General features: G+C 40.0%; 2 protein-coding genes across 2 annotated transcripts; both read left to right on the plus strand.

Annotated features, from left to right (window-relative positions):
- Positions 1 to 4,960: 4,960 nt before the first annotated feature.
- On the plus strand, positions 4,961 to 16,510 carry LOC120219769 (guanylate-binding protein 4-like). Its single transcript, XM_039216635.1, has 3 exons — positions 4,961 to 5,171; positions 13,675 to 13,961; positions 15,172 to 16,510. Exons 1-3 carry the CDS (start codon positions 5,146 to 5,148, stop codon positions 15,180 to 15,182), a joined length of 324 nt encoding a protein of 107 aa, XP_039072566.1. The 5' UTR covers positions 4,961 to 5,145; the 3' UTR covers positions 15,183 to 16,510.
- Positions 16,511 to 42,135: 25,625 nt separating this feature from the next.
- On the plus strand, positions 42,136 to 53,223 carry LOC120219762 (guanylate-binding protein 7-like). The gene is made up of 6 exons (XM_039216627.1): positions 42,136 to 42,238; positions 46,540 to 46,759; positions 47,806 to 47,890; positions 48,241 to 48,422; positions 49,366 to 49,539; positions 52,393 to 53,223. The coding sequence occupies exons 2-5, from the start codon at positions 46,670 to 46,672 to the stop codon at positions 49,531 to 49,533; spliced, it is 525 nt and encodes a 174-aa protein (XP_039072558.1). The 5' UTR covers positions 42,136 to 42,238; positions 46,540 to 46,669; the 3' UTR covers positions 49,534 to 49,539; positions 52,393 to 53,223.
- Positions 53,224 to 67,356: the final 14,133 nt, after the last annotated feature.

The raw sequence follows: 67,356 nt of genomic DNA on the forward strand, positions 1-67,356 counted from the left end.
AGACTCTTGAATGCTGACAAAAACTGAGGACTGATGGATGTGGGAGGGAGGGGGGATGGGCATGGAGGAGGGCACTTGTGGGGATGAGCACTGGGTGTTATGTGGAAACTAATTTGCCAATAAACTATTTGTGAAATAAATAAAAAAAAGAATTCAAACCAGTTCAAAACTGCTATTGTCATGAAGTTTTGCCTCCTTCCTGGCTCCTTGGATAAAATATCTTTTCTTTTGTCTCTGCAACTATATCAAATGCCCAGGTTCTATCTAAACCATGGAGGCCACTACAATCCCTCGCTCCAGGTGGCTTTTCCTGTCTGACCCAACTTAGTATAAATAACTACAATGTGTCCAGTTGAGTCCTAATATGTGAGTTTGGGTGGAGCCGGTGTTTATTAAATACTTCTCTAATAAATATGTGACCAATCAAATTGTAATATACGATACAAAGAAATTACTCAGAAAATTACTTGAAATGAATGACATAATTTTCAAAATGGAAGATATTTTATTATTATATATGGGTACTTCCGTGATAAAAATAATTCACATTCATTGAAGATAAATTTATAAAGCACACAAAACTATGAAAATAAACTTTAATCTCTTTAATGTCCTAGAAATCCTGTTAATTTTAGCATACATATTCTTCTAGGGTTTTCTCTATGCTTTATTGATTTATAAGTATATTAAAAAAATAAACACCAAAAGTATGTAACACAAATTAAATTATTCTAATCAACTTTTCCAAGTTCATCTGCACGCAATAAATAGCATCATTTATCTGGAAAGGGGTTTAGAGAATGGGCAAGAAATTCAGTTTGCAAAATTCACAAAAACATTCATTTATTCCTGGAATTCTTTTTGGCTTCCTGACAATAAAGACTTTATTGGTCACCAGAAAAAGCAGCTCATTTCTCTGCATTAGTCTGATTTCAAAGTAGCCCTGCCCGACCCTCCCTTTTAGTCCACTTATCTTAATAGAAAATAAACGATTAGATTTTGTCCTGAAATTGACACCAGAACCAGAATTTAACCCCCATGAAGAAGGGAAGGATAACCTTTAGACCTTATCACTTACAAAATATGAATGAGGCTGACAGGAGTGGGCAGCCAGGGGGAACTGGTGAGTTCTCCCAGTCTCAGTTTCTCTGAGAGTTCCATAGAGCCCCCAACTCTGTTGACAGGCTGGTCATGTTCTCAGCCTGTATTCCCGTTAGCTTGGATAAGAATCTGAATTTTAGATGAGCCATTAAGTCATTCATATTTACCACAAAAGTGTCCAAATTATATTTATTAACTGTGACATAAAGGAGGCAACAGTTTTTTCCTTTCTTTTCCTTTCCCTTCCCCTTTCCTTTTCTTTTTCTCTTTCCCTTTTTCTTTCTCTTTCCCTATCATATATATATATTATTATTCTGAAATATATTGTTCTGATCATATATATATACACGTGTGTGTGTGTGTATATATATACAGATGTATATGTATACGTGTGTATACACTGCTGACCTTATATAATGAATTTGGAAGTTCCTTCCTTTTCTATTTTCTATTTTCTATTTTTTGGAATAGTTTGAGAAGAATAGGTATTAACTCTTCTTTGAATGTTTGGTAGAATTCACTTGTGAAGCCACCTGGTCCTGAACTTTGTATGTTAGGAGTTTTTGCATTACTGATTCAATTTCATTGAATGTAATTGATCTGTTCAAATTTCCTATTTTTTTGAGATTTGGTTGTGGGATATTATAGGCTTCTAGAAATTTAGCCATTTTGTCTAGGTTGTCCAATTTGTTGGCATATACTTTTTCATATTTTCTCATAATCCTTTGTATTTCTGTGGTGTCATTTATTATTTCTGCCCTTTCATTCCTGATTTTGTTTATTTGAGCCCTCTTTTGTTTTTTGATGAGTTTGGCCACAGGCTTATCAATTTTGTTGATCTTTTCAAAGAACCAGCTCCTAGTTTCATAGATCTGTTCTACTGTTTTTTGTTTTTTTTTAGTTTCTATTTTGTTTATTTCTCCTCTACTCTTTATTATTTCCTTCCTTCTACTTGTTTTGGGTTTTGTTTTATTGTTCTTTTTCTAGTTCTTTTAGAAATGGACTGTGGTTTCATTTTCATTTCTGTCCGTGTGTTTTTTTCTTTCCCCTTTCATTTTTTAGTTGACCCAGTCATCATTTAGTAGCCTGTTATTTAACCTCCATGTAATTGTACTCTTTATAGAGGTTTTTCTTTTTTTCTTTTTAAAAAATGTTTTATTATTTATTTTTAGGAGAGAGAGAGAGAGAGAGATAGAGCACGTGTGGGGGAGGGGCAGAGAGAGAGGGAGACACAGAATCTGAAGCAGGCTCCAGGCTCTGAGCTGTCAGCACAGAACCCGATGCGGGGCTCCAACCCACAAACTGTGAGATCATGACCTGAGCCGAAGATGGATGCTTAACCAACTGAGCTACCCAGGTGCCCTTATAGAGTTTTTTCTTGTGCTTAATTTCTAGTTTCTTAGTTTTGTGGTCAAAACAGATGCATCATGTGATTTCAACCTTTTTGAATTTGTTAACATTTATTTTATGGACTAATATGTGATCTACTCTGGAAAAAGTTCCATGTGCACTTGAAAAGAATATGTATTCTGCTGTTTTAGGATGGAATATTCTGAATATACCTGTTAAATCCATCTGGTCCAATGTATCAAAACTATTGTTTCCTTGTTGATTTTCTGTTTGGATATCTGTCCATCGATATAAGTGGGGTGTTAAAGTCCCCTACTATTATTATATTACTATTAATTGTTCCTTTATGTTTGTTATTAACTGCTTTATGTACTTGAGTGCTTCCATTTGGGGTGCATAAATACTTATAATTGCTATATCTTCTTATTGGAGTGTCCCCTTTATGATTATATTGTGCCCTTCTCTGTCTCTTGTTACAGTGTTTATTTTAAAGTCTATTTTGTCTGCTACAAGTATTGCTTGCCTGGCATTCTTCTTACATTCATTTTCATGAAAAATGTTTCTCTATCTCCTCCCTTTCAATCTGCATGTGCCTTTAGGTCTGAAATGAGTCTCTTGTTGGCAGCATTTAGATGGGTCTCATTTTTTCATCCATCTGTCATTCTATATTATTTGATTGGAGAGTTGAATCCATTTATATTCAAGATAATTATTGATAGTATGTAATTATTGCCATGTTGTTACTTGTCTTATTTATTTATTTATTTATTTATTTATTTATTTATTTATTTATAGTTCTTCTCTGTTCCTTTCTTCCCCTCCTGTCTTTTCTCATAAGTTGGCTTTCTTTTATGAGATACTTGGGTTCCTTTTTTTTTTATTTTTTGCATATCTTTTACTGTTTTTTTTATTTTTGGTTACCATTAAGTTTGTATGTAACATCTTCTGCACATAGACCCTATATTAAGTTGATAATTGCTTAAGTTTGACCCATTCACTACTCCTTTCCCCTCCCCACCTATGTTATAGGTATATGGTGTCAGACTTTACAACCTTGTATTTTACAAGTCCCTTGACTGATTTTTACAGATATACTTATTGTTGCTGCTTTTGTGCTTCCTCCTTTTCTTACTCTTACTTATGATTTTTCCTTTCTGCTCGGAGTCCCTTTAACATTTCTTGTAGGGCTGGTTTAGTGGTCATGAATTCCTTTAACTTTTGTTTGTCTAGAAAACTCCTTATCTCTCCTTCTACTCTGAAATGATACTCTGCTAGATAGAGTGTTCTTGGCTGCAGAATTTTTTCTTTTCAGCACTTTTAATATATCATGCCATCCCTTCTTGCCTGAAAAGTTCCTACTGAAAAATCCGTAGATAGCCTTATGAGATCCCTTGTATGTAACTGTTTTCTTTTTTTTCCTTGCTGCTTTTAAAATTCTTTATCACTACTTTGTACCATTTTAATTACTATGGATTTGGTGTAGACTTTCTTCGGTTGGTTTTGGTGAGGGGTCTCTGTGGATCCTGGATCTCAATATCTGTTTCCTTCCCCAGATGCAGGAAGTTTTCAGCTACTGTTTCTTCAAATAAAGGTTCTGCCCCTTTTCTCTCTCTTCTCCTTCTCAGATCCCTATAATGCAAATGTTATTATGCTAATAGTGTTGCTGGGTTCCCTAGATCTGTTCTCATTTTGCATAGTTCTTTTTATCTCTCACCTACTCACCTTGCTTACTTTCCATTATCCTGTCCTCCAGGTTGCTGATTTGTTCTTCTGTTTTCTCTAGTCTGCTATTTATTCCACTTAGCATATTTTTAATTTCATTCATTGTGTTCTTCATCTCTGATTCTTTTTAACCTCTTTTTTAAGGGTCTCATTGATGTCCTCCACTCTTTTCTCAAGTCCAGTGAGTATCTTTATGATCATTACTTTAAATTGCCTATCAGGCATATTGCTTATCTCCATTTTACTTAGGTCTCTTGCTGTGATTTTATCCTATTCTTTCATCTGGGACACATTAGTCTGTCTCCTCATTGTGTGTACCTTTCCATGTGTGTCTCTGTGTATTAAGAAAGTTGGCTATGTCTCCTGATCTTGAAAGTAGTGCCCTTATGAGTAGGAGGTCCTGTGGTGCCTTGCCATGCAATGTCCCTCATTTATTGGAACCTGGCACTTCAGGGGTATCTTCTATGCGTGCTATATGTGCCCTACTATTGTGGCTGAGCCCCTGTTTCCTTCAGTCCCATCGTCTCCAGTGGCTTTCTTTGTCTGTTGGGAACAGTGTTTCATCCTTGTGGTGTTCATAGACCAATCTTAGGCTCCCTTGGGCTTCGGTTGAGTCAGACCAGGAGTTTGCCAGTGATGCAGCTGCACCAAACTGTAAGGAGCTTTCCCTGTGTTGTCCCCTGAGAAGCTTCCTGTGGTGGGTGGAGGCTGCAGTCAGATAAGCTGTCTTCCCGCAGCCCGTTGCTGGGGCCACAGTCTGACTGATGTATGTGTGTGTGATTATCTTTCTCTTTTCCTGGGGTAGGGCAGTGCTGGCCTCTGTTGCAACTGCTTGCAAACTGCCAGGCTTGTGGCCCCACTTTGGACGGGCTCTGGCCAAGAGCACGCTGGAGGGGGCGGATTCAGAAGATGTAAGGGCAGGGTGTGTGTGCGCAATTTTAACAAGGTTTGCATGCTGGTCCTCTGCGAGATATGCCACTGCCACCAGGACCACGCTGGTAGGTTGGAGGGCATGGATCGGCAATGTGTGTAGGTAGGGAGATGTGGTGTAACCAAAGCTGCCTTGGTCCTTAGAGTGGGGACCTGCAGTGCTGGGACTGAGGCAGGCCTGGCTGAAGGGGCTGGACAGGGTGATGGTATGAGCCAGTTAGGTGGGGAGTGCTGGTGCCACACTGGTTCATGTGGGTGGCTGTGTGTTTATGCTGTGGGGTGGGAGAGGAAAATGGCACTGGTCACCTCTTTTCATCCTAGAGGGGTCTCCCACAGATCTCTGTCCCATTCATCCTCTGATATTAGTAAATAAGTCTCCTTCCTGTATGCCCGGGGTGTTTTTCAAACTGTTGCGTCTATGCTATACTTCTGTGGGCTGTTTGTTGTGCTATCTCTTTAAGGGTGGGGACTCAGTTTCCTCTCACCAGCCTGACTCTCACAGAGCTGAGTTTATTGATTTTTAAAATTCTGTTGGTTGCGAGAACCCACAAAATTTGGACCCTCTGGTTTTCAAAGCAAATGTTATGGGGATTCATCTTCCCCATACCAGCTACCCAGTGTGAGAGTCTACTTCTCTCCCTTCTCTGTGCTTCTGACAGTCTGGCAGGTCCATTTACCTCCCCACAGCATTTCCACCCTTCCTACCCTCCTCAGTGTGGCCTTTTCTCTGTATTTAGTTGTGGAGTTTTTTCTTCTAGCCCTTGGGTGGTTTTCTGGGTTATTTACACTGATGTGAGTATCCATTATATCTAGCCGTATCGATGAGAGGAAGGGAGCTTGGGGTTCTCCTAATCTACCATCTTCCCAGCCATCTATAACAATGCTTTATTCCTGAAAAGTTCTGAACACATGTATTAAGGGGCATTTCCAGCAGTGTAGATTAACAACAATCTACTCACATATATATTTACCACCACCAATGAGCTATTACAGGTACTGGAAAGAGAAGAAACTAAACTACCTAATGATTTTGATTTCACAGACTGGATCTTGGGATCAAGGGAGAAGATACTCATTCCAACTGTCTCACTTGCAAGGCACCCAATCTGTTCTTTGGGGAATGGGGTTAGGGCAAGGCGAGGGATGACTAAGAGTCTGAGCTATACCTTAGATACCTAGGATTACCATCAATGATGTGGCCTAAAATAAATATGTTGAGTTAGGGGTGGAAGAGGTAGAAAGCACAGCTGGCTGAACCTGTAATAAAGGACATAAAATAGAGGGACCATCAGAGATTCTCGAGGAAGGTCACAAGAGACCCTTTTTTCTTTTCTTAAGTTCGTAAATACAAAATGCTAGTATCCAGTATCCTTCAAGTTCATATCCTAAAAATATTAAGTCCTCCTAAATTTTTGTTTCCATTCTGCTCCCCAGGGCCTAAGTATAGTAACTGCTGAACTGAAAGCAGACTTTGAGTTACTCACAGTATCAATTCCTTTTCCTTTTTTCTATATTTCTTCATGCCAGCAATACCCAAAGTATTCATTCTGTTGTTTTCAGCTTTATGTCACAATAACTACTGTCTTTTCCTTGTTTATGAATTCTAATGCCTATAAATCTTGATTCTAAAATTTTTTTTCCTTTTATCCTCAGATTTGCTTAGCTGAGGAACTTCACTAAAAATATTCCTGACCTGAAACTGCTTAGTGTCTATGTTTTCAGGAACCCCATGCAAATCTGGATATCATCAGGTTTCTTTTCCTTCTCTGTACACTGCATGATTCCTGTCTGGGAATGTCTGTTAAGACCCCTGAACTGCAAACACTAGGTGACAGACAAATAACACCTTATTTCTAAGCAAGGTGCTCAAATAGTTTTTCACAGTTGTAAATGTATTAATTTATGGAACATGAAACAACATTATTCCAATTCTATCAAACTTGTTATTTGCTAACTTCTACCAGTTTAGGAAAACTTTCTGATTACAATCTGTCTCTTACTAATATACTCTTATCAATACACCAATGCACTCCTCTGTAATTAGACTTACTTAATATCATATTTTAAAACAAACACCTTGTAACAATTACAAACAATGGGTGCTGAAGGAAGTACTCTTACTTTATGTTTTCTTTTGCTATTTTACTTCAACACTTAAATATTTACATCCTCAAGAATGAAATCTGGCCATGTGTAGCAACATGGATGGACCTTGAGGGTGTTATGCTGAGCGAAATAAGTTAGGCAGAGAAGGACAAATATCATATGTTTGCACGTATAGGAGGATTAGGAGGAACTTGACGGAGGAACAAGGGGGAGAAGAAGGGGGGAAATGGTGGGGGAAAGGGAGAGATGCAAACCATGAGAGACTCTTGAATGCTGACAAAAACTGAGGACTGATGGATGTGAGGGGGAGGGGGGGATGGGCATGGAGGAGGACACTTGTGGGGATGAGCACTGAGTGTTATGTGGAAACTAATTTGACAATAAACTATTTGTAAAAAAAAAAAAAATTGACTTAACTCAAAAAAAAAAAATTTACATCCTCATGATCCAAGAGGACTTTCTGATCATAGGAAATACTCTGATTACTCTGTCTTGTGTAATAGGGTCATCCCTCCTCTAAAATTAACATCTGTTGATAATCCCTCCAGGATAAACTGGAGAAGCTGTGATTATTCTGGCTTGAGATTATCTACCACTTGGATAATCACCATGGCCACAGAGGCAAGGTCAAGAAGTTGGCCGCTCACATTCAAAACATGGGTTTAAGGAGAGAAGAAGTTAATTTTTGAGTTGAGTGACATGGCCAATAAACACTTTAGTGAGATGACCAGCCATTCCAATTGGAGTTCACTATTACTCTTACTAATAGAAAGTTAATTATTAATTATTATGTGCCCAATGCTTTAAGGATATTAACTCATTAATTCTCATCACAAGACTAAAAAATTGGTCCTATTATTATTACTATTCTGTAGATGAGAAAACTAAGACAGAAAGAAGTTAGCTAAATTACTGAAGGTCACAAAATCACAGGATGTAAAAATGCAATTTGAAAACATGCATCTTGGTTCCAAACTTATGCTATTATGAACTATACTATATTACATATATATAATATATATTTTACTATATTATTTTTCTATGGTCAACATATCCTACTGAATAGTCTGTGATTCTATGATCATATATATATTATATATATATAAAATGTTTTATTTATTTATTTCTGAGAGAGAGAGAGAGAGACAGCATGAGCAGGGGAGGGTCAGAGAGAGAGGGAAACACAGAATCCAAAGGCAGCCTCCAGGCTCTGAGCCAGCTGTCAGCACAGAGCCCGACGCGGGGCTCAAACCCAGGAACCGTGAGATCATGACCTGAGCTGAAGTCAGACACTTAACCGACTGAGTCACCCAGGTGCCCCACTATGATTATATTTTAAGAGGTGCAGCTGACTCTGGTTACCTCCCCATCAAAAAGGAAAAAAAAAGGTTCTGTTCTATTCTTTCTACTTAGTGCATGGCCATTCACCTAGAGACCATATTTCCTATACTGCAGCCAGGTATGTCCAAGTGTTTTCGTTTTCATAAACAAAATATGAGTACACATGGAATATACCATATTTCAGTCTGGGCCTTCAAATATTGAATAAGTATTCTGACATTCTCTTTTCCTGTCTCAAGATCTGGAGTCCAGATATGTGCCTCAGAAACCTAGAAAATTTCAAGAGTGAAAAAAAAAAAAAGAAATTTCAAGAGTAACATGAAATACTCTTTCATATTTGTAAACATTGTATTTTAGAGTCCTTTTTTAAAAGCGATATAGACATTAACCTTCATTAGTATAAAAGATGAGCAAAATGAATAGAGATCTTTAAATTTCCTGCAGGAAATCTCAAAAGACATAGTAAGAGAGAAAGAGAAAGGAAACTCTGAACTGAAATTTTAAATGTGCAGGGAATAATTGCTTCATTTGGGGGAGGGAATAAAAAGGGACAACTTCATCAAAATGTATAATTATGATCTAAGATTTCAAGTGACTATTCATTTCTACCAGTAAGGCTCTTTTTCACTCACTCAGACTGTAAGTACCACACAGACTCATGAGGAGAAGCTCCATATATGTCAGCGGTAATGACACTTGCTATCTGATGTGAATTGAGCCATATTGCTCTTCTCTTCAAAGAAAGCCAACCCTAAAGGCAATTTTGGTTTATTCCCACAATTACTACAATTTAGAGAGAGAAAGGACTTCATTTTCTAATCCAACTATATATCCTCTTATTTTATGATGCACTTCCCTCAAAAAGAAATTAATAAGTAAGTCCACATTTGCAACCAGAAACTTGATATTGTAAAAATATTGTCTGCTACATTTTCTACTGCCTACTTCCACCTATGCAACCACCTATGTCCATCTATTCTCTGCTTATTTGTACCCTCTACAGAGATATTCTGTCTAATCACCCCTTCTTGAGTCTCCAAGAGGCAGTGAAAATATACCCCACAATATGCAGAAGCAGATGCAAGTGTGTGAACAGTGGGGGAGAAACAATTGTTTAAATGTGAGGAGCCATTCTCCCAAATTGCAGACACAGTATCTGGTTGTTACCTTTGTTCATCTATGTTTTCTGATTGTTTTATAAAAACACTGATTGTTTATCAAACTGAATACTTGAGAAACAAGTGAAACAACTGAAACTTCTCTAAGGTACTATCCAAGAAATCTCTAAGAAGTAAGCTATTGAAATAATTTTAATATATTCTTTATCATGTGTAGCAAGGACCCTGAAGTCAGTGGGGAGCAGTGCATGCAGAAACGTTTGTGTGAAACTCTTCCAGGGTGAGAACTGGAGGGAAGATAGACAAGTGGATTGTCTTAGGACTCCTGAAACCTGAGCAGGGAGAAAGTATGGACTTTCCAACCCCCTTTCACTCATATACATTCTGTAGTCCACTGATAGCCACATAACTGTCCTAAGTAGTTCAGAACAGCAAGGATTACTTTTACTTTTGATTCTGGTGTCCTCCTCAGGTTCCCTGAATATGTGGCTGTTATATCCAGATTTGACGTTGTTTCAGGAAGAGCCTTGTGCCCCTGTTGACTTCTTTAAGCAGAGCCTCAATACCAGTCCTGGATTGTTTTATTACAGGACTTACAAGTAAAAGGTTACAAAAAAGTTCATAACAAAGCTTTCATCTTCTTGAAGCCATACTTTGCTGGTTCTTCTCTATTACTTACAGATGAATAATAGTGAACCTAACTCTAGATGAGCCTGGCTCTAGCTATTATAATTTCTAAGAAACTTGGAAGGCAATGACTGTATTTTCACATTTGTAACCCCAGAACTGAGTGCCATAGCTGACCATAACAGGTGCTCATCAAATATCTGATGAGCAGTAGAATAAAGATAATAAGTAGGGCTGGATGTCATAAAAACTGAGATGAACTGAATTCTTTGATGAGGTGTTGAAAAATAAAGGTTTGTCTAGAAACAATTTAATGGCTGCAGGATGAAAAGCAGACACTGCAAAAGTAACAGCAACTGCTTGGTTATACTGGCACATGGTAAACCTGCTATGTGATAAGCAATATAGTACGCCAATACTTCATTTATAAGGGGCTTAAGGGATAAAAAATTTTGGTAAGAAAGTTAATTTCAAGTAAGTTTTTGTGTCACTAAGTGTAGCAAGAGACAAAGAGACCAGTGTTTACTTCTGGATTCTGCATCTCACTGTAACAATTTTTGTCAAGTGTGTCAGCCCTAATCTACTATTATTTATCTACAAAGGAGAAATCAATACCTTTAACCTTTAGGGTTTTCCAAGAGCCAATAAGATCATGTGATTAAGACAACTGGACCAAGGCTGACCCAGTAATAAATAAATGTTAAGCAGCATCAGAATGCTATTAAAGAAGTAAATCTTTGGAGATAGGTGATACCCCATGAGTCATCACTAGCAAGTAAGGCCATGATGAAGAAAGCAGTGCCATCTGCCAGGGCTATAAAGCTATAAAGCTTTATACAGCTAAGAAGCTGTAGTCATCAAAGCAGTATGGTACCGGCCTAAAACAGACACAAAGACCAATAGACCTGAATAGAGAGTCGAGAAATAAACCCACACTTATGTGGTCAATTGATCTACAACAAAGAAGGCAAGGTTATTATTGCAATGGGAAAAAGACAGTCTCTTCAACAAATAAATGGTGTTGGGATAGTTGGACAGCTACATGTGAAAGAATGAAACTGGACCACTTTCTCAAGTCATACACAAAAATTAACTCCAAATGGATTATAGACCTAAATGTGAGATGTGAAACCATAAAATTCCTAGGAGAAAACATAAGTAGCAATCGCTTTGACATCAGCCATAGAAATATTTTCCTAGATAGGTCTCCGTTAGCAAGTGAAACAAAAGCAAAATTAAACTACTGAAATTACACCAAAATAAAAATCTTTTGCACAGTGACTAAAACTGTCAACAAAACAAAAAGACAACCCACAAAATGGGAGAAGATATTTGCAAATGATATATCTGATAAGGAGTTAATATACAAAACATACAAACAACATATACAACTCAACACCAAAATCAGTCCAATTAAAAATGGGTAGAAGACATGAATAGACATTTTTCCAAAGAAGACATACAGATGGCCAGCAGACACATGACAGGATGCTTAACCTCACTCATCATCAGAGAAACCCAAATCAAAACTTCAAAAGATATCACCTCACAACTGTCAGAATGGCTACAATCAAAAACACAAGGAAAAAATATTGGCAAGAATGTGGAGAAAAAGGAATCCTGATGCGCTGTTGGTGGGAGTCCAAACTGGTACAGCCACTGTGGAAAACAGTACGGAGTTTTCTAAAAAAAATTAAAAATAAAATTATCCTGGTAATTCCACTACTGGGTATTTACCCAGAGAAAATGAAAACACTAATTTGAAAATACGTATGCATCCCTATGTTTATTGTAGCATTATTTAAAATAACCAAAATATGGAAGCAACCCATTGATAGATAAATGGATAAAGACAACATGGTACATATACACAATGGAATATTACCTGGCCATAAAAAAGAATGAGCTCCTGCCATTTGCAACAACATGGATGGATCTAGAAAATAAAATACTAAGTGAAATAAGTCAGTCAGAGAAAGACAAATACCTACGATTTCACTCATATGTGGACTTTAAGAAACAAAATAAACAAATTAAAAAGAAACAAATGAAAAACTCAGACTCTTAGAGAACAAATGGGATTGCAAGAGGGGAAGTGGAGGGTGGTGAAATAGGTGAAGGGGATTAAGAGTACATTTACTGTAATGAGCACTAGTATAGAGCTGTGGAATCATTATATTCTACATTTGAAACTAATATAATACCATATGTTAATTATGCTTGAATTTAAAAAGTTCATTAAAAATTTTCTTTCCAATAATAGCTCATTCATGAGTTTGATTTGCAATTTGTGTGAACATGTTAAAGAAGTTCTATGAGCACAGAAGACTCTAAAGATTGAAAATCCCCACCCATAAAGTCTGTAGCTGCTTTGTCCCGAGAATGTGCTTACTGGAACCCTGTTTTCTTTCTTCCCTAGGTTAGAATCCCAAAGCTAAAAATTCCAACACAGTATATCAAATGTTATTTCAAAAAAAAAAATTGTTTTGTCTTTGGCCAGTCAAAACATGAAAAGGAACTCCTATTCCATACTGGATATATTTTGGAAAAACAACTGAATCCTGAGTTCCATAAACAGTCAAATCATTTCTGTTCTTATATCTTTACCCACACAAGGGCTAAGACCCTCAGGAAAAAAGTCAAGGTTACTAAGAACAGTGAGTCTCCTTTTCCAAAATCATATTTCTCTGTGGCCTTATATGTGTTGACTATGGAATTATGATATGTGCCAGTCAGTAGGTTTGTATCATTTTATATATGTGTCTACTTAAAAATAAATATTCATACCCCAGAGAGAAATGTGTTTTAGTAATGATCTCTCATCATGGGATTAACAAATCCCTTTCTAAAACCCAACATGTCACTGATATCTGGGGTTCCCATATAGAAGAAAAATGTAACAATTGATAATAAAATCACTAACTGGGTATAAAGGACTGTTTTCTCAGAGGAAATTCTATATAACGTGTTTTTTCCAAAGGAGACTACTTGGAAGTTTAAACCAGTCCAAAATAAATGTTACTTTCTGAGTCCCTGGAAATCGATGGAAAGTTTAAGAACTAGGAGTAAACTATGTGAATTACCCTAAGCTGTCTACCTAGATGGTCTATTTTTCTCTTAACTTGTGTTAAGGAGAGATCATTTTTCTCAGACACCTCTGATTAAGTTAGATGAAGGTAGGTTTTTATCTCCCCCCCCCAATGTTATAGCCTAGAGTAAAATACAATTAATGAATAAATGAAGTGAAAGGGGAAACAAATGTGGTGATAATATTAGTAAGCAGGTGTGTATGGTTCTAGAACTGTAATTTCAGTTCTCAGAATCTTGAGTCTCACTGACTGAGAAATTGATATTTAACACTATTTTCCGCTTTATTCAGTGGTGAGGACTCTGGTGGTGACCTACATGGATACCATCAAGAAGGGAGAAGTTCCTTGCTTGGAGAAGCAGTGTTGGTGACAACACTGGCCCAGCGTGAGAACTCAGTGGCCGTGCAGAAGGCAGCCGACCACTACAGCGAGCAGATGGCCCAGCGAGTGAGGTTCCCCACAGACACGCTCCAGGAGCTGCTGGATGTGCATGCGGACTGTGAGAGGGAAGCCATTGCAGTCTTCATGGAGCATTCCTTCAAGGATGACAAGCGGGAGTTACAGAAGACTTGTGGTGCTTTTGAAACGCCCAGAGTACGAGAGACCCCAAAAACAGACCACCAGAGACCAGAGTCAAAGCCAATCGGCAAGGGTTGTTTATTTGCAGGTTCGAACCCGGACCTCCGCGCACTCGTTGCAGGTGACGCTGAGAGGCCCTGAACAAAGTCTTTGCAGCCTTTTTATAGACAGGAGTAAACAAGTCGTGGGGAGGGACAGGGGATCTCTATGGTTACAGGTTTGTCATTGGTTGATATTTAAATATGAACATATATTATATTTGATTGGTTCCCGCCATCAGGTTTTTGGCAGGATCCAATTACAACATTTAGGATACCTTTGAATTTAGCCAATCATAGAGCGAGTCTAGAGTCTTGTTCGGCGACTAACAGGTTAACTTCTCTCTCTCTAGGCCTTTCCTTCAGTAAGGCGGAGGGTGGCCGCTGGCCTTTCCTGATTGAGTGTTGCCAGGGTAGTGTGGTGGAGTGATGTGGTGGGCAGTTTCTCCGGTCTTGGGCAGTGTGCTGCTGCCTGATAGCTCCGGGGAAGCTGAAACTCAAGCCTTAAGCAATGGAAGCCTTAAGCAATGGTACAGAAGCGGAAGGAGCTAGTTAGCTTTTAGTTTCCCGTAGTGCAAGCACTTGTACGGAAGCAGAAAAGCTGGTTGAGTTTTTGGTTTAGTTTGTCTAGGCCCCTCACTCCAAGGAGCCGGCACCGATGCAAGTACAAAAGGGTCTTTATTACAAGCTTGAGTAGGGGCTCACCCAGCCTGCTGGTGTCATGGCAGCAAGGTGAAGCCAAGAACAATAGCGAACAGGGTTTTTGAGGAGTAAGGGATGGGGGTGTTACAATACATGTAGCATCATCATATAAACACCAATTACAATTACAGCTTTGACCATTCAGTGTCTGTGAGATGTTCATTACTTTTGGTGGGACCCAATCATGACTTTTGAGAATCTTTGAAAATGACCAGTTGTGAGGTGAGTTTAAAGGGCCCACATGGGGTTCAGACAAGCAGTGAGAAATTGGCTAGTTTGTATCTGCAGTTTCCAGCCTTGACTCAGACCATAGGAATGTTTCTTTTTTTTCTTTTTGATCAGCTGAACTGAGGGCGGTCCGAGGATGGCTTTAGCCTTGAACAGTCTGAGGCTTTTCCTGGGACTGGGACTGGGGCTCCGTGCAGCCCGAGGTTTCTCTTAATGGAGGACTTAATTTTTGGCTCTTCACTTTGTCTTAGCATTGGTTCTTCCTGATTCTTGCTCTTCTAACATGATGCCCAGAGTTCTACATATTCAGTCCATAGCTCATGTCTTATTTGTGTTAAGTAGTATGGACTCTCATAGACAGAATTCTAGAGGACTCTACTTCCATCTTTTTTCTCAAAGCTTGGGAAACTTATTAGGATTTTCCAGATCTCTCAAGCAGAATCGGCATTGATTTCACCTTTAGTGAACAGTGGCATGGTTCCAGAACTCGCTCAAGTCACTCTTGTGCTGGAGGCTCTTTAGGTATACTCACTCCTATTCCCAGATATTAATTCCCTGGACACACTCACTTAGCAAGTTATCCTTTATGTTTACTTTTGTTTTAGTTGTGTCATTATACTATTGAAGATAGAATCACAGGATGCTACAACCTCTAGGAACTACAGAGAATAGATCATGCAATTTCAACACTTTACAGATGAAAAATTTGACACCCAAGAGGTTTAGAAGCTTTAGCAAGACTTGCAGAGAGAATTTTTGGAGTTGGAAGTAAAACTCCTGGTTCTAGCTGCCTTGATTATGTTGCTTCACTAGAATGCTTTTCTTGAGAGGACCACAGTTAGACCAGCCATTTAGTAGATTCTTTGGAATTTGATCTCCTCTGTTCCTTTCTTCTGGTGACATCCCTGTATATTTCCTTGAATGAAATCATAAAGGATAAGCAGGAGGCTTTTTTTGGTTGCAGAACAAAGAGGCATCTGTTGAATGCTGCCAAACTTAACTTGATCAGCTTTCGAAGGCCCTAATAGCAAGTATTTCAGCAGGAACTTTCTCTGTTCCTGGAGGGCACAAGCTCTTACAGGGAAGCAAAAGAAAAGTAGTGAATGGAACTATTTGCAAGTGCCCAGGAAAGGAGTGAAGGTGAGAAATACAAGGAGCATGGGAAGCCAACAGAAGACACTCAAGGGGCCTCCAGAAAAATCTGAGAGCACAGCACCAGCTGTGAGTGATAAGATGGCATGGGGATATCAGGGCAGATTTAGCTTTTCAGGTCGACTATGTGTTATATACTCCTTAGGAGAGTGGAAATGCCCATTCCCAAAAAAAGGAGTTTGGATTTCTGAAATCCACGTGAGACAGAGCAGAAATTATTTATCTCTTCATCCAACAGTATGACCGTCCTTGTGCCAAGTGCTGAGGATTTATGATGTAAAGTTAGAATCTTTGCACTCAAGGCTGATCAAAGTGAGAGAGTCATACAAATAGACAATTGCACAGAGAGCGAGAACACTTATGAACCTATGATCCTGGGCTGCAACGCTGGTAGTAATAAAATAATAAACCATATACTGAACTATTATTGCCTATAGTCATAGTGTTCAGCTCCTTCTCTAGAGATTTTAATTTAATCCTCCAAAAAATGTTATGAAGCATCTACTCTTATTACCTACATTTTAGATGTGAACTAACAGAGTCAGGTTAAATAATTTGCTTAAAGTCACAAATCTAGTGGGTAGCAAGGGAGGACATCTGCATAGATTACGGTCTGCATTTCACATTGGCATACAGCCTAGGAAACTTCCCCAAAGAGAAAGGGGATATATACTTTGGATATATATCTGTATGTGTTGTCCAGGTTGAGATGTTATCCAAAGGGAAGAGCCTTAAGTAAACATGCAAATATATGGAAGCACCAGAGATTTTGGGTTTGTACAGCTGCATATAATTTGTTTTCTTTTTTTTTTTTAATGTTTTATTATTTTCTGAGAGAGAGTGTGAGTCGGGGAAAGGTGGGGGGGTGGGCACAGGATACGACATGGGCTCTGTGCTGACAGCAGCAAGCCTGAGGTGGGGCTCGAACTCACAAACCACAAGATCATGACCTGAGTCGAAGTTGGACGCTCAACCAGCTGAGCCACCCAGGCACCCCCAGCTGCACATTATTCTAACTGGCTGAAGCCTGAGCGGGGGGAGGAGGAGGGAAGGAGCTCTGGGGGATGATATGGAGGGAGATATGGAGAGTCTCTGGTCACGTAAGGAGATTGAACATTTTGTTGGGGGTTCCTGGAATATTTTAAGTAGAAAGTAAAACTGACATGGAATTTGTATAGAACAAATCATCTCAGTGGAAATCTAAGTCCTTTGCTCCTTCTTAATCCCTCGGGCAAATGAGGTCCTCTCGACCTTCTTGAAGTCACACCCCACCATAGAGAAATCCAGCCTGCAGGCAGATAAAGCCCTCACCTCTGGAGACAAGGCCAGAGTAGGCAAGGGGCAGGGCTCTACTCTCAGATGGGTAGGCTCCTGCAGTGCCCTCTGCCAGGCTGAGCAAAGATCTTTCCAAAACAATGAGCTCCTTCCAAAACAATGAGCTCCCCCTTCTTCTCTGCCATGAACGCTCCTCTGAACCTGAAAATAATAAGCAGAGTTGTAGCTGTACATCAGCCACACAGTCAAGGCCACTCCCATCATATTCTCAAACCTACTATTGATGGTGTGCTCACACTCTCCTTCAAAAAATTTGATTTGGTTTCTGATCTCTGGTCATTGTCCTGGTACAGCAGGAAGGAAGGGATGAAAGTTAAAGCAAAATTGAAGAGGGAAGCATTACTGTCATTCATTGCATTTGATTCACTGACAGTATTGAATCCTGACTTTTCGAGAGGCCTTTGAGTTCTGTTCCACAGAGACCCTGCAGAGTCCAGGATGACCTTGGTCCTTCCGAGTCCTTGGAGAACATAGATAACCTTTCCAACTTGCCATATTGGTGGGATTCTAGAATGATCTCATGGAACCCAAATTAAGCAGGATTTCTTGGATTATCATGTAGATAATCCAACCAGGTGTTTTTAATGTAAGCAGCAACAGGGCACTTTACCAAGATCTCTGCCAGTTGTCAGAAACCCTATGACCACTCAAAGATACTGATACGGATCCATGCTGACTTGAAAGTATCAGATATGTCCAGACTTAGAAATGTAGGGAACCAATACTTTCTAAACTTGCTGCATAGCTTGCCAAAGTCATCACATAGCACCAGGGAAATTCTCTCTTTTCCCATTTCCCAGTGTCTGCATCAGATTTCTTGATCGGCTTAAAGTTCCCATTATTTCTATGATACAGGTGAACATGTTATCCCAAGTGGACCGAAAATGTGTACGTGTGAACAAATGCACTTTCCCAACCCGCAGTTTTGGTTGGAACATATTATTGCATTTGCCCCCATGCCTGGTTTAATACCCTAGCAAAAAGCTACTGGTGTATGGATATTGGTAAGGTTGGAAACTTCTCACTGCCCAGGTAGAACCCAGAAGATATTCTCTGCTCCAAATATTTCCCCCTGGTGACCTAATAAGAAAGAATCACTTTATGCATAAAACAGATAATTTACAAAGTTCTTACATATAAAGTATGACTCGAAAAAATGTGGATTTTCAAAAGTTTACTTTTTCCTTTCCCGCCAACCCTTTGTTTTAGATCCCAACGGATTTGTTTAATGAAGGATTTAGGATGAAAGATGAGGTGATGAATGCAGAAATAAATTGCCTGAGAAATCTGATGGAGATTACTAGAAACGATTAAACTCCCCAGATTTCACAGAACCTGAACACCCTTCCCCCAAAGCAACTGTAGTTCTGCCCATCCCTCCTCAATTAGTTGGTCAGAGGCTGAAGGGCCTGAGCTCACCGTTTAAACAGGATTAATTTTTCCTTTCAGAAAATTATAGAATGCAGATACATGTTCCACCTTATTTTTGACGTGTGTGCTTTTTAAGTTTCACTCAGGAACATGTCAAACATTAAAAATGCCTGTGAGAGGGGGGATCAGTGCCCAACACACATTAGATGGATTACGTATTTGTTTTATTAGTTTGAAGAGAAATAACTTTTTATAACAGACGTCAGCAAACTTTAGCCTACAGGACAAATCTGTCTTGCTGCCGCGTTTCTAAGTAAATTTTTATTCGAACAGCACCGCCCTTAGTCAATTACATATTGTCTGTGGCTGCTTTTATGCCACAAGAGCAGGGCTGAGTAGCTGCAACAAATACCACATGACTCACAAAACTTTAAATGTTTCCTTTTGGGCCCTTTACAGAAAAAAATTGCAGACTGCTTGTTTAGGAGATAGACCAAATTTGCAATATAGGTAAAAAAATACCTTGGAAAAAACCTATCAAGAATGCTTCTGAAAATCACAAAAGAAGAAAAGAATATACATATTTCAAGTCCATTCCCCCCAATTCATTTATAAATTTAATGTGTTCTGAGGTAAAAAAAAAAAAGATGTTTTTGTGAAGATAGCTAGGCTACTACTACCTTTATACAAGTTTAAATGGAAATGCTTACGATGCTTTAAAAAATTGGGTAATACAGAGGAAGGGTAACAAAGGACCATATTTGCTCCACATGAACACCTTTTCTGAAAGCTACAGTAATTAGACCAGTGCAGCACAGATCCTAACAAGACAGACAAACTATAAAACCATTTCCATCACGTAGAGACAGAAACAAATGCTTTTAGGAACTATTTATCTTAAAGGCTTTCAAGTCTGTGGGAAATAAGGAACTGTCCAATAAATTATCTAAGACAACTTGATAGCCACTTAGAGAAAACAGATATTAGACCTCATATTTATTATAGCAAAGCAAATTCCAGATGTGCTATAGATTTAAACATGAAGACTGAAACCATAAAATTTAGAAATCTGAAATCTTTTTTAAAAATCTTGAAATGTGGAAGTTCTTTCTAAGCATGACTAAAAAACCAGAAGACATAAAACATGTACAAAAGTATATAAAACTGAAAAAAATCCTTAATGTCAAAAAAGTCAAAAGACAAACAGCACTCTGAAAATATATTTTCAGAAAAAGAGCTAATCTAAGCAGTATAAAAGAGATAAAACTCAGTATGTGAATAGTTAACAGAAATTAAAATAAATAAATGGTATTCAGCCTTACCATTATAGAAGTGAAACTAAAGCCATTGGCTATATAATATTTCACTTCTCAGATTGACAAGGATCAATAAATTTGATAGCAAATTGTGTTAGACAGTTATGGGAAAAAGTCTTTCTCACATTGGAACGTAAATTGTAAAATTTCTGTTGAGAGTTTGTCCTAATATTTCTTACATTTTAATGCAGTTGTGCCTTGATACACCATGTTCAGTTTTAGAAAAATACATGTGCAAAATTATACACACACACAAACACAAGTGAGACCCATTGAGGCATTGCTTTTAGTGGAAAGACTGGTAATATAAATGTAAATTTTTATAAACATAAGTGGTAGTATAAATATAAAGTAGTGCATATATGTGGTAGAATTCTGAGTAATTGCTAAATAATTTGACAACAAAGTTTATATATACTAATATGGAAAAATATTCAAGCTATACTTTAAGGAAAAAAAAGGGACTCAACACTGTGTATGCAGTATGGTTTATATGGGAAAAAATTAATGAAAACTAGTAACATTGGTTCCTTCTGGGGAGAACTCGATGAGATCGGGAATGGGAGGGAAATATGAATTTTATAAGGAAAGCTTGTTTACTTATTCATAAATAAGAAAAATGTAAACTATAATACTAATAAATACTAACAGGAATGTGAAGTTGACCACTAACGATATAAATTGCTCATTGCTCCTAGAAATGACATTAGGCAACTCAATAAGGGGTTAAAGGCTAAGAATCGGAGTACTGGAAAATACCGCAATTGCACCCTAATCTTGTTTTCACCTTGGCCTGGCTGTTTTAATTCTCATATTCACTTTAAAACAAATGTATAAAGTTTCTGGTGACTTTTTGCAGTCTCAGCTAGAGTGGCCTCTATTTGCTATCTCTGAATTACAGCTTTAAGGATTTTTTTTTTTTGTTTTTTGTTTTCTTAAATAGTTTATTGTCAAGTTGGTTTCCATATAACACCCAGTGCTTATCCCAACAAATGCCCTCCCACATGCCTGTCACCCCCCTTCCCCTCTCCCCCAAGAACATGCTGGTGAGAGGAATCCCATCACCCTTGAAACATTCAGTAGCGGCATCTCTGCAGTAGGTCAGGGCCGTTGAGACAACCTGCTATTGCAGAATGGGACTGTCAGTGCTGCTGGGGATGAGACACGCTGATGCACGAAGGACAGGTGTTAGCACCTGAACATCAGAAGCCAAGCTGGTGCAGGGACAGTGGAGCAGCAAGCCTGTTGGAGTGACAGCCTCCTGGGCCTGACCATGAAGAGCTCAGCGGATGATGAATAGAACATGATCAAGAGGGACAGGGAGAAAACAATGAAGTAACAAATGGTTTATGAAGAAGCTATTGATTTATAAAGCGTTATGATCCCTTACCTTAGTCTGAGCCAGTTTCAGACCCTGAATTCATCACCTGGGGAGAAAAGCCAGGTCCTCAGGAAGAAGGGCCTTGAAACTCCAAGTCAAGACTAATGAAAATACTTCCCCTTGCCCTCCCCTTTAGCAGCCACTGACCATTTACTCAGGTATATTGCACCGGGGAAATGGGAATACTAAAACACTTACAAAACTTGTGACTCGGGGGGCGCCTGGGTGGCTCAGTCGGTTAAGCGTCCAACTTCAGCTCAGGTCATGATCTCACGGTTCGCGGGTTTGAGCCCCGTGTCGGGCTCTGTGCTGGCAGGTAGCTCAGAGCCTGCAGCCTGTCTTCAGATTCTGTAACTCCCTCTCTCTCTGATCCTCCCCTGCTCACACTGTCTCTGTCTCTCTCTCTCAAAAATAAATAAAACATTTTTTAAAAATTAAAAAAAAAAACAACAAAAAACTTGTGACTCAGGATCCAACTTGGCATTGATACCAAGATGCTAGAGAGTCTCACAGGGCCTGTTGAAGTGAGGCACATGGGTCCAGGTGATAGAGAGAGTCCTTCCTCAATACAACTAACTCGAATCTAGTATTTGTTTCCAATTGTATAGTAAAGTTCATCTGAGTACAGGGACCATCTTTCAGAGTATGTTTAAGTGCTGAATGGGCTAAATAAGCTTCTACTATTAAGACAAAAGGATAATGTGTACTAAATTTCAGTTCTAAGACTTACATAGGCTTTTCAAATGTCAAAGGAGATAAAAGGTACTTTGCATTTTAGATACCAGATTAAGGTCTCTGGGGTGACTTAAAGGCTAGTGGAACCAAAGGAACTTTCCTGGTGAAGTCTCCTCCCCTGTGACCTTGGGTGTCTCCATGAGGATGTTAACACATCTGCTCTAGAGATTTTAAACTGCTCTTTCCAGCTGTGACTTCAAGTGTTTAGAAGGAAGAGTGGCTTTATCTTTACAAGAGAGAAACCATACAGTAATGAATATGTGGCCAATAAACTGCAGAGGTTAGTGGAAAAGCAAGCTGTTCTATAGAATTATCTGTTCCCACGGGGAGCCTGAATCACATAGATGCTCTAATTCCTCAGACTGGAGACACCCTGTGTGGTAGGCTGACTAACGGCACCCCCAAAGATGTTCACATATAATTTCCAGAGCTTGTAAGTATGTTCCCACAGTAAAAGGGTTTGGCAGATGTGATTAAATTAAGAGTTTTGAGATGTGTACATGATTCAAGCGGGCCCAGTGTGACCAGAAGGGCCTTGAAGGAGGCAAAGAGGATAAAAGTCAGGAAAAAGTAAGGTGACCATTGAGAGGGTTGGGAGGTACTATACTATTGTCTTTGAAAATTCAGGATGAGCCAACGAGTAGAATGTGCCTGCAGAAGCTACAAAGGTGAGGAAATATTCTGAGAGCTTCAAAAAAGAGAATAGAATAGAATACCTGTCAGCCCATTTTTGACTTCTAATTCCCAGAACTATAAAAGAATAAATCTGTGTTATTTTGAGCCACAAATTTTGTGGCAATTTGTTACAGGAACACTAGGAAACCAATACATCATGACTTAAAGAACAAAAAGAAATAAATGCTTTGTATTTAATGAATAATTTTTAACAAATAATTTTAATATATATAATTTTCATATGCACTAACTGTTAGATCATTTATTTGGACTGTGTGCTCAGTTTGCGTTCTATGCCTATTATTGTCTGGGCCCTATGATGAAAGAAAGAAACGAGACAGATAAAGTTCTTTTTTTCATGGAGCTTAGATCATATAGGGACCTTTAAAAGAGACGATATACTAGGGGTGCCTGGGTGGCTCAGTTGGCTAAGCATTGACTCAATTTTAGCTCAGATCATGATCCCAGGGTGGTGCGATCTAGTGCCACATCAGCTCTGTGCTGGGCAGGGAGCCTGCCTGGTATTCTCTCTCTCTCTCTCTCTCTCTCTCTCTCCCTCCCTCCTTCCCTCCCTCCCTCCCTCCCCCTCTGCTCCTGTCACCTGCTTGTGCATGCTCTCTCTCTCTCTCTTTCGAAAATAAAAAATAAAAAAATAAAATAAAAATAATATAGATGATATTACATAGGTAATAATAAGTGATTTTTTCCCCTCTTCTGGCTAGTGATTGAGATCTGTTGGAATAGGAACCAAGAGTTTTTCCTCATGTTTACCTTTAATCTAATTTACATTTCCTGGAAATAAAATCACATGCTTCTTCAAAAGATATTCATTTTTGAGTCCCTAGAATCTAACACATTAACATTAAAGCACAGTAATGCCCAGGGTGAATGGTGATTGAAAGAATGAATAAATAGATGAGTGGCTGTATGAATGAATAAGGGTAACATTTGTTTATCATTTCAAGGGGCAATAAATCTCTCTCCTGTGACTCACCACCAGAAGAGTAAAAGACTTTTGCTGAGAATGTTGTATTCTTGGATCGGATGGAAGCAAACCACGGACAGGTACCCAAGTAACAGGACAGCATTAACAGTCTGATGCAAGGCTCTAGCTGACTGGATTGGGGGAAGCAAGCACAATGTACAAATTCCCTCACAGAGCAGGGCTTGGGCTTTATAGCTCCGAGTCTCAGAGTCCCAGCGTAAGGCTGGTGCTAAAGGTTTCCAACCTTAAGTAAACACTCCAAGGGGCTTTCCTTCTTAAGCCTGAGTGATTCTCTTGCTTGCCTCAGTTAGACTCTGGAAGCAGGCTCATCTTCTCCCATGCTCCAACTCTCATAAGACAGGCCCTGTGTGGTGTCACTGTCTGCAGAGGCCCAGGCCCCTGGCTTCCCATCACCAGCTTGCTCACTTGTCTCTCCAGCCATGGACTGCTGCTTCTCCACACAGTTTCTTCGCCCTGGGCGGCTTCAAGAGCCCCTGCTTTTGCTCTCGGCTCCTCTATCAACTGTCCAAATGAACAGTGCTTCAAAAATGAAAGTGATTTCTGTTTTCACGACTCATCTATCAATTCTGGAAAGTTCTTGGAAGTGTGGCTTCAAAACTGTTATTTGAATTGAATTCTTACTTCAGACAACATGATCCCTTCTCCTGGACAGTTTTTTTGTTTTTTGTTTTTGTGCCCACTTGTCCCAAGCGGGACTGAATATAATGCCTACCCTTGGCCTGGTTGACTGATCCAGGGAAATGCCCTTGATCAAACATGAATTAATGAACTTCTTCCCCGATATATTTGGATGAGAAAAGGCCCCAATCTCTCTGTGTTCCTCTTGTCTGTTTGAGTACATGAAAGGCAGTCAATCAGTGGCTATGTTTTTGATAAAGTCAAAAGTCTCTCTTGGGGCAAAAGAACCACTTCATTTGTGAAGATCGAGTTTTGCTTCTTTCTTAAAATCTTTATGCTACTTTTCCCCTTCCCTTATTGCACTGACTAGGACTTCTAATATTACCTGAGGTTCTCTAGTGTTAGGTTTAATCAAAGTGGTAGAGAAAAATCCATTTTTTCCCTAATAAAAGATGAAGAATGTTCAATAGTTCACTGTGGTATAGTATATTCATTTCAGATTTTTTTAAATGATTTTTATTTATTTCTGAGAGAGAGGCAGACAGACAGACAGTGTGAGCAGGGGAGCATCAGAGAGAGGGGGAGATACAGAATCTGAAACAGACTCCAGACTCTGACTTGTCAGCACAGAACCTGACACGGGGCTCGAACCCACGAACCGAAAGATCATGACCTGAGCTGAAGTCAGATGCTTAACCGACTAAGCCACCCAGGCGCCCCATTTCAGGTTTTCGATGATACCATTTGTCCCATTTAGAAAGTGCTCTTTTCCAATTTTGCCTACAGGTTTTCATTCTTGCCTTGCTAAGATTATGTGCTAACTTTTGTCAAATATTTTTTCTGCATATATTTTCTTCTTTATTCCTTCAATTTTGTGAATTGCATTTATTGATTTTTAAATGGAAACCCAATCTTGTTTTCTTGGGAAAACTCCACTTGGTCATGAGAGAATACCCTCAATTTATATTGCTATTTTCAACTTGCAAAGGTTTTGTTAAGGATTTTTGTATGCAGGTCCTTCAGAAACTTGATATCTAATTTTATTTCCTTATAATGTTCTCATCATAACTAGGGGTCAGGTTTATGCTGGCCCCATAAAATAATTTGTGAAGCTCTTGCAAAATTTTTCTGAAAAAAACAGTATGTGACTGGTTTTGTCTTTCCTTCAGTATTTGATAATATTCACAGATAAATCTATCTGTTTGTTAGGCTGTTTTCCTGAGAAGGTTTTAAAGTATGAGTTAACTTTAGTTAACTTATGGCAAATTAAATGTTCTCTCTTTTTTTTAATGTTTATTTAGAGAGAGAGAGAGAGCGCACGAGTGAGGGAAGAGCAGAGAGAGAGGGAGAGAGAGAATTCCAAGGCTCTCAACTATCATCACAGAGCCCAATGTGGGGCTCAAATTCATGAACTGTGAGATCATGACCTGAGTCGAAATCAAGAGTCGGACAATCAACCGACTGAGCCACCCAGGCGCCTCTTGTTCTTTCTCTTTTTGCATGAATTTTTTAAGCTTGAAATTTCAAGGGATCTATTTTATCAAGGTTGTCAACTGTATTGGCATAAAGATGCTCATGATATTTCTCTGTCAGGTTCACAGTAGAACAGGATATCTCATGATATGTTTTCCCTTTCATTCCTAATATTGGTGATTCGTGTTTTCTCTACTTTTTCTTGACCATCCCAAGTTCTAAATTTTAATTCTTTTTTTAAAATTTTTAAAAATGTTTTATTTATTTCTGAGAGAGAGAGAGAGAGACAGCATAAGCAGAGGAGGTCAGAGAGAGCTGGGTGTTTCTTCAACTAAGAATGGCAAACATTTATCACCTTGGTTTTCAGCTCTAGGCTTAAGAAGCCATTTCCTGCAAAACAGGAAAAGATCTTTCTCTGCCCTTCATGCTACAAGAAACTATTTTTTAAATGGTTGAATTCAGGAGTGCCTTGGTGTCTCAGTCTGTTAAGCGTCTGACTCGACTTTGGCTCAGGTCATGATCTCAGGATTTGTGGGTTCGAGCCCCACATCCACCCTAACAGCACAGAGCCTCCTTGGGATTCTCTCTCTCTCTCTCTCTCTCTCTCTCCCTTTCTCTCTGCCCCTCCCTTACTCTCTATCTCAAAAATAAATAAATAAACTTAAAAAAAATAAGTGGTTGAATTCAGCTTCTGGAATGGCATCAGGTTTCACAGACCCATTCCCCAGCAAAAGAATCATGCTGGCACAAATTGCTTAAAAAGCAACCATTTAAAGTCTCTGGAAATTGCCCTGGGGATACATAACAAATAAATTATTGGAGAAATTGTACTCAATTTGGGAAAGAACAGTGAGAGTCCACAGCACTTGAGCCACACTTACAGCCCCACTCCTAGCTCAGAAGGAATCTCCACTTTTGGTATGTGTGGCCAAGAAAACAAGACTCTCTCTACCCTCAGTTTCCAGTCAAGGGACAACATATCACACTGAGAAGGACAGACCACCAGCCATTTTTCAACATTTTTAGCTCTGAGTTGCAGGGGCTAATTTCCTGGTGAGTACAGTCAGGAAGTGAGGGGCTCCTTCCTCTTTCATTGGGGGGAGGAACTAGGGCAGATGCAGCAGGCAGAGAATGCTGGAGTCCCCATCACACCTGCACAGCTCACTCACAGGGCACAGCTCACTCACAGAGATTATACTTCAGGGGAAGCAAGTTGAGAAAATAAGAGGCTACTACCCTTGCCCAGCACCCTGCTTTAAAGCAGAAGGAAGTGGGCTACTGTCTCACATTTCTACCTCCCTAGACCACAGCTCAGAGATTTTGCCTAGAGGGAGGGAAGTCCATAATAAAAATTACTCTGAAGCTCTCCCAAAAAGGAGCTGACTTCATTTGGAACTAATTGTAGGGGAGTCCAAGCCTAAGGACACTATCAAAACCAATAGCCAGTTGGGTGGTAATCAATTAAGAAAGTATATACTTCTCTTAAATAAAAGCAACAAACTAAATCATAGGCTGGCTAGTTCATCAGAGAGAACCAGAAAAAGAGAAGAGTGAAGAGTTCTCCTGCAGTTAGAATGCCCAAAACTGGCCTCAAAAACTATCCCTCCCCAAATTTAATCGGATCAGACTGGAGCGATTATTCCCCAGGGTACTGTCAAAAACTACAGAGCATCAGCTGGAAACTCATGGAGCTTTCACAGCTGGCTGTGATACAGGTAGTGGGAGACAGAGAGATAAGGCAAAGAGACCAAGAAAAACCTGATCAAATCACTGCCATCCCAGGATGATTGTGTCCATGCTCAAGGACGTGCCCTCTGAGGACTGACGCCAGACACCTCACACCGAGGGGAAGTAAACTTTACTAAAACAGTCCAGCCAAGTTATTAAAAAGATAAATTAATTAAAACATGTCTTCCGTCTCAGAGGGTAGTCCTTCTTAGGAAATGTTCTATGTACTTTTGAAGAGAGTATACAATTTGCTGTTGTTGGTTGAACTCTTTCATAAATCTCCATTAGGACAAGTTAGTTGACAAAGTTGTTCAGGTCTTCTGAGTGCTGGTCATCCATCTACTTGTTCGACCGATTATTTAGAGGTATGGAAATTTCCAGTGGTAACTGTGGATTTGTCTATATCTCCTGGCAGTTCTATCACATTTTGCTTCCTGCATCTTGAAGCTCTGTTATTTGATGCATAAACACTCATGATTTGGAGTCCTCTTGATGAACAGGACACCTTTTCATTGTGAAAGGACCTTCTTTTTCCTCGTGGTATTAACTGCTGTGAAATCTACTTTGTCTCGTGCTAATTTGGCCTCTCTGGCTTTCTTTTCCTCGGCGTTCCAGGTTTTATCTTCCGTTTCACTTCCTGTGTGGCAGTGATGATGTCCTTAGTTTTTTTCAGCTTCCATAAAGGACATAGAAGGGTGGGAGGAGAGGTGGGGGCTCAAGGCTGAGAGAGGCAGCTGAGAACTTGTTCTTGAACTCCCTGGCCCGCAGTGCTGGGAAGTAGAAATGCTCATGCATCAGCTTTCTGCTACATGCAACTTAGTCATGAGCCCTTTAAAGGGCTCCATCTCTAACTGAAAACAGCAGTGGAAGAATGGAGAGCTAAGGAATAAGTTTCAGTGACAGACTAGCTGGCAGGGGCCAATCACCCCCCTCAGTCCTGGGGAAGTTCAACTTCTCCATCTGGACTAGAGGCCACTGGGAGCTGACAGTCTCATGCAACATCACGTAACCCAGGGCAGCAGCAAGTGGACTGGAATGAACACTGCATGGAGAGATACGGGTCTTCTTCGGGCTCTTTAAAAAGGGGGAGGAAAACAGTTTCCATCCATGACTTCAAGTTATCTCTCTGCAACGTGTGATACACCACTGGTTCTCACTCTGGCTGCATAGGAAGTACTGATAATTCCCTCTCCTGCCCTCACCTGATTTAATTCATATCTTTCAGATTAATTAAATCAGGTCCCTGGGTACCCCAGGTAGAGCATTTTTGAAACAACCCACACCCCTGCCAGGTGACCATAATGTTCAGCCGGTTATAGGAAACACTAAACAAAACCAGTAGGGCTTTCTCCCACTGTCTCCCAATGCAAAAGCCTGTACTCATCTCACTGCAGTTAAAATGCATTCCCTGGATACATACGCCAGACTGGTGACGTGTGAGGTAAGTTTAAACTCACAGTTCTCAAGAAAATTCTTTAAAAGTGCTTCCACGCCCATGTTCAAACAGATTTTCAAAAAGGGAGGCTCAGTTCTCTACAAAGGCCTCCCTGATCAAGTACCATCCGCCCCTTCAAGAGATGGTAGTTTATGGTTACAGAGAACAAAGATAGTTTACAGAAAATTATCACCAGAAAAGACTGGGGTGTTTTTTTGGTTGTTATTACTTATCTTTACACTACTTATACTTAATGAGCCTTGAAGTGAGTCCTTTGTATGTCTCTATGTAGGAATGAAAAGAATCTTTACATGATTGACTTCTAACAGTTAAAAATAACACCTCAGTCAAAACTGAGTTTTGTTTATGGTCCTGTTTCTCATAGAAACATCAGACTCACCAGTGGTACTTACACGTATACATTCTGGGCCATAAAAATTTGGTTTGCTTTTTTTTAAATGTTTGTTTATTTTTGACAGAGAAAAAGAGGAAGAGGGAGAAGGGGAGAAGGAGAGAGAGAGAGAGAGAGAGAGAGGCAGGCAGGCAGGCAGAGAGAGAGGGGGGCAGAGGATCCAAAGCGGGTTCTGCACTGACAGCAGAGAGCCCAATGCAGGGCTCGAACCCACAAACCATGAGATCATGACCTAAGCCAAAGTCGGACATGGAGCCAACTGAGCCACCCAGGTGCCCCTGGGTTTGTTTTTTTTTTTTTCTTAATAATCACCTCAGGTGATTCTCTTGTACATAAAATTTTGAAAACAACTTCTGAACACAGTTGAACTGTACTACTTTGTTTATGTGAAATTAAAAGTCCCATGGTTCATTCAGAGCTTTGACATCACAGGACTGATTTTTCATTTCAAAAATGCATTAAAATTCACCTCTTCCCACAGCTCCCTTTAATTCTACCTCTGAACGAGAGACCCCACAAACCCAGTGATTATTATTTGGCTATTTGTGGCCCATATTCTAGGTCTATATAACATTTCCCAAAACCTGGAGAACCTAACAAAGAGAAGTTGAATATAGAAGTGTTTCAACACACTATTGTTCTGTCCGAACAAAACATTTATTTGTATCCCTTGTGTCTTTGTAATTTAAAGTCTAAAGAATTCATTTAAATATATTACCTAATAGACCAATTTGTTCATTGTGGTTATCAGAGATTATTCTTCATTTAATGCAAAAGATACCCTTACAGATGGCAGAGCATATGAGAGAAAGGTCCTGGGCCCCTTGTGGCCAAATCTACCCTAGCATCCTAGAGTACAAACCCAGGAATTTATGTTGAAATGCCACGGATGGAGCGAGAATATATTACGCTAAGTGAAATAAGTCAGTTAGAAAAGACAAACACCGTATGATTTCACTAATATGTTGCATTTAGGAAACAAAACAGATGAACATATGGGAAAGGGAAAAAAAAAAACCCCACATATGTTCTGTATGTTAACTATACAGACCATCTGAGGGTTGATGGAGGTGGGAGGGGGGATGGGCTAAATGGGTGATGGGTATAAAGGAGGCATTTGGGATGAGCTCTGGGTGTTACATGGAAGTGATGAATCACTTAATTTTACTCCTGCAACCAATAGTAGCCTACAAGTTAACTAACTAGAATTTAAATAAAAAATTAGAAAAAAATAAAGTAGATCTCAAAGGGGAAAAAATGTGTATGAGCCTTTTGTTTTTCTTTCTAACAGCTAAACCTAATCTTAACCGAATAGTTACATGAGTATCACTTTGAGGGTGGGAGCCATACTTTTTGTGCCTTTTCGTCTCAGGAAACAGACCCATAAACAGAAAATTACCTGTGAAGTGAAAAGGCTTAGGAAGGTGGTCTGCACAGATGGTGGTAATGAAAGTAATGATAATATTACAAATATCTGATATTGAACAGGTACTGTCAATGGGACAGATAAACTGTCAAGCACTTATCCTAGGTTTTCTCATTTAATTCTCCGAATTCTCATTCAATTCTCTATTATGGAATCTGAACTGTGAGGTCATGCAGGTTAAAAAAAAATTCCTAATCCAGCAATGGCAGCAGTGCTGATTAACAGCAGCACTGTGCACTGGGAAGATGATCTGGGGAACCTGGAAAAAGGAGTGTAAAGTAAATTCTGCCGTGTTTATATCAGTTTTCTTGGTTGACATCTTACTTATGGAGAAGAGTCCCAGGCAGAAAAATGGCACATGCAAGAATGTGAAAGCATCAGCGATTACGTGTTTTTAAAGAACACCCTTTTGGTATATGCTGCTGTTTTGGAAGATTCTAGAATGATCTAACAGAGCAAAAATTAAATGGGGCTCCCAAGGTATCAAGTAGAAATTCTAATCAACTATATCTAATGTAAACCGAAAATGGGTTGCTTTATCAAGATCACTGCCAATTAGCAGGAACCCTGCTAGACACAGACACATACTGATGTAAGGCCAGCAGATACACACAGACCCAGAAACACTGTAGTTGTTTTCAGGTGAGGATAGCCTGTCTGAATCACCTCACGGCACAGGGAGAATACTCTTGTTTTCCTACCTGGAAGTTTTTCTGTCAGATTTCTATATTAGCTTACAAGTTCCCATTTTTCTTCTAACATATGGGTGAAAATTAAAGCCACTCAGACTGTAAGCTCTCTGCCGGTAGCGTAATTTCGGGCAAAGTATCTTACAGAGGTGGTCCTCTGACCTGACATAGCACCCGAGTATTATTCTCATAATGGGTGAATATTACAAAGGGTGTGCTTTCCTTCCCCACTCCTTTCTAGACAAAATCAAGTACTCTCTTGCAAGTACCCACTTATGATCTAATGAGACAAAGTACTTTTTAAAGGAAAATACAGACAATTTTATAAATTGTTAATATAAAATCATATTCATGAAAAAGTGAGGATTTTTAACAGTTCAGAGTTACTAGCCTGTCTCCTTCGTTTTAGATCCAAGTTGACAGGCTTACATCTAGCAACAAGAGTTAGAATTCTGAGTGTGCCACTGGGGGCTAAATTTAGAAATAAAGTAATCTAAGACACTAGAAAATAGAATCAAGTGCATATGGGAAGGCAGCAGTCTATGTCAATCCTCCTTCATTCTGGCTACTTAATGTTAAACACTACTTGGACTTCAGTCACCAATCAAAGTTCAATCTGTTTCTGATTTTCATATAAAATAATTTCATGTACTCTTTCCTGACTTCTTTGTTCAATGTTTTGTTTGTGACAGTTAATCTTTTTTAAAAACTTTTACTTAAATCCAAGTTAGTTAGCATATAGTGTAATAATGGTTTCAGAAGTAGAATTTAGTGATTCATCACTTACATATATCACCCAGTGCTCATCCCAACAGGTGCCCTCCTTAATGCCCATCACCCATTTAGCCCATCCCCCCACCCAGTATGCCTCCAGCAATCCTCAGTTTGTTACCTGTATTTAAGAGTCTCTTATGGTTTGCCTCCCCCTCTGTTTTTATCTTATTTTTCCTTCCTTTCCCCATGTTCCTCTGTTGTGTTTCTTAAATTCCACATATGAATGAAATCATCTGATATTTCTCTTTCTCTGACTAACTTATTTCACTTGGTCTAATACCCCCTTGTTCCATCCACTAGATTGGCTGCAAACGGCAAGATTTCATTCTTTTTGATTGCTGAGTAATATTCTGGTGTGTGTGTGTGTGTACCACATCTTGTTTATCCATTTGTCAATGGACATTTGGACTCTTTCTATGTTTTGGCTATTGTCGATAGTGCTGCTATAAACATTGGGCTGCATGTGCCCCTTCAAAACAGCACACCTGTATCCTTTGGATGAATACCTAGTAGTGTAATTGCTGGGTTGTAGGGTAGCTCTACTTTTAATTTTTTGAGGAATCTCCATACTGTTTTCCGGAGGGGCTGTGCCAGTTTTGCATCCTCCCCAACAGTGCAAAGTGTCCCCTTCCTCCAGATCTGTTTGTGACAGTTATTCTTACTGTGTGCAAAAGTTCACTCTTTCATTGCACTACAGAATGGTTCTCAGCCATGGTACTCTTGATTTCGGGCTGGATAATTTTTTGTTGTGGGAACTGCCCTGTGACTATAGGATGTTTAGCAGCAACCATGGCCTCTAACTGTTTGATGCCAATAGCACCTTTCCTGCTAAGCAACGCAGCTGCAACAATCAGATATGGCTCCAGACATTGCCAAAGATCACCACTGGGGCAAAGTCACCACGACTGAGTACTACTGAGCTGGAATAAATAAAATCATCTATTCAAGCACAATCTAGTCTCATAATAGGTGTTCCAGGGTCTAAGCAGCCATAAGGGCCAAACAAGAGCATGGAAGGAAGGGCCACTTGACAACGGGTAAGGAAGAGGTCTTCTTTGCTTCAAAATATGTTTAAATTTACTGACTCTCTAGGGAGAACCTAACAGTAACATTTTCCAAACTTCTGGTTTATGTTGTAAGTCCTCCTGGTCAAGATAAAAAGAGAGAGGGAGGCAAACCGTACGAGACTCTTAAACACAGGGAACTAACTGAGGGTTGCTGGAGGGAGTTGGGTGGGGGGATGGACTAAATGGGTGACAGGCATTAAGGAGGGCACTTGTTGGGATCAGCACTGGGTATTATAGTTAAGTGATGCATCACTAAATTCTATTCCTGAAACCATTACTACATTATATGTTATGTAGCTTGAATTTAAATAAAATGAAAAAAAATCAAATAAAAAAAACAAAATTAAAAAAGAATCCTCCTGGTCTCTGTATTTTGTGGCTTTATCAATGGGCAAGAATGTTTACCCAATTTTATCAAAATTTTAAATACCTTTATGTGAAGTATTTTTCATATTTTGAAGTTGAAAATATCTAGTTCAAGATAGTACCAAATGCCGAGGGTTCTTGTAATTCTCCTTTTTACCTTATTTAGGATAGCATTAAGTAATTGAATTCAGAAAGAAATCTAAAACTTTCACTAGAAATATATAAAAAAATCTAAGTAAAGCCTCCAAACTTACTGTCCCTGGTACATGTTTACCTCATAGAGATAAGATTAATGAATCCTCAGATTAGTGATCCATTAAATCTAAAGAAAACATGATAAGATGATGATGATGGCACTGATAAGGATGACAAATGTCAACATCAAATAGGTTAGTAACACAAGTTCACATTCATGAAGTCATTTGTGAGCATTATGGGATGGATTCTCCATAGTTTGTCTTATGAGACCAAAATGCTAGGATGCCATGAATCAAACTCAAATGTTGTCCTTACTAACGCCAAAGCAGGTACTTTTAAACATGATTGCATCTAGTCATTCAGCAAGTATTTACCACTGACCATTTCCTAGACAGTGTGGAAGGGATCAAGGATTTGTGGTTAGCAAAACAGACCTGGTCCCTGTCCTCATGCAGTTTTGATTTAGGAATAAGACAGTGACCAAACTGTTGTATCAATAAGACTTTGAACTTCTTATCAGCATCATAAAAGAACAGTACAAGCTACCAAGAATAAACGCAGAAAGGAGCCCCCAATTTAGATTTGTCGGGCAGTGATCCTCCCCAGAGGAAATGAGAGTAAGATGAATTTATAAGAGCACGAGGAAAGATAAGAGAGAAGTGAGTTTAAGGCAGAAGACACTGCCTAATTCCTTATTGAAGAGACTGCTGTGTTTTTCCAGGGTGATCCACATGGCGAAGTAGAAGTAGCCTGTGTTTAGGAGAAGGGCAGGCAGAAGCCTCATTGTGGAGGACCTTACAGGCCTTGTATGGCAACTGGACTTTATCCCAACTGCAGTAAGGAGCTATTAAGATTTTGTGCAGAAAAGTGACATGACTTAATTGGTGTTTTTTAAAAGAATTGCTGTGATGGCTGCATTAGACGTGGCCCAATGATGATTCCTGGCCATGTCAGCGGCCCTGAAAACAGATCAACCTACACCTTCTTAAAATGACCAGCTTTTTTCGGGTGTCTGGGTGTCTCCACTTGGTTAAGCTTAAACTTTGGTTCAGGCCATGATCTCATGGTTCATGGGTTCGAGCCCTTCGTTGGGCTCTGTGCTGACAGCTCAGAGCCTGGAGCTTCGCTCAAATTCTGTGTCTCCTCTCTCTGCCCTTCTCCCACTCATGCTCTGTTTCTCTCTGTCTCAAAAATAAATAAAAATAAGTTTTTTAAATGACCAGCTTTTTTTTTTTTTAGCAAAGTTTGAAAATGCTAAGGGCTATCTGTATATTTCCTTCTGACAAACAATAAACTTCTTCCTTCCCACCTGCACATACTTCCAGTCATAGTTTTTTTTAGTTTTTTTTTTTAACCATTTTAACCATTTGTAAGTGTACATTTGAGTCGTGCTAAATACATACACATTATTCTATACCAGATCTCCAGAACCTTTTTATCCTGCAATGCTGAACCTATATCCTTATACAATTTCTCCCTCCCCTAAGCCTCTGGTAGCCATCATCCTACCTTCTCTTCCTATGAATTTGATTAGTCATTATGGTTTGTTTTTAATTATTATTGAAGTGTAATTGATAGTGTGGTAGGAACCCCTCCCTAAGGAGAAAGGAAAAAATTGAAGAAGAGAGAAGAGAAGACTTCAAGGTCACCTAGATATGAGTCCAGCTGCCTACATCCCCCATGTTCCTGTAAACTGAAACAACTTAATCAGACTGCATGTTTATGTGTATTACCATATATGGGAGACAAAGAAATAGAAAATGCATAAAAAAACCTATGCCATATGATGTGGGCCGCTCAGTTCTTTTGGGTACGAACCCAACTGAGCGGTGCCGGCAAAATAAAGTTGCTTCCTGGAAAGAAAAGTCTCGGTGTCACGACTCTCTGAGCGAGAATCCTGCAACAATAGTATGTTTTTTTCCTCCCGAATTCAAACATTTGAAATTTTATTTTTCTTAGCTTGGTACTTTTTAGTCTAAGCGAACTTTGTTCTATACCTTTCCTGCCCCTCCCCACAAAACAAACTGGACTTTTTTCACCCTCTCTTTTCTCACCCTTACACTTCTATGACATCTGCCCTTATTTGGACCTAGACACATCATGCTGCTTTGCCTCTATCTCACCGAGAACAACAGGAAATCCCCAAGGGGTTAGACAGAAAGCTGACACAATGAAAAGGGTGTGTTTGTTGCTGTTAACTAGATGTTACCTAGAAACCGCACCCAAACTTGGCCCTTGTTATCAATCTGTCTGCTCCACAGCCTCTTCCGTTCCCTGCAATCCCTCATAGCCTTTGAACCAGACAGTCAGTATGTTTTAAAATAAACTCATACAATGGTTTCAAGCCAGAAGAACAATCTCTGAGGTTGTGCAAGGCCACTTGAAAGGCATTTCCTGCAATTGTTCTCCAGGCTTGAAACTGAAAGCAATGAATTGTTATTTTCATAGCAGGCTCGATTCGAGGAAATCAGTTGCTTTTCGGTTATGGAAAAAATACAAACATGACTTCTAAAGTCTCTACACTCTTAGCAGACTGCGTAAACAGGGTTCAAGGACAACCAGACCGCTGGCCCTGAGGGGCCTTTGCAGACTCTGTAGACACTGCCCTCCACGGGGTTATCTGTGATTTACCAGTCAGAAAAAAAGTGATGGCACGTGCAGCTACTGCTTCTTTCAGAACCATTATCGAAGCTCCAGAGCCCTCAAAATGTCTACTCAATGTCAGCTCCGTGTCTCTGTCCAGCTGTGGAACATTCTCCCCACAGCTTCCAAAGCGAGTGTGTCTGGGCACCGTTTGTAAAGCTCGCAATTTACATATGGCCTCCTTCTCTCTCATAGCAACTATTGGGATGAAATGATTATTATGTAAAACAAATGTCACTATTTTAACAGGTCTCCCAAATTCTTGACATTGAGGAAAACGTGTATGTTTCTAAAGATGCTTTGACATGCTGACTGGAACCTAAGAGACTAAACCAGGGTGTAGGTCTCAGGAGAAAGCTAAGTCATGGAAAGTCACAGTGAACTTGCCTTGTCAGACCATTATATTTCCTCCTAAAGCAGATGGTGGGTGAGAAGAAAACAGAAAAGGCAGATGAGAGAGAGAGAGAGAGAGAGAGAGATTGAGAGAGAGAGAGAGAACAAGCATGAGCAGGAGAGAGAGAGTGGACCCAAGGGCTTTGGAGGACTGGACGTCTTGTCAGTCTCCATAAAACTGAAAGGCAAAGACAGAGGAGGAAAGGGTATCCCTGAATGAGGCGAGCTTGGGAGATGGCAGTGCAGGAGGACCATGTTTACAACTAGATCTCATGCACATCCGCACATCCGGCTCAATGACAGAGCCGGAAGTCAGGCAGAACACACGCCATAAGAAATAAGAATAGAAGCTGCATCTGAAAGGTTAGGAGGATCAGAAAGGCAGGCCCCCCCCATCCCCCCCCCTCCGGCAGGAGGGAGGGAGCTGCATGCTCTGAGAGGGCAGAGAAAATGCCCAGGCCCTTGCACCCCATAACATCTGGCTTTAAAAACCAGAGGGACTGGATTCTGTGAGTTTTGGGGGGTAGGGTTTAAGATTTTTTTTAAGTTTTTAAGTTTATTTTGACAGAGAGCACAAGCAGCGGAGGGTCATAGGGAAAGGGAGAGAGAGAATCCCACACAGGCTCTGTGCTGTCAACGCAGCATGAGATCATGACCTGGGCCGAAACCAAGTGCTGTCCCCAGCCAGGCACTCCCATCTACTGTGGGACTCTGAGTCATATGCCAGGTGCCCAGCTGCCACTTTGTGTATCACACCCAACTGCACCAGTGTACCAGCCTTGGGGTCCCAGTCATTGCTGTGTGCTGCACCCAGCCTAGGCCAGGGGCCCTGGTGAGCAGCCCTCAGCTGGGGTACCGCTTCAGGGGGTCTGGCATAGGACTAGAGGCCAATGCAAATTTTGCTGACACTACTGCCCAAAATATATAACTGATACATATTCAGTAAAATTCATTATACTTATACCTGCTTTTTAGATAGTCTTGCATTTGGGAGTAAGAATGAAAAGACAAGCTATATCCAGCCCTATCTCTGATTCAGGTACACCTCAAAGCTTCAAGATTATCATCGTCACCATGACTACAAAAAACCATGCTGTGTGGGAATAGAAAAGGATTGAGCATGGTCTCAGCTTTCCCTAGAAAACCACTCAAGTATTGCAAATATTACATCAATGCAATGGGAATCAGCCCTTCCACTTCTTCCACTTTCGGGAGGGTGTGCAGCTTGAGACAATATGTTTGATTGGGAAATGAGGTTTTGCCATAATAGGTGCTCATAGTAGAATAAATAAGTCCATCATTTGTGAAAGCTCTGAAAGTGGGGTCTCAGGAAAAGGAATGGAGGTCCCTCCCATAATCTTGGCCTGGTTTATGCTTTTTACTATGTCTCATGTGTCAAGAGAGTGTCTTGTATAGTAATTCCTTGCATAGGTTGAAAGTGAGATATTCCCAGGGCACCTACGTGGCTCAGTCAGTTAAGCATCCCACTTCGGCTCAGCTCATGATCTCACGGTTCATGAGTTTGAGCTCCGCATCCGGCTCTGGGCTGACAGCTCAGAGCCTGGAGCCTGCTTCAGATTCTGGGTCTCCCTCTCTCTCTGCCCCTCCTCCACTCACACTCTTTCTCTCGAAAATAAAATAAAAACATAAAAAATTAAAAAAAAAAAAAGAAACAGATATTCCCTGGATGAACTAGAGATACTTATGTTACCAAAACTAGAAACAGTCTCAGAAAAAACAAAAAAATCTAACTGTCCACAGGGTTTCAGATGGGAAATAAAAATATTATATCTGCTCTAAGCAGCTATTCAACAACAACAACAACACACACACAGAGGCATGCATGCACAAAGATCTCCAAACAGAAACATGAGTGAGCAAAAAAAGCACATTAAAAACTGACACATAAATGGCAATATTTTAGTTATGAAAATAATGAAAGAGGATCTCTAAAAAGCATAAGAAAAGACACTTCATTTCATAAGTCATTAAAAACACAACATGTTGCTATTACTCATCTACCAAATGAAGAAAAGGTGTCTGCAAACCGAGCTTTGTCGAGCTTGTACAGCACCTAGAATGTTCTACGCTGCTGGTGCAAATATAAATTGACAGAACCATGGGACTGTTTGACCAGTGTCTGTCTGATCTATTGGGCGGAATATATGCACTTCAGCAACCCATTCATAGGCACATACACAAGGAGAACGTGCAGATAGGATGTGATCTAAAAGATGCATGCAAGAATGTTTATAACAGCCAAGAAACTAGAAACTGCTCTGAATCTGTCAATAAATGAGTAGATAAATAAAGCATAGAAGATCCTTACTGCTGAATACTATACAGCATAGAAAGTACACAATCTACAGCTATACGCAAAAATATGGACAAATCCCACATGCATACTATTGGGTACAAGACACAAGATGTTACAGAATACCCACTTCAGGGACCCAGTTATATCAAGTGCCAAACAAAGCAGACAGTTGTTCACTTGATGTGGGCAGGGAGGGACGGTGGTGACAGAGGGAGCAGGCAGAGAGAAAGGTCTCTTGCAATCCTAACCATCTTAGCAGAGTTTCAGGGTTTCAGAGCAAGGTCAGAGCTTATGCATCAGAAGGTCACTTGCTATTTGAAAAGCCACTTTGGGGTTGCCATTGAGGCCGAGCTCCTGACTCCTTATATCAAGCCAGTACAGGACCATGAGCTACATACTGTCAGACCATCCAAAGTCATATTTGGGTGGCTGCAGGACAAGACAAAGTTACACGAGCAGGTGGCCTAATTCCCATAGCAGCAACCTCTGTCATACCGATGACTCTCCCTCCACCAGATCCAGTCTCAGAGGAATTCTCTGAGATTCCCTGAATGTCACGCCCAGTAGGCTGGCAGGACTGAGCCCCAGAAGCTCACAGTGGCTCCATAACCCATCCTTGGATTTGTTTACTTTCTTTCCTTGCTTCACTCTTCTACACTCTCCTGGCTGAGTGTGAGGCCTCGCATATGCAGAAATAATGCCTTCTGAAACTAGCCATGGACAAAGGGTAATTTATCAACTTGAGGTGTTTAAGCATAAATTCTAGCTTAGCACTGGCTCATTGGTAAGCTATGATGACTCAGACGTGACTTTAGGAAGTCTATCGTAAAAACTAAATAAAAAAATTTTTTAACTTTTTTTAATGTTTATTAATTTTGAGAGAGAGAGAGAGTGCGCGCAAGTAGGAAGGGGCAGAGAGAGAGGGAGACACAGTATCCAAGGCAGCTCTGGGCTCTGAGCTTTCAGCACAGAGTCCAACACAGGGCTTGAACCCACAAACAATGAGATCAGGACCTGAGCCAAAGTCAGATGCTTAACTAACTGAGCTACCCAGGTGCCCCTAAATGAAAACTATTTTAAAATATAACCAAGCAGAGCCGTGCCGTGAGTGGTCACATATGGCAAGCTCATCAAACTATACAGAATTAGTCCAGGCAAGGGGTGCCTGGATGTCTCAGTCAACTTCCACTCATGTCATGATCACTCAGTTTGTGGGCTCGAGCCCCACATAGGGGTCCGTGCTGAGAGTGCCCAGCCTGGCTGGGATTCTCTTTCTCTCCCTCTCCCATGCATGAGGGGTCTCTTTATCTCAAAATAATTAAAACTTAAAAAAAAAAAAACATTAGTCCAGCCAAGTCACTAAACAAAGTATAAAGCCATCAACAATCTCTTGAGGGGGCACTGGAGTCCACATCATATTATTTGTAGTGTCCGGTTTTCAAAACAAATTACAAATTACGAGGCATGCAAAGAACCAGAAAAGTTGGCCTAATTATAGGAAAAGAAGTCAATAGAAACCATCTCTTGGGGCCTTAGCAGACAAATACCTTATTTAACAGGCAAATATATCAAAGCAGCTATTATGTGTATGTTTAAAGAACTAAAGATAACTACGTTGAAAGAATCAAAGTGTGTTGAAAATGACTCATGGTATAGAAAATATTAATAACAAGAAGTTAAACCAAAAGAATGAAAAGAGATTCCACAGTGGAATAGTCTAAGAACTGGAATACAAAAATATAGTGTCTCAAACACCAGATTTGTACTGGCAAAGGGAAGATCTGTGAACTGAAGATAAATCAATGGAGAGAATCCATTCTGAGGAACAGAAAAGAAAAAAGAATTAAGAATAGTAGAGCCTCAGAGACTGTGAGGCACCATCAGGCATGCAAACATAGGCAGAACGGAAGTCTCATTAGTACATAGAAGGTAGAAAGTATTAGAAAAAATATGAAGAATAATAACCGGAAACATGCATAATTTCTGAAAAACATTAATCGCCTCATTCAAGAAGCTCCATGAATTCCACGACATAGAAGGACAACAGGATGCACGCCTCCAGGCATCATAGCCCTGGCAGAGGATCGAGATTGGGGAGGACTCAAACTACCCACATTTTGACTTCAGTCTGTACTTTCTAATTAAGTTCTCTTAAGATCAGCAAGACCCTATGTGACTGACCCAAAGACAACGATCCACCTGACCTTTGCTGCCCAATGGCATGTACCTACCAACCTTTGTCCCACATTTTCCTTATATAAACTTGGAAGTATTTTTGACACTTTGGGGACAGCCTTTGGGACACCAGTCCACCGTGTTCCCAGTGTCAGCCTCCCTGAAACAGATTCCTTTCCTGATTCCCCACCACTCCTCTCTCTGCCTTTGGGTTCTGTCAACTGGCAGCTGCCGACCCTAGTCTGCTTGCGGCCTCTGGAGCCAGCAGCCCTGTGCCCTGGGTCTCAGGCAGCAGCCCGTCTGTGGGCAGGCAAGCTGGGGATAAGATAAAGCTAGTTAGGGTGATATATCTCTCCTAGGGCCTAATGCAGAGTCCTGGACTACACTCAGCTGCCTCACCCCCCTACTTTCTCAGGCTCTGGCGGCTGGGTTCTGGCAGGATTTCCCCGAATATTAAAAAAATAGCAGGCAGTGTTTTCACTTTCAGGTTCAGCTTTCTGCTCATTTCCTTCTTAACAACCTGTTTGTTTTCAGCTTCTGTGGGAAGAGAAAACAGAGCAAGGGTGAGTTAAGAGGCACTTGGCTGCTCGTTCTTGAACAGATTAGCAAAGCTGTGGCTCAGGTATGTTCATTTCTAAACTTTCTTTACATGCACATTAGGTTTGGGCTTAAAACCCTGATTTCTGACATAAACATGAGAACTGAGAAGAGGAATGCAATAGATACATGTAAATATGTAAGTTATAAAACCTTGTAGTTGAGATTTTCCACTTAACGCTGTTACATATTCTTGCTTTAAAATCTACATGTTAAAAAAAAAAAAAGCTGAACTACAGAGGAAGCTTAAGACTACAATGAAATCTTACACACCATTTACTTGGATACGCCCTGTGGTGATATTTTGTGATATTTGCATTCTCTCTTTCTAAATAGATATGGAAGTTTTTCTATTAACGTTCTTATGCTGATTATTATTTGGGGGAAGAGCTAACAGAGGCTGTGACTCTTCACCACTAAGTACTTCAGCACATAGATGTTGGGATCCAGACATTCTTCTACTTTCTTTCTTTGGATCCACCTCATTCCTCCACAGCTGTTCCTACCTCTCCCTTTGGCTACTATTTTGTCACCTAGTAAGGACTTCGCTGGACATCCTGCCAATGCTTGTAGTGAATTCTCTGGGTATTTAACACAGCTATCCTCTTCCTTCTGGTGCTCACTCTGCATTGCTTCTGAAACCCCATGTTCTGCCGGCACAGTCACCGCTTAGAGATCCCAGAGGCTTTTTGCCATGCACATAGTTTCCCAGAATAATGGTGGCAATTCCAGCCTCTCTTGTGGCTGTGTATGGGCACATGGATGATCTAAGAAGTAATTTGGTTTATGTAGACATGATGAGTTAGTAAAGAGTTAGTATTCTCTGCTAGGAATACAAATATGACAGCACGCCAGGAACTGCCCCTTACAGATGATTGAGCATATGATAAGTTCTGAAGCTTTGATCCTTATGAAACAGAACCACATACCATCCCTGGACTGCCAACCGTGAAATTTATGAGGGAGAAATAAATGTAAATCTAAATTAAATAAGCGTAAATGTCAATAAATATAAATTGTTTATGACACATTTCTTTTCTACCTCTCCCTACCTTACAGCTCTCTTAGCTACCTCACAGCTAAGCCTAATTCTGACCCATATAGTTATCTTAGTATCACCCTGAGGGCAGAGGCCACAGTTTATTTATCTTTTTTTTTTTTTTAACGGTGACAAATTCTTTTAATTTTTTTTTTCTTTTTTACAAATAGTTTATTGTCAAATTAGTTTCCACATAACACCCAGTGCTCATCCCCACAAGTGCCCTCCTCCATGCCCATCCCCCCCTCCCCCCCACATCCATCAGTCCTCAGTTTTTGTCAGCATTCAAGAGTCTCTCATGGTTTGCCTCTCTCCCTTTCCCCCACCATTTCCCCCCTTCTTCTCCCGGTTGGTCCTCTGTTAAGTTCCTCCTAGTCCTCCTATACGTGCACACATATGATATTTGTCCTTCTCTGTCTGACTTATTTCGCTCAGCATAACACCCTCAAGGTCCACCCATGTTGCTACACATGGCCAGATTTCATTGTTTCTCATTGCCATGTAGTATTCCATGGTATAGATACGGGCACCCTCCTACACTGTTGGTGGGAATGTAAACTGGTGCAGCCCCTCTGGAAAACAGTGTGGAGGTTCCTCAGGAAACTAACAATAGAACTCACCTATGACCCAGCAATAGCCCTGCTAGGAATTTACCCAAGGGATACAGAAATGCTGAGGCATAGGAGCACATGTACCCCAATGTTCATAGCAGCACTCTCCACAATAGCTAAAACATGGAAAGAGCCTAAGTGTCCATCAACAGATGAATGGATCAAGAAGATGTGGTTTATCTATACCATGGAATACAGTTTATTTATCTTTTAATCCAAGTATATAAGCACAGCGTGTAGCAAATAATAGATGTTCAACCAATGTGTTGAAGTAAAAAAAAAAAAAAAAAAAGGCCACAATAAATGGGATTGGATATCAAGGAATAAAAATATGAAAAGATACCTTTCATAAACCTGAGCTGAACTGAAGCCCCTGGAAACATTAGCTGGGCCAGGAGAGTGCCAGATCTAGAAACTGCTGAGTGGTTTATGGGATGTCAACCTGACTCCGCAGAAAAAAGAGGAGCCCATGGGGCCACAATACTACATTAGAAAGGGTGTTTTGAAGATAGGAGAGACAACAGAAATCCTGTAGAAGTTACTGATCATGGAGTCTAGGTAATCAATATTTTTGAAGAAAATTATCTTTCCAGGGAATTGGGTGCCAAACATAGAAGAGTAAAACAGACCTCCGAGGTTTCCAATCATGGGTCTACATTTATTCACTATGTGCTTTTGGCAAATACCTTACTCAGACTTTCTGAGCCCCACTGATCTCATTTGCAAAGTGGGTATAATAAGCCTACTTTGCAGGTTCTTGTAAGAACCAATGAGAGCAAACATTGGAGACTGGCAATATTTCACCTCTAGCTTCTTCAGAGATTTGGAAAATAATGCAGGCAGCACTCTGCAGATGGCCAATGCCAGAAAAAGTACAGAAGTGCTGATGTATTCATGCTTTGGATAACTCTGAGGCGAGAGAATGATTTTGTGCTCTTATTTTACTGTGAGACTCTTCTGGTTTACAGTTTTCTTTTGTATCTGAGGAGACATCCTATATGATAAATGCTTTTCTCAGAGATTACACACACACACACACACACACAACATATATAATATATATATATATATACACACACACACGTATGTATGATCCAGAGAAAACTAAATTTCAAACAATTAGTTCCTCAAAGTAGGTAGAATTTTAGTAGGAATATATACAATCTCATTTATCCTCCTTCAATTATTTACCTCATATCTCTTTTATTTTTATTGATATAAGTGACAAAACATTGTATAAGTTTAAGGTATAAAACTCATTGAATTGATACATTTATATATTGCAACATGCTTAACAATCATATTAGTCAGTCTTAACTAACATCTCTATCATGTCACTAATTATTATATTTGTGTGTGTGTATGTGTGTGCTTAGCAAGTTTATAATCTGGTATTGTTGTCTATAATTGCTATGCTGTGCTTCTCTAGGACTTATTTATTTACTGGTTGCAAGATTATACCCTTGTAAACCACAAACCCCCAATTCCCTCAACTCCCAACCCCTGGTTACTACCATTCTATTGTTTTTATGAGTTCGAGTTTTTTACATTCCACACACAAGTGCTATCATATAGTATTTCACTTATCTCACTTAGTGCAATGCTCTTGAGGTCCATATATGTTGCCACAAATAGCAACATTTCCTTATTTCTCATGCCTGAACAATATCCCATGTATATATGTACACAATTCCTTTATCCACTAATCTGTTGATGGACATTTAGGTTGTTCCCATATCTTGGGCTGTTCTCAGTTATGGTGCAATAACATGAGAGTGCATATATCTCCTTGAGATCTTGATTTTGATTCTTTTGGATAAATACCCCAAAGAGGGATTGCTGGATAATATGGTAGTTCTATTTTTTTAAGTTTATTTATTTTGAAAGAGACAGACAGAGAGAGAGACAGACAGACAGAGGGAGTACAAGCGGGGGAGCAGCAGAAGAGAGGAAGAGAGATAATTCCAAGCAGGCTCTGCGCTGACAGCATGAAAAACTTGGTCATGGTGGGGGTGGGGGTTCTGTCTCACAAATCATGAGATCATGACCTGAGCTGAAATCAACAGCCAGATTTTTAACTGACTGAGCCACCCAGGTGCCCCATTGTAGTTCTATTTTTTAATTATATGGAGCCTCCATCCTGTTTTCCATAGTGGCTGAACCAATTTACAATGCACGTTTCTACCATCCATGTACAAAGGTTCTCTCTCATCTTCACATCCTTGGTAATAATCATCTCTTGTCTTCTTACTAATAGCCATTCTAACAGGTATGAGGTGATATTCTGGTTTTGAGGTATCCCTTATTCTCCTGATGATTAGTGATCTTTTCATTTACTGTTGGCCATTTGGAGGTCTTTTTTGGAAACATGTCTATGTAATTCCTCTGCTGATTTTGTAATCAACTGTTTCTTAGTTATTAAGTTGTATGGTTGCCTACTGTGTTTTTAGATGTCATTGGGAAATTCTTTTCCCAAAAGATATCAAAGCATGTTAACTGAGGGAAGATACTTAAAATTTTTAAGTGCAGTGAATGGGAGGAAAACACTAATTTAGTAGGAGGGGATGGAATTTATAAAAAGTTTCAAACTGCATAGAGTCTTTAAAAAATCGTTTTAGAATTTATAGTTTCTGATTTTGAATCTCACTGATGCCCTAAATTTCTTGCCTCATTCAGGACTGGGGATTCTGGTGACCTTAGTGGATGCCTTCAATAGTGGGGCAGTTCCTTGCCTGGAGAACACAGTGACACACCGGTGTCCTAGTGTGAGGACTCAGTAGCTCTGCAGAGTGAGGTTCCCAGAGAAATGGTCCTGTCACTACCAGACGGGAATGATGGAGCAGCCCCCGCGCGGCAGCCAGCCCCAAATGGTGAAGAGTTATGGAAGATGTACACGGTACTTGGTCTTAATAGTTGTTTCTTCATGCTATCCCCTCTACCTAGAGGCAACCTGATTGGCCATAGATTAGCTAACATTCATGGCAGAAGGATACTGATTATTCTGAACAGGAGAGTTAATAGGACACTATTACTCTATTTTATCTCTTTCTCCTCCAAACTCAGGCATTTTATCTGGAAATGCGTCTAATCTCTGAAGCCAAGTCAGCACAGGCACTCAGATGGCCTCCTTGACTGAATATCTACAGCTGCCCTGTGTGCTTGAAACACACTTCAGTCATTTGGAGCTTGTATGCTCTCGCCCATTCAACCCAAAGTTCTCTGGGAAGATTCTGTTACCAGATCATTCTTTACCTTTATTTTACTCTGAGTTGTATGACTGTTAATCATGCCCTGTAGACAGCATTACAGGATGCTATAGCTGCATGGAGATCATACAATACAAAGTCAACACTTCACAAGGAAGGCTCAGGGAGTTCAGAAACTTAACCAAAAGTCTTGAAGGAGTATTTCTGAGATGGTAGTAACTCAAGTTTCTTTGAACAGGAATTCAGACACCATAAGTTTCATGTATTGAAAATGTACAATTAACAAAAGTGTACAAATGTAAATGCACAGTGATTTCTTTCACTGGGGAAGGCAGTCTAGGAAATCTTCCTGGAAGAGGAGTGTGACATACACTTTGAAAGATTTGTACATATTTTCCAGGGTGGGACGTTACTGGAGCAGTCACAAGCAGGGAAAAAACAAAACAAAACAAAACAAGCCAGCACGTGAAAAATATGAAAGCACCAGAGGTTATGTGTTGGGGAAACTGCACTTTATTCTGACCGGTGGATCCCAGCACGAGTGGAGGGCAGCAGCAGGGCAGCCGAAGCTGGAGGGGTAGTGAGACAGGCAGGGTCTTAGAACATGTATTTGGAGGCAGGGTGGGTGAGGAAGAACTAGGGAACGTTGATCAGGGCAGATTTTTTTCCTCAGACTATTTCAGTGGAAGTTCAGGTCTGACCTACCTGATATGTCTTTGCCCTTTGTGGTTCGCAGGACTTACTGCAGGTGAAGAATAAACTAGAGAAAAGCTGCATGGAGAAAGAGGAGCTTCTGCATTTAGCTCAACAAGCCTTAGCAGGTATGGGGAGGGCTCTGTGCATGATGGGGCAGTAGGCTTCTGCCAGGTCCTCCGAGACCTCTGACGGGAAGATCTTCTCGAAGCGAGGGCTGTCCTCCCCTTCTGTGGAGGGCACACTCTGCTAAATCTGAAAATAAGAAGACAAGGTGTGGCCGTTTGTCAGCCAGCCAGTCAGGGCCTCTCCCACCTTGTTCTCAAACCTGCCCTCCATGTGTGGTCGCGAGTTCAACTCAGACATTTCTGTCTGCTCATCCTAGACAGTTTGGTGTCTGAGAAACTGGGGGGGGAGGGGGCTGTGGCACAGGGAGTTGTTGCTTTTGAGCTTAACTGTTGTTTTCTTTCTGGAGCAGAAGAACAAGCCAAAAGAGAGACAGCTGAGAAGGAAAAGCAGCTTTTTGAGGAAAAGTATACACAGCTGCAGCGAAGGGTAGAGGCTCTAGAAACAGTTTTCCAGGAATCCATGGCCCAAATGAGAAAGGAGAGAGAGAGAGAACACCTGAGAAAGCAGAATGAGAAGTTTCAGAGGCTGGAGGTAAGCCTGGTCCGGGTCTGGACAGTGACCGCAGAACGAAGTTCTGGGACCTTAGGAAGGGAGGCCTGAAAGTCAACGCACAGCCAGACGGAGAAGCACTGCTGTCGTTTACAGCACTTGACTCACCAAGCCCTGAATTTGTAATGACTTGCGTCGGGGCACATGAGCCGTGTTCATGCTGGGCTTCTGGAGAGTCCCATAGGAACTTGGTAGCTCCAAGCATTTCTAGGATATAAGTAACTTCCCAGGGCTTGTGCTGCTGTTCTGAGGGATTCCACACGGAGCCAATATTAAATGGGGTCCCCAGGTTTACCATTGGAGATGTCCTAACTGGGTGTATGTAACAGAAGCAGCAATCGGTTCACATTCCTGAGATTATTGCCAGTTTTCAGGCCCTACCCACCCAAAGACCCTAAGATAGATCCCTGCTGCCCTAAAACTATCAGGTATGTACAGATTCAGAAGTGAGGGGGACTGACATCTCCAGGCCTACGGCGGTCCCCAGGAGAGGATGGCCTGAGTCAGCACGCAACATAGGGGAAATTCTCTCTTCTCCCAACCGGAAGTGTTGGCATCAGATTTCTAAATCAGCTTAGATGTTCCCTTTATTTCTAAGATGTGGGTGAGCATTTGTGCCTTAGATAAAAGGCTCCCTCCTAAATAGCATCATTATAGCTAGAATATCACATAATTGTCCTCATACCTGGTTAGCCGCCTCGCAAAACCCTAGTGATGGATGAATATATATAAGTAAGGCGGTACCATCCTTCTCATTCCTCAACCCCAACCCAGGAGGTATGCCTGCTATAAGTGATCTAGTAAGAGAGAATACTTGAAAAAGGAAAATGCAGAAAATTTTATAATTTATTGATATATAACCTTATTCCTGAAAGTCTGGGGTTTCTAAATGTTTTCCTTTTATGAATATATCACACGACTTTAGGCCCAAATAAAAACTATGAGTGGTAACAAGCTGAAAATTGACTACACTTCAAAGACAACGGAAAACAGTTACAGAGAAGATACTTCGGAGCCTTCATGCTTGTGTCTAATTTGTGAGCTGCTAAGACAGTTGATTTCACTAGTAGCCAAGCTTTTCTCTTGTATATAATTTCAGGTAATTTTTTTTTTACAAGTTTTCATAACAGTTTTTTGATATCGCTTATTTTCATGCATATGTACCTTTTCTGTTTTTAGCAAAACTTAACAGAAAAACAGAAAAGTACCTACTATAGGGCGTCAATGCTTGGCAAACAAAAGATGGAGTAAATGTGGCTGGACAGTTAATTTAAATGGATGTGGAAATAACAGATTAGAAGACAAAGAGAAGGTCAAATTTGTAGCCTCCTGGAAGAGAAATACATTGGAATATACTTATCAAGAAGTGCTTCTGAAAGTTGCATCGGAATAATTACTCAGATTATCTATAGTGTGTTCTTCAGTAGGATAGGCCAGCACCATATGCAAAGTAATTCTTTCTTAGTTCACCTGTAAATGCTATGCGTTGTGAGTTAAAATTTCAAAGAAGCTAACTGTAAAATTTAAATGGAGCTGATCAAAAAGATCAAAAGCCCAGACAGATCAGAAAAGGTACAATGAAATGTATTGGTCTGCAAGAATTAGAACAGTGTGTCACTGAGCATAAACATAAAAACACAACAACGGAACACACCGCGTAGTCTAAAAGTAGAACCCCACCACATATAGGAATTAAGTGTATGTGAACAGTGTTATTTATGTACTTATTCTTAAAAGTATATATATATTTGAGAGCAGGAGAAATCACGTGCATGTGCACACACACAAGCAAGGGAGGGGCAGAGAGAGAGGGAGAGAGAGAATCCCATGTGGGATGTACACTATCAGCCCACTGCCCCACACAGGGCTCAATATTACAAATCGTGAGATCATGACCTGAGTCGAAATCAAGAGTCGTCATTTAATCAACTGAGTCACACAAGTACCTACCCTACTAATTTTAAATAACACTTTTGGGGGCACCTGAGTGGCTCAGTTAGTTAAACAACAGACTCTCGATTTCGGCCCAGCCATGATCTCATGATTTGTGAGATGGAGCCCCATGGGCAGTGGGCTGACAGTGGATAGATAGCCTGCTTGGGATTCTCTGTCTCCCTCTCTCCCTGCCCATTCCCCCATCCCAAAATGAATACACATTTTTAAAAAATAAAATAAAGAAGTAAAATCAGTGGGAAAATACAGTTCAGTATGAACTACATAACAGCTGTTGTCAGACAAGTGAATAGTTGTGTAGAATAAAAAAGTGAGTAGATCTATTGTAAATTTTGTACAAAGTAAGTTCCAGCTTGATGTCAGATGAAACATTTATAAAGCTCCACAGAAACAATAAATGTCAGATAATTATAAAATTATGTTGGAGCATCAAATTTATTTTTAAGTGCCATAAAACCCAAAGACAAATAAACACTGACAAAAACTACATTAAAATAAAGATAAATTCATTGTGGGGCACCTGGGTGGCTCAGACAGTTAAGCATCCGACTCCAGCTCAGGTCATCATCTCACGGTTTGTGGATTCGAGCCCCTTATAGGGCTCTGTGCTGACAGCTAGCTCAGAGCCTGAAGCCTGTTTCGGATTCTGTGTCTCCCTCTCTCTCTGACCCTCCCCTGTTCGCGCCGTCTCTCTCTCTCTCTCAGAAATAAATAAAACATTAAAAAATTAAAAAAAAAAGATAAATTCATTGTGGTGAAAAAGAACCTAAAGAAATTCAGAAGCCAAAAATATTCTGAAGAGACAGCTTGATTTCTATCAGACAGCAAAGCTGATTTATAGGAGTTATACATTGTGAAGGGCCAAAAATCAATAAAAGTCAGCAAACTTTGAACAGATAGTTTATAGAAAAATCAAGATAAAACAAATGATGAGATGCAATGTTTTACCTCCCATGCTATCAAACCATGTTCCCAAGGTTTCTGAAAACCTGTCCTTTCATGGGAGTCCAAATTATATAATATCTATGGCAAATTGTGTCTAACAATTATTAAATGTGAATAGATAATCCGTTTTTGGCACCACATGTTCAGTTTTAAGGCATACACACACTCTCTGGTGCATACACACACACACACACAGACAGGAAAATTGTGTATTGGTGATATGTCCAGTGAGGCATTGATTGTAACTCTAAAGATTGGAACTACTTATATGTTCATATGGGAGTGGTAATGTAAATTTCAGCACACTTCCACAAGGGAATATTACATAGCCAGAAAATTCTGTGTCACTACTAGAAAAACTTACTAGATCTATTGTAATGTGCAAAAGCTGGGGTGCCAACCAATGGAAAGAGTGTCCTATTTCTGCAAAGAAAATGGAATTCGTATATACTCATTTGCAGACACATGAGGAACGAACACTGTTGGTTGCTTCTAGGGGAAACTAGATTTCTGAGATCAGGAATGAGAGGAATACTTAATTAATTTGGTATAAACCTTCGTATCTTTGAAAATTTTATAAGGGATATGTAATACTTGTTCAGGAGAATAAGAAAAGAAAACCAGGATGATGTTTATGGTGATGACGGTGGCGGGGATGATGACAATGATGATGGTATTTAGGGAATTTTGCATTCTTAGAAAATCATTGGCCAGTTCAAAAGAGAGGTGTAATAAATAGTGAGGTCCGATACTGGAAAAAACAAAACATATATCCTAATCTTGCTTATATTATGGGGTTGATTTCTACTTCCTTAAAGTCTTTGAAAAATAAGTATGAATACGAATATGATGCAATCCTGAAATCCCAGCTGGTGTGTCGCATCTTTCGCTTTCCAACTTCAAATTACAGTTTTAGGTGTGAGTTGTATAGTGGGTGTACAGTGCATCTTGATGTTTTTGGACTTTCCTTTGGGCTGATGTTTGCATGCTATGCTTTTGTTATAATGAACTACTTCCAACTGCACAGGCTTGACATGTTATGCCTCTATTCCAGATACGTGTGCACCGTATTCAGACTTCTTCAAACAACCTCTATGATCCTCACCTTTATGTTGCAGACTATTTTCTCCATGAAGTCTCTTGGATTTCCTGAATCCTCTAAACTGGGTGGGTGGGGCCTCCTTTGTGATCTCATTGTACCTATGGCATGATTTCGAAAATTTAAATTACCCATTTACTCTGTTTCGCTGATGATACCTCACTACCAAGGACAGGTTTATCTGTATCATTGTAATCTTAGCTCCTATTTCCATGTCCAACACTTGATCAGTAACTGCAAAGTGATGGTTGAACAATGTTCCCACTCAGCACAGAGCCTGATGTGGGGTTCAAACTCATGACCTGAGTTGAGATCGAGAGTTAGATGTTTATATGACTGAGCCACTTAGGTACCCAGTTCCCTGTTTTCTATATATATCCTCAACAATTATGACAGATGCTTTAAAGGACTCTTAAAACAAAAGGTATGGTTTTTGACATGGAGAACAAAGACAAAAGGAGATGGAGATAAAATTAAATTTCCTCATAATCTGCAGCCCATTGACAAATACTTGAGACAGGGAGCGTATAACATTCCTCCAGAACTCCCAACTCTATTAATATTAATGTTTTGCTAGTGGCAGAAACAGCCTTAGCTTGACAATAGTCAGACCTCCACAATCCTGTAGGTCTTCTTTCATAGATGAAAATCCTCTTGGAAACTTTGTCTCCACGCCTCCCAACTTAAAAGTTTATAACCAATCACTCCTCACAACCCCAGTACAACTCTTTCTGTCCACGGGTCCTGTCCCCGTGCTTTAATAAAGACACCGTTTTGCACCGAAAATGGCTCAAGAATTCTTTCTTGACTATTCACTCCTGAACCTTACATCGAATCACATAAGTTTTAAGATCTTAATACAAAGGGTGTGGAATGAATTAGGACTACAATTCCCAGGAAACAGGACTGTGAGGACATGCATGCTAATTGAGACTTGCTACAATGTTCTTCCTGAGAGAAGGGCTGATTCACCATGTATTCCATTCAAGTTTCCTGTGACAACTACTCATGAATGATATAACTCACTTTTGACTCACAAGTCACTTGTGAGGTTTAAATTTAAAAAAATATGAAAAGATACCTAATATCACTTATCATCAGGGAGATACAAATCAAAACTATGAGAAATCACCTCACACCTATCAGAATGGCTGACGTCAACAACACAAGAGAAAACAAGTGTTGGCGAAGATGTGGAGAAAGGGAACCTGCATGCACTGTTGATGGGAATGCAAACTGGTGCGGCCACTGTGGAAGTCAGTATGAAGATTCTATATAAAAATAGAACTACCCTACGATCCAGTGATCACATTACTGGGTATTTACCCCAGAAATATGAAAACACTAATTCAAAGGGATACATGCACCCCTATGTTTATGGCAGCATTATCTGCAACAGCCAAACTACGGAAGCAGCCCAAGTGTTATTGATAGATAAATGGATAAAGAGACTGAGTTTTTACTAAACAGTAATAAATGACCTTTTCCTAACAGCAGCTAGCCCCCTCTCGGTCCTGAAAACCTTGTTTCCAAAGTACCCTGGAGACTTGTGATTAGGGAGCGTCCCTAATCCCCTCCCAACTTGAAAGTATATAATTGGCCACTTTTCACAACCCCAGTGCAGCTCCTTCTGTGCACGGGTCCTGTCTCTGTGCTTTAATAAAATCACCTTTCTGCACCCAAGATGTTTCAAGAATTCTTTTTTGGCCATCAGCTCCAAATTCCAACATTTTCTATGTCAGTATATATACACAATATCATTCATCCATAAAAAAGAATAAAATCTTGCCATTTGCAACAACATGGATGAGCTAGAGAGTATTATGGTAAGCAAAATAAGTCAGAGAAAGACAAATACTATATGATCTCACTTATATATGTAATTTAAGAAATAAAACAAACAAGGAAAAAAGAGAAAGAGAGAAACCAAGAATTAAACTCTTAATTACAGAGAACAAACTGATGGGGAGGTAGGAGAAATGGGTGAAATAGGTAATGGGGATTAAAGACTACACTTATCGGGGGTGCCAGGATGGCTCAGTCAGTTAAGTGTCCAACTTAGGCTCAGGTCATGATCTCATGGTCCATGAGTTGGATCCCCATGTTGGGCTCTGTGCTATCAGCTCAGAGTCTGGAGCCTGCTCTCTCTGTCCCTCTCTTGCTCTCTCTCTCTCTGTCTCTCTCAAAAATAAAAACAGTAAAAAAAAATTTTTTTAAAGTACACTTATCGGGGCATCAGGGTGCCTCAGTCAGTCAAAGTGTCTGACTCTTGATTTCCACTCAGGTCATGATCACACAGTCATGAGCAGTCGAGAGGTCTTGTCAGGCTCTACACTGGGCATAGAGCCTGCTTTAGATTCTCTCTCTTCCTCTGACACTTCCCTACTTGCATGCACTCTCTCTAAGTTAAAAAAAAAAAAAAAAAAAGCACTTTAAAAAAAGAGTACACTTATCATGATGAAAAAAAGGAAGGAAGGGAGGGAGGGAAAATGAACCGTAAATAAACTTTTACAAAAATATGACTTCCTCAGGGGAAAAACATTTTAAAAGAAAATTTCTTCATTGCGTAAATTTTTCAAGTTCATCCAGTTTCTTCAGTCAGATGAAGTTCAATTTCTCACTGAACTAATGTCCAGGAGAATTATGACAGCCTTCATGCACACCCTCATGGAGAGAGTCAAGAGGTTTCAGTATTGCTCTTTGAGAAGACTGTGAGGTCAGGATTCAACTATGCACCAGATGTCTCCAAACAAAAGCCATCGAGATCAAAGCTCATGTAGCCACTGTCTCCTCCACTGGTAACACCCAGAGGCCTGTGCCCCAACTTGTTCGGGGTAATATCTCACCTGTGTCATCCTTAAGAAGAAAGAGGCCAGGAGTGAGGGCCAACTTCTCTGCCCCCATGAACCCACTGTGACCTGCACTGTCCTCACCCAGAGGGCCAGTCCTTGACAAGCCTCAGTCTCTCTCTACTGATCTCGAGATCTGTTTTTATCAGAAAACACTGCAAGTATTAGAAAACCTGCTACACACATTGATTTAAGGTTCTTTGAGGGAAACAGGAGATTATTCTGCCTAAGAAAAAGATTGATAGTGAATAAGGGAAGAGGCCATAAGTTGTATAAATAATCACAGAAAAGACAATAACACCATTCTATAAAATGTCATACCTTAAAGAGCTTGCTGAAATTCATTCCATCTGTTGTGGCTCAAGTTCACCCCTTTCACCCCTTGTCCTTCACTAGGCTTCTAGTACCCAGGATAAATGCCCAGGATATAGGCCGAACTTTATAAGTAATTGTTACATATATGAAAAAAAAATAAAGTTTTCAGTCTTTTTCCCCTCACAAATTTGAAAATGTGGGACATACACAACCCCTCTTGCACGTGATTTTTAGCACTATGGAAATTCTGGTTCTTTGGCCATTTCTTGTGTAAAGCATACTCCCCACTCTGCCAGTATGCTTGTAGCCTGCCTCCTTCTTGGCTGCTGCCTTTTCATGTGAAAGAATAAACTGTAAATTCCTCACTGAATTTATTTACAGTAGAATTAGCTGAGTGCTGGTGGGGGAGGAACGGCACAAACTCTTCACAGAGTTAAAGACATCTATCTGCAAATACCCTGAACTGAGATTAAATTGGAATGTCTGCAAGGAGTAGGGAGAATCCACAGGTCCCCAGGTAGGAGGAATTTCTTGGCCCTTTCAGGGTCTGATTGAAAAAAACAGAGCAGACAGGCCAAAGAGAAAGCCCTAGTAAGATAAGTATTTAAATCAAATATACCAATGAATACACTGAATGTAAATGAGTGATAGGCTGCATTTAAGAGGTAAAGATCTGGGCACCTGGGTAGCTTAGTTGGTTAAGTGGCTGACTCTGGCTCAGGTCATGATCCCCGGGTTTGCGGGTTTGAGCCTGGCACTAGGCTCTGTGCTGACAGCTCAGAGTCTGGAGCCTGCTTTGGATTCTGTGTTTCCCTATCTCTCTCTGCCCCTCCCCTGCTCATGCACTCTCTCTCTCTCTCTCTCTCAAAAATAAAGATTAAAACATTATTTTTAAAAAAGAGGTAAAGATCTTCTTGTTTACTAACAAACTGTATGCTATTTAGAAAAGAATAGAAAATATAAAAATACAGAAATGTGAAAAGTAAAAGAATGTAAATGATGTATTATGATACATTGTACAAAGAAAAGTATCCATAACCAACTATATATTGAATAAGTAGGCTTACACCAAAGGAAAAATAAAAACCAAACTGAAAAGCATCACTTCATAATAACAGCTAGATTAATCAGAATACCATACAACATTGAACACAATCACTAATAACATACCCATAAATGCATAAGAAAACAGAACTTGTACAGAACTTTATGGAGAACAGACATGTCCACAATCATCATGAGAGATTTTTAACACAACTTATAGTTATTCAGAAAAAAATGGAGACCAAATATATCAATAAAATGAGAAAATATTTGAAAAAATGATTAACAAATGTGGCCTATGGACTTAAATCCAAAAATGTAGAATGAACATTACCTCTAAGCACATTGGAACTTTCACATAAAGTTTACATGTACTCAGTCAGTAGGTTTCAAGAAATTTGAAAAGACTGACACCATACAAAACAATACATGTAACAAGACCACAATGTATTTAAAGGCATTTAAACAGGAATGCATTTAAACTGGGAATTATCAGTTTTAACAGAGCAATTCAAACAACCTCACATTTGAAAACTGAAAAGTACAATTTTAAATAGTTCATAGATGAAAGAGGTGGAAATGTTTGAAAGTAGGAACTGTTTCATGGTGATGAAAATGTCACATGATATGGTTCAAAGTGTTGGGGTTCAGAGCCATGGCTAAGAAAGAACTCTTGAGACATAATCAGTACCAAAAGATCTGACATGAGAGTTCATTATAATGCATTTGACAAGGACATTCAGTTATTTCTGTGACACAGAATACTTTAATAATCAGAATATTGAGTGATGACTTTGTACCAGAACATAACATACCAAATATACAAGCCAAACTAGTCAAGGAGACTTCATTTATGACTTAAATCTTGGGGAGGTTTATTAAAAACCTGAGAAAATTTTAAAGCATATGCCTAAATAGGACTACAGATCATTCAAAGACCTGATAAAGCCAAAACATGGAAACTCTTTTCCTGGGCAAAGAAAAGAGAAAACAACTTTGTCTACATTTTCTTATCAAGGGCAGACCAACAATTCAAGAAAACTTTGTCCTTTTTATCAGAGAGAGAGCAGAATTTCAATCTTAGTTCAGTGTATTTTAAAAATCCATTCATTTCAACCTTAGTCCATCTTAACCACACATAACATTCCTTTCCAAAGACTTCCCTTCACAAACCTTCTACAACTTGCCTTGCATTCGGGTTTCATCTAAAGCCATTTCTCTCCAAACGACCAGTCTCATTTAGGACAAATCATCTTCTACCTTCAACAAAAATGTATTTCCGCATCTTATATCTTTTTTATACATCTCTTATTTATCTACATAGAATTGCTTTCTTTATTTCCATCAGTCTTAATTACATTTAGCAGAAGAATTTTAACTCTTAGAAACCTTAGTCTTCAGTGAAAACTAAGTAGTAACTGATTTCACACCAGAATTCTTTAGATGGCAAATTTATGGATACCTTTAAGCAAAAAGCATGTTCTCCAACAGACTCAAATATCCTTAGTTTCTCTGGAATGAGAAGTTAAAAGCATATACACCTTATGTTTAGTAATCAATGCTTTAGTATTTTATCCTACTTGGAAAAGATCTAGATGTCCAACGAATTCAATCCAATTTATCATCCAAGCAAAATTTTAAAGACTTTGAAACCAAAGACTTTGAGAGCTATCTTAACAATTATCCATAAAAACTTTGAGATAAACAGAATTTACTATCATTTTAAGTCATCTGTTTGCTCACAAATTGCAACAGAGATAACATGAGCTTATCTGATCTTCAGTAATCCTTGGTAAGATAAAAGTTTCATATTTAATGCTGATAACTCTAAAGACATGTTTATTTTCATTAAACCAACAAACTCAAATTAGTTTAAATACTGAATTATGTTCCACCTGTGTCCTCTTAAAAGACAATCAATTTGTTCCCCATTGTCAATTTTTACCTGGGACACTGGTGGGGAAATCTGAGGTGGGTGGTCCAAAGGGATACACTTAGCTCCTTCACAGCAAGGGTAGAAGAACCCAGTGGTGCTGGAGGCACTGAGGATGGTATAGGAACCAATTATACAGGCCGCCCCAAGTGGTGCAGAAAAAGGAGCGGGGGGTGGGGGGGCAAAAGTGATCAGGTGCTGCCAGAAGGCAGAGAAAGAGAGTTCCTGATTCTAAACTTTATCAGCTTGGACAGATAAGCAGACACCATAGTTTTTCCACCTGAGTAGAAATATAGGCAGTCCAAGTTGAGCCAGAGAAAAGAAGGAACTTCCCCAAAACAAAAGGAGTTTTGGTAGCTGCTTGGGAATATTCCTTAAAGTCCCTGTCCCAAGACAGAGTAACCACAGTTGGCTCTGATTATTAGCCATTAAGCCAGGAAATGAATGAGGGAGAAGCCCCCACATCTATTAGGAGAAGGAACAGTGAGAGAGAGAGAGAGGGCCAGCATCCCCATCATATTAGGGATGGCCCATGTTTCCTCCAGTGACCTGGGCTCTATCAGGAGGAGGCCTATTTAGATAATTATCATGAAATATGTCAAGAGGGAGTTTACTGGTCTGGTTACTGGCCAAATATATATTCTGTAAGAGGCCCTTAGGTTTAAGTCCTGATTTAGAGCTCTGAAGGCTTGGTCCTAGAGTATTTCCATCCATATGTGCTGCTTCCTGAGGAAGAGATCTAACCCATAGATCCTACTGAGGACAGGCAGTATTACAGGAGATCAGTCCTTTTCTTAATTTTGCAATCTGAGTTGTTTCCAGGGAGTTAAAAGGCATTCCAAAGGAGAGTCCTTGGGAACTGGAGAAGAGAGAAGGTCCATTACCAAAACTCCCTCTCCCCCTGACTCCCAGGTGGTGTCCCATGCAGGATACGTTGGAGCTTCTGTGTATCAAAAGTGACCAGAGGTGTCTCTCGAATGAAAATCACTATTGATCACCATCCTGCCATAAAGGTCCTATAGGAGTGATGCTAGTGCCTCCCCCCCCCCATCCCTTCCCCATTGCATCCTAGGCTACAGATGGGTGCCTAGTGAATGGACTGAAATACTATGCCTACTGTGTCCAGGCCTTCCTGTGAAAGCCGTACTATTGCCTTGTTGTGAAGGTTGTGCTGTGTTTTAACCCATGGAAAACACTAGAAAAGTTTTACAAGAGAAAATTTTGTAGTTTAAATAGTTAGTAGGGGACATTGACAGAAAACAGTCAAGATAGAAATCCATCACGGTCTAAGCAACATTCCAACACATGTAGTCTTTTCAGCCAGCTTCTCTAGGAAACATCCCCAGTTGGGCTTTAATTCAGTTGGGTACTGTTTTGGGCCAGCTCCAAGTGGAGGTCTTGAGGCCAGAAACACCTAGACCAGAGGTATGGAGGGATTCACAGACCAAGGAGGAGAAAACCTCAGGCAGGAATATTAAGATTGGCAGCTATGCTAGTCCCTGAGGTGGCCAAGACAGATAACCTTGTATATGGACAGGAATAAAGAGAGGGCATCAAACTTCTAGGTCTTAGTACCATTCTGGCCAGGATACATACTTCTAGCCAAAAGGCAGGCTTTCTCCTCCCCAAAAAGTAGCCATGGGCTAGATTTCAGCCTGAGCAGTTGACATGAATGTGTTCCAATGAGACCACCCTTCTTGAAAAGTCCCTAAAGTAAAGGAAGAGAAAATACCAAGTTTTCACTGGTTCAGAGTCCAGATGAAATGGTTCAAAAGCCGCACACGGGGTGCCAAATGATACGGTTTGAAGTGTTGGGGTTTGGAGCCAACAGCCAAGAAAGAGCTCTAGAGATGTCTTCAGTGGGAAGAGGAGAGGTTGTTTGTTTGTTTGCTTGCTTGTTTTTAACACTTTATTTATTTCTGAGAGACAGAGAGAGAGGGAGGGTGAACAGGGGAGAGAGGCAGGCACAGAATTAGAAGCAGTCTCCAGGCTCTGAGCCAGTTGTCAGCACAGAATCCGATGCAGGGCTCAAACCCACAAACCATGAGCTCATGACCTGAGCCAAAGTCAGACGCTTAACCAACTGAGCCACCCAGGTGCCTCAAGAAGAGGAGGTTATATTAAAGCACAGAGACAGGTCCAGTGGACAGAAAGAGTCACACTGGCATTGAGACCAGTGACTGATTATATACCTTCAGGATGGGAGGGTGTTAGGGATAGCATAAATCTCCAAGGTATTTTGGAAACAAGGTTTTCAATACCTAGAGGGGGCTAGCTGCTGTTAGGAAAAGGTCGTATATTAAATGTTTATAAAATCTCAGTCATGAGACCCTTCAGATGTATATCAGTGGGCTATGTAAGCTTGGAGTCGGATTGCCCACCTTTATCTTGGGGGGTAGAGATCAAAGAAGTTTCCAAAGGCATTTTTATGTGTTAAAATAGACTTAACAGGATCCTGAGGCATCAGGATCATGTTAAGCAAGATTGCCTTTTGCCCCCAGCAAAGGGTCATGATCGAGGCAGCAGAGCTCCTACGGGAATGTCACTCTGCCTATCTCTAGGACTTGTCAACGGGCTGTAACTAGCAAGGAAATTTAATTTTTTTTTCTGCCTTGTTTCTCACATCATCACATATAAACCCGGGATGCTGTTAAAGCAGTCCTTTTGAGAAACTAATAGCTTACAAATCTATATGTTAGGAGGAAGAAAAATTAAAATACAGTGGAGCAGGGCATCTATCTCAGAAAACTAGAGAGGAAACAAACTAAATCAAATCTTCCGGAAAGCAATCAAATAATTGCTATAAGAGCAGAAATGAATGAAACAAGAAAAATGTACAGTAAAGAGGATAAACCACACCACCACTTTGTGACTGGGAAAAACTAATAACAAAATTCTATCAACTCTGATAAAGGAACATAGAAAAGGGACAAATGTCCAATATCTAATATAAAAGAAGACAGATCAATGAAGTTGTTGCTGATATGTCTTTGTGCTTCTTTATGAACCATCATCCTTGAATTACTCACCATCAGGAGATTTTTCCCTTATGAATATTTCTTTATCTGATAAACCCATGTGCACTTTTGAGGTTTTCAAATTGTAGTTATTTTCTTCATTCCCACATGGATACATTCTTTCTGATTTTGGCAGCTCTCCATATGTGCTCTCTAATGACTTGACATGGGCATGTTGCAAGGATGTAACTTTTTTGTGTGTGTATAACTTTAGGTAGTGTTTTGATGAGGGCTTCCAGAAGCTTCAATTAACTGCATATGCTTTGAACGTCAGTTAGGGATTTTAATCAGCTTGTCCATTAAAAAAATCAAGTATATTCATATTCTAGGGTTTTCAAACTGTGCTGTTATTCTTAGGGATAATTTCACATGACAACGATGAGGAAGCAAAAAGCAAGCTGAAGGCAAAACACAAGATAACGCCCCACAACACCCATGCCCCCCACCAGGTGGGATATGTGCGAGAAACCTATAGACACAACTTCCTAGAGCCCTAACGTCACCTCCCCTCCATAGGATACAATCTTATATAATCAGTTACTCTTTACAACCCCTGTGCAGCTCTTTCTGCCCACCAGTCCTGTCCCCAGGCTATAATACAAACACCTTTTCACACTGAAAACGTCTCAAGATTTCTTTCTTGGCCATTGGCTCTGGAACCCCACTTTAAACCACATCATCAAGAAGCAGACTTGATTTTAATGAAAACAGAAATAATTATTGAATGATTAGTACTACCTATAAAGTCCAGAAATTAAGCATTTAGGACTCTGTGAGACATGTCTGATTAGTAAATTGTATCAAAGTTACCAGTGAAAACTCCAGATTAGAACTGTTTCATGACTTTGGTTTTTATGTCAACTGTGGTGAGGAAAAGAAAAAAATCCTGCAGTTGTCAACTTATAAGGTATTTTATATCAATGACTTTTTGTTAGTGGTCATTGCTAGCAGTGCCTTCATCATTTGAAGGAGATGTACCACAGCTGTATCGTCTCTAAAATAGACATGAAGGGCCACTTTGGAATTTTTTAAACAGATGTGGATCAATAAGTGTGAAGCGACCTCATGCCTTCTCATCTTTAAGTAGGTATCTTTATACAGAAGAAGGGACTTACTCATAATAATAAAAATTTCTGTCAGCCGGTAATACCTTACTGCACAGCTACTTGCAGACTCAAGGGCACGGAAAACAAATATGCAGACAAATCATTGTATTCACCTTGGGAAGTGCGATGTGATATAAGAAATATGCATTTGGTCTTTGCCCCAGGTTCCTGGCACAGAGTTTTTTAGGCTCTTGGAATTTCCTGAGTCATTGGAATGATTGGAGCACTTTTTGCTATTCATAGTAACCCTCTTTCAACTATAAGGGAGTTTAGGCTCAGGGAATAAGCTGGGAAGATGAAGGCTGGTAACCAGGGTAACTATATGATTAGAGGGTTAGAATTTTCAGCCTCTTCCCAAGCGGCAGCAGGAGGTGAGGAGTTGCAGGCTGAGTTCATCACCAATCATGCCTGAATAATGAAGCCCCATAAACCCCTAAACAATGGTGTTGGGAGGGTTTCTAGGTTGGTGAACACATGAAGATCCCGAGGTAGTGGTGTGACCTGAGAGGGCATGGGAGCTCTGTTGCTTTATACCTTGCCCTCTGTAGTTCTTCTTCTGGAGCTTTTCATTCGTATCCTTTATAATAAATCAGTAAACGTGTTTCCATGAGTTCTCTGAACCACTCCAGCAAATTATCAAGCCCAAGGAGGAGGTCATGGGAACCATCAAACTGTAGTCAAGTTGGTCATAAGTACCACATGCCCGGGACTTGTGATTTTTAAACACATTTTATGTTTTTATTTATTTTTGAGAGAGAGAGAGAGAGAAAGTGAGTGCACAAGTCGGGGAGGGGCAGAGAGAGAGAGGGAGACCCAGAATCTGAAACAAGCTCCAGGCTCTGAGCTGTCAGATAAAGCCTGATGCAGGGCTGAACTCAAGGAGCCATGAGATCACGACCTGAGCCGAAGTCATATGCTCAAATGATTGAGCTACCCAGGCATGCCAGTGAAACTCAGGACTGAAGTCTGAAGTGGGACTGACCCCTTACCCTGTGGGGTCTGATGCGAACTCCAGTATACACTGTCAAATTGATTTGAATTGTAGGACACCGAGGTAGAGTATGAAGAACTGGAGACGTGGTGGTGAATAAGGAAAAACTCACACATTTAGTATCAGAAGTGTTCTAAATGTAGAGCAACAGTTTTCCTTTACAAACTAAATTAAAATTTTCAGAAAAATCTAAGCTACATTAGTGTATCTGTGGTTAAAGGACCAAGGATGTGTTAGGAATGCCAATATCTTCTGTTTGCTTCATATGGTGGGGTAAATGAGGGTTAACCACAGTACTGTTTGAAAAAATAAAAATAAGACACTGAAATCTTTGTTTTCTTCTTGTATCTATTCACGATTCAATTCAAAAAACAGAAAGCATCAGAGTCCTTGTCAAATGAAGACAAAGTCCTCAGTTTTGTTTGTTGCAGTTCATGTGACTGACTTCACAGGGTCACAGAAAGACAGAAGAATAACTATATTTTCTCCTCTAAGAAAAAGTATACAATGTGGTCATCTGCATGACAATAATTTAAAAAATTCTCTTTGCTGGAATAGTACATATTATTCATCTTGCCATGTAGCATGTCCATAGACCTTACCAGCAACAGCAAAACTCAGCATCATCAGATTTAGAAAAAATGAGGCAAAACAGGGAAATAATTAGAAAGTAGAGTTGAAGAGATTAGATATATGTCTGCACCTTGTAAAACCTAAGTGCATGGTTTCAATGTCAGAGAGCCAGAGTTCATAGAAACAGCAGACCTATCTAAAATCATGTTTCTGAGTCAGTAGATAAATAATGATATTTTAATAAAAAGACAAAACACACACACACACGCACACACACAATAATGAGACTTTTTATTTCAGGTAGCTGTACTCTTCCAACATACATATACATGTAACTCCCACCAGATCAAAATAGAGAACATTACAAACATCCCATAAGCTTCCCTCATTCTGGCTCACCCAGAGTTAAACACAATACTGACTTTTATTACTACAGAATAGTTTTATTGCAAGTTTTGTGATATGTGAACTTTCCCAGAAGGAAAATTGATGTATTTAATTAACAAGATCAAGAACAATGTTTCAATTTTTTAGAGTTAATTAAAAGTTACCAGTTTTTAAAAAATTTCTTTTCCAAACTTATTCATAATTTTGAGAGAGAGAGAGAAAGAGAGAAAGTGCGTGCGCACTTGTGGGGGAGGGGCAGAGAAAAAGAGAGAGAGAATCCCAAGCAGGCTCCGCACTGTCAGCATGGAACCTGACTTAGGCCTCAAACCCATGAGCCATGAGATCATGACCTGAGCCAAAATCAAGAGTCAGATGCTTAACTGACTGAGCCACGTAGGCACCCCAAAAGTTACCATTAAAAAATATTATTTATTTTTTGAAAGAGACAGAGTATGAGTGAGGGAGGGGTAGAGAGAGGGGGAGACATAGAACCAGGCTTTGAGCTGTCAGCACAGAGCCCAACACGGGGCTCAAACCCACAAACTGCAAGATCATGACCTGGGCTGAAGTCAGAAGCTTAACCAACTGAGCCACCCAGGTGCCCCAAAAGTTACCAATTTTAAATGATCATGATGAGCTTGATATATGTTAGGCCTTTTATATGCATTATCTCAAGCTTCACAAGTCCTTTTGAATTGGGTATTAATATACCTATTGAGAAGATGATGGAGGAGGTCATAGAGAAAGGAAAGACAAGGGGCAGTTGATTTACTTAAGTGTTATGCAGGCAGCTTCTTCTAGTGATTCTGTTTCTCTTATACTTTTCTAGTTTGATAGAGCTGTGAGATAAATTACATGCCCTTCTTGTTCCCTATTATGATTTCCAAATCATTTATCCTTTTTTTTAGCCCCCTAGCCCTCCCATAAAACACACACACACACACACACACAATGACAAAGAACAACAAAGCACATAAAGTATCTTTGAAGCACATGTCATCAGATTCTACTAATCATTACTCCCTCTTATTCCAGGGGTCCTAGATCTCACAGTCCTTTCATTCACTGAAGATTTTAGCACCTGATTCTTCCCCACTTCACCACTACTTTTGTTGTTGATCTTGGGGCCTTCAGTATCCGGCAGATGGCCATCTAATACCTCGACTTCTCGGTCCCTGGACTTTCTCATATCTGAAGTCTTGTCAACCACCTCACCTCAGCGCCTGGACATTTTTCCAATGGGAACTAAACCCATAATCACAACTGCAAGCATCCCACACAATCAGTCCTTCTCAAGACCTCCTCCATGCTGCCACAGCAACCGACCAGCTCTCTGCTCTTCTCTTATTTTATGTTTCAGCAACATTTGACAAAGTTAATCACTCCCTTCCTTCCGAAAGTATTTTATTTTTCTGGCTGCTTCTCTGTCATGCCCTCCTTGTTTTCTTTATCTCACTGGTAAATTTTTTCAGTTTCCAATTCCATATCCTCTGTGCTTTTTAATCTATGAATATTATAGCTTCTCATAAAAATTTCTTTTTCTTAAGGTCCATGGCTAGAGTAAATATCTATAAAGTCCAAATTTATATTTTCAGTACTATCTTCATTCCTGAGCTTTAAGCTTTTAAATTCAACTGCCTATTTAACATCACCACCTCTGCATTCAATACATATCTCAAATCCAAATCTAACATATCCAAACTAAAACTCTTTCTTTCTTCCATGATTCAAAACCTGATCGTCCAATAGACCCCTATATCAGTTAGTAAAGACTCCTTTAATTCACCCTTGATTCCAATTTTTCTCTCCAGACTTAAATTCAAACCAACAAGTCCTATCAGCTCTAAATTTGAAACACATCTAGAGTTAGACAAAATCTCACCCATTTCTTTTTTTTTTAATAGTTCATTATCAAGTTGGTTTCCATATAACACCCAGTGCTCATTCCATAAGTGCCTTCCTCCATGCCCATCACCAACCTTCTACTCCCTCCCACCCCCATCAGCCCTCAGTTTGTTCTCAGCATTCAAGTCTCTCATGGTTTGCCTCCCTCCCTTTCCCCAACTATTTTTCCCCTTCTTCTCCCCCATGGTCCTCCATTAAGTTTCTCCTAATCCTCCTATACATGCAAACATACGGTATCTGTCCTTCTCTGCCTGACTTATTTCGCTCAGCATAACACCTTCAAGGTCCATCCATGTTGCTACAAATGGCAAGATTTCATTCTTTCTCATCACCATGTAGTATTCCACTGTATAGATAAACCACATCTTCTTGATCTATTCATCAGCTGATGGACACTTAGGCTCCTTCCATGATTTGGCTATTGTGGAGAGTGCCGCTATGAACATTGGGGTACATGTGCCCCTATGCATCAGCACTCCTGTATCCCTTGGGTAAATTCCTAGCAGTGCTATTGCTGGGTCATAAGGGAGTTCTATTGTTAATTTTTTGAGGAACCTCCACACTGTTTTCGAGAGGGGCTGTACCAGTTTACATTCCCACCAACAGTGCAAGAGGGTGCCCGTTTCTCCACATCCTCGCCAGCATCTCGTGTTCTCTGATTTGCTCATTTTAGCCACTCTGAGGGGTGTGAGGTGGTATCTCAGCGTGGTTTTGATTTGTATTTCCCTGATGAGGAGGGATGCTGAGCATCGTTTCATGTGTCTGTTGGCCATCTGGATGTCCTCTTTGGAGAAGTGTC

This window comes from Hyaena hyaena, unplaced genomic scaffold (genome assembly GCF_003009895.1).
Source record: "Hyaena hyaena isolate Hyena2069 unplaced genomic scaffold, ASM300989v1 scaffold_648, whole genome shotgun sequence".
Taxonomy (NCBI): Eukaryota; Metazoa; Chordata; class Mammalia; order Carnivora; family Hyaenidae; genus Hyaena; species Hyaena hyaena.

Excerpts from the sequence above, each read along its gene's own strand:
- LOC120219769 (XM_039216635.1), top strand. The coding sequence starts at position 5,146 with ATGCCACTGCCACCAGGACCACGCTG. Across the intron at positions 5,172-13,674 it reads CTGCCACCAGGACCACGCTG|TGGTGAGGACTCTGGTGGTG; the intron begins GTAGGTTGGAGG and ends CGCTTTATTCAG.
- LOC120219762 (XM_039216627.1), top strand. The coding sequence starts at position 46,670 with ATGGTCCTGTCACTACCAGACGGGAATGATGGAGCAGCCCCCGCGCGG. Across the intron at positions 47,891-48,240 it reads AGCTCAACAAGCCTTAGCAG|AAGAACAAGCCAAAAGAGAG; the intron begins GTATGGGGAGGG and ends TTTCTGGAGCAG. Across the intron at positions 48,423-49,365 it reads AGAAGTTTCAGAGGCTGGAG|GCCCAAATAAAAACTATGAG; the intron begins GTAAGCCTGGTC and ends ACACGACTTTAG.